General features: G+C 42.3%; 3 protein-coding genes across 12 annotated transcripts; 1 reads left to right on the forward strand and 2 right to left on the reverse strand.

Moving 5' to 3' along the window:
- Positions 1-1,307: 1,307 nt before the first annotated feature.
- SLC2A12 (solute carrier family 2 member 12) lies at positions 1,308-24,328 on the forward strand. 4 transcript variants are annotated; one of them, XM_082276685.1, is made up of 4 exons: positions 1,308-2,621; positions 20,495-20,617; positions 22,745-22,877; positions 24,109-24,328. In XM_082276685.1, exons 1-4 carry the CDS (start codon positions 1,361-1,363, stop codon positions 24,203-24,205), a joined length of 1,614 nt encoding a protein of 537 aa, XP_082132811.1. In that variant the 5' UTR covers positions 1,308-1,360; the 3' UTR covers positions 24,206-24,328. The 4 variants fall into 4 exon arrangements, with proteins under 4 accessions (XP_082132811.1, XP_082132812.1, XP_082132814.1 ...); XM_082276686.1 differs by lacking the exon at positions 20,495-20,617; XM_082276688.1 differs by lacking the exons at positions 20,495-20,617; positions 22,745-22,877; positions 24,109-24,328 and adding an exon at positions 18,465-18,600.
- A 5,192-nt stretch (positions 24,329-29,520) lies between these two features.
- On the reverse strand, positions 29,521-44,164 carry TBPL1 (TATA-box binding protein like 1). 7 transcript variants are annotated; one of them, XM_082276948.1, is made up of 8 exons: positions 43,992-44,164; positions 39,042-39,161; positions 37,994-38,180; positions 37,289-37,371; positions 36,316-36,379; positions 34,515-34,618; positions 34,320-34,414; positions 29,521-31,479 (listed from the first exon to the last, which is right to left on the reverse strand). In XM_082276948.1, exons 3-8 carry the CDS (start codon positions 38,126-38,128, stop codon positions 31,409-31,411), a joined length of 552 nt encoding a protein of 183 aa, XP_082133074.1. In that variant the 5' UTR covers positions 38,129-38,180; positions 39,042-39,161; positions 43,992-44,164; the 3' UTR covers positions 29,521-31,408. The 7 variants fall into 7 exon arrangements, with proteins under 7 accessions (XP_082133074.1, XP_082133076.1, XP_082133077.1 ...); XM_082276950.1 differs by lacking the exon at positions 43,992-44,164 and adding an exon at positions 43,373-43,796; XM_082276951.1 differs by lacking the exons at positions 39,042-39,161; positions 43,992-44,164 and adding exons at positions 43,167-43,241; positions 43,373-43,796.
- Positions 44,165-54,963: 10,799 nt separating this feature from the next.
- TCF21 (transcription factor 21) lies at positions 54,964-57,097 on the reverse strand (the record flags this gene model as incomplete). The annotated part of the gene is made up of 2 exons (XM_082303102.1): positions 54,964-55,053; positions 56,648-57,097. The coding sequence occupies 2 exons, from the start codon at positions 57,095-57,097 to the stop codon at positions 54,964-54,966; spliced, it is 540 nt and encodes a 179-aa protein (XP_082159228.1).
- Between the last annotated feature and the right edge of the window lie 14,161 nt (positions 57,098-71,258).

Consider the following 71,258-nt stretch of genomic DNA (forward strand, 5'->3'; position numbering starts at 1 on the left):
GCGCTGTTTACTTTAGTAGCGCAGATGTAACTGCTCTCCTTCTCTCTGTTCAATATTTGCTTTTGAAATGTAATATCCTCTGTCAAATGGGACTGATCCTCATCAAAGTGCTCAAAAGTTACTGGCAAGGAACTCTGGGCAGTCAGCGTGATCAAAGAGCCTTAAAGCATTAGAAAAATAAGCTAAAAATAAACAAACTTTGTATATAATTTCCAATTAGACCATATACCACTCGCTCCAGGAGAATTAACTAAATATGGACTCTGTTATGCTGCAAAAGCTACCTTTCCTCTGACCCATCCCATCTCTCTAACTAACTGGAAAATCAGAAGTCAATTACTCTTTTCCTAGTTGTGTGGCAGCCAACATCATGATGAGAGGAAAATCATGCTGGGAGAGAGAACAAGACCAACAATAACAAACTGATATATTCCTCAAGGTTTAGGGTGCAAAAGGCTTCACAGTTAGTAGAATATGATCAGTCAAATCTATCTTGTAACAACAAACAATGAATCACAATTGTGTAAAATGAGTTTGTTTTAAAGCGGACATTCAAAGGCATATAATCTGCATTGTTTTCATCATCTGTTTCTTATTCCTGACATTATGGCTGTCAAAAACGGTGCAAAATATTTGATCAAGATATTCCAAAGAATCTGAGTTTAGACATGAGCAAAGCCCAGAAAGTTCATGAGCTTGCCTCAAAGATCAGTTTCCCTAGAATATCCCAGATAGCTGCATCAGCCTGGTGCTCATTGAATAAGTCTCCATTTGGCAAAATAGAAACAATGGTACCAGCAGCCTTCATGTCATCCTCAGGTGAAACAAAGGAAATAATAAGTGGTGAGGGAAAACTTGTTACTTATTCAAGTCAAGATTGAAACAATTTGGCTAAGAAAGTTATGCTTTCCTTGTACTAGTTGGGAGGATGAGACTTCTTCAGCTTAGGAAAAGCATTGAAAAATCTCAAGGCAAAAATTGTTTCTCACATTGCCTTTTTTGCAATGATATTCTGAAGCAGAAGGTTTAATTATTTAGGACCTGATTAAAACCTTATAGACTTCTGATCAGGAAGATAAGGGACACAAAAGCATTAAAACTAAAGAGGATTTTATATTCATTACTTTTTTTTCTTTTCAGAAATAGCTTTTTATGCCACCACTGCTACTGGATGTGTATTGTACCTAACTGATTTGCCTAAAAGTTACAGAGAGATTTTTAAACTGGTATATCAAATAAAGTTATTATTAATTGTCAGAATGCAGCAGAAATCACTCTTTCAACTTTTTTTATTTTCTTATCAGGTTGTGGAACATTCACCTTTCTATCTTCTGCTATTGCTGCTGTAAGTGGACTTCTGATGGGTTATGAGTTGGGCCTTATCTCTGGAGCCCTTCTTCAGATGAGTAGTGTTTTAGCACTCTCTTGCAAAGAGCAGGAAGTCATTGTAAGTTCCCTGCTTTTTGGGGCCTTATTTGCATCCCTTACTGGTGGATTTCTTATCGACCGATTTGGAAGGAGACTTGCTATAATTATTGCATCTTCTTTACTTGTGGTGGGTAGTCTGATTTTGCTGCCCTATGAATCATACGAGATACTCATTGTGGGCCGGATGGCCATAGGTATTTCCATATCGTTATCATCAATTGCAACATGTGTGTATATTGCCGAGATCGCCCCTCAGCACAGAAGAGGCCTCCTTGTGTCATTAAATGAACTCATGATTGTGATAGGCATTCTCTTGGCCTATATTTCAAATTATGCATTTGCCAGCGTATCTCATGGCTGGAAGTACATGTTTGGACTTGTGATTCCATTAGGTGCTTTGCAAGCTATTGCCATGTATTTCCTTCCACCAAGCCCTCGGTTTCTTGTCATGAAAAATAACGATGAGGCAGCGAGAAAAGTACTGGAGAGGCTACGGGAAACGTCAGATGCTACTAAAGAGCTTACTGTGATTAAGTCTTCCCTGAAAGATGAACATCAATATGGTTTCTTGGACCTGCTTCGTTCAAAAAACAACATGAGGGCACGAATGCTGGTAGGACTCACTCTAGTGTTTTTTGTGCAGACAACTGGGCAGCCCAACATTTTATTTTATGCATCGACTGTTTTGAAGTCAGTTGGGTTCCAGACCGATGAAGCTGCCAGCTTGGCTTCTACTGGAGTTGGGGTGGTTAAAGTGGTCAGCACAGTCCCAGCCACGTTTTTTGTGGATCAAGTTGGAAGTAAAACTTTTCTGTGCATTGGCTCTTCTGTTATGGCAGTATCGTTGGTCACTATGGGCTTAGTAAACCGTAACATACATGTGAATTTCACCAAGGTCTGTAGAAGCCAATCTCCAGAAGATTTCTTTCTCCAGAGACCAGGAAACTTCACTGTCACCAATGGGAGTCTCAAGGACCTCTTTGCTAGCATGGCTTCAACAGAAAGATTGTCATTTGATGTACAAAGCCCAGATGTTGCCAGGACAGGAGAACTGAATGGGACTGCCCTGGCAGGAGGCAAAAGCACAACAGGGTCTCACATGGAAAGTGAGGAGGTCCCTGTTGTCCTGAAATGGCTCTCACTGGCCAGCCTGCTTGTCTATGTTGCTGCATTTTCCATAGGTCTTGGACCAAGTAAGTGTTTCACTTTTCTAACTGTTTGTAATGATTTATTTACATTATTAAGTGGGGGGATGACATGCCCTGCTTGGCATTAGGCAGTTGCTAAGTTGGCCAAAGCAGTGTTTTCTGCCGATACGCACTGGTATTGTCACAGACTATCCTGGTAGGCCTGGCATGTACTTTTTAGGAAGAGGCCCTGCCCATTAAGGTCAATGACCTGATCTCCCTTCCATTCAGTGTAATTAATTGGTCTCTCTTCAGTCAAGAACTGCTGTTAGCTTTGTACAGCAAAATTATGGAGCCCCTGTTTTTCTTTCCTCTTTCTAGTCTATTGTGTCCTTACATTGGGAAGGTTAAGGTGTAGGCATTTGCTGCTGCTAATTCATAAACCCAAGATAATGGTAAGCTCTAGACCTCTATATGGTATGACATCAAATCCATGAAATACCAACCTGAGTCCGACTGAGGATCTGTCTCTCTGACTGTGTAATAGTCTTCAGATGTAGAAAACACATTCAAGGTATCATAATTCATGAGCAAGCTGTAGTACCACTGTCATTACTTGTGTGGAACACCACCAGTGGAAGGACACAAAGGTGTGTCACTGTACAGCCGAGGTGCTGTTGCAGCTGCCATTGCACTTGCGTGGGTCCCACTCTCTCCAAAGGAGACCACGTCTGTCATTCCAAGGGACTAGAAATTAAATCTCTCAATTTTCTTTTGTTTTGTTTCAATAGCACTTGCATAACATTGTACTTTGAAGGGGTCAATTTTTTAAGTCACTCTGCAAAACCCACACGAACAGTTCATTATTTATTAACAGACTTTATGTGCTTTTGCACCCTGCCTCAAACTTACCTTGCAAACAAACTGTATTCTTCTGTACTATTATGATAAAAAGCTTGCCACAAGGGTACAACCCAACAATTGCACTAACAACAACTCTCCTGCAGTATTTATTTATTTTAAACATTACTCACCAGGAGAGCAGTGTGAGATAAGCATTCATTGCCAGGGAAGCAAGCTTGACTGTGTTATTCCAGTGTTATTGGTTCCCTTGAAGATTATCTTGGGGCTGGATTCTGCTTTCTATGACATAGGTTCAAAACCAGGGATGAAACCCTGAAGAGAAAAAGTTACTTGAACTTTTATTTGGGTGTTTCAAACACGTATTTAATGACCCTTAGAGTGGGGTCACATGTTCAGTCTTGGCCTCCTGCTGAAATCTGCTTTCCTGGTGACCTGGCTGTAAATGGGTTCTTAGTCATTTGAGTTGGCCTAATATACAGTTAATGAGAACAATGTCTATTTTCTTGAGGGCTACAAAAACTGACATGTTTTCCAGGCTGATCTGAGAAGTCTCTGAGGCCAGTGCTTGTTTTTTGACCTCTTTCCTGAGCTGAGAACTCAAATGCTTTCAAACAGAAAATGGGAAAGAACAGGCACCCTCTCAGCTCCATCATGGAGAAATTACATATAAAACCACTGTGACGAAATTTATACTGACAGGTGCATTTACCTAGCAAGTGAAGGCCAGGTCTAGCAGAGATACAGGTATTGTACTTTCAAGCCATTTCCCTGCCTTTGAAAGTACACTATTCAGTTAAAATTTACAGTGTATAGAAAATGCAAGGGTTGGAGAACCAAGAGATTGTTGGAATCTTCAAAGGATCTATCATGCTCAAATAGTCTGGATTGGGATGCAAGGTTATGATTTGTGTCTCATATACAGCCTACAACATCTGCTGTTTGGAGCCCTAATCCCTGAATGTATTTTCAAAGCCTAGCTTTCTTACCCTCAGTGAACCTTTCTTAGTGTAAAGAAAAAAATGAGCCCCCCTGCTTACGTGAACCGTTCTAACATATTGATATTATTCATCTCTAAATGTGGTCTGCAGTCTGGACCAGAGTGTTCTCCATTGTCTAGTCAGCAATGGGAAAGAGGCACTGAGGCTGCACTTGATGGCTGCTGTGTCCAGGCGATGCCTGGGGCACCTGAGGACAAAAGCACTGTAACCCTTGCACCACTGTATTTTTTTTCAATGGGAACATCTCATGCTCCGTGCAATGCCTGCCCCCATGCAATGGCTGGCTAAGGTGAAGGTGGTGTTGGGGACACCTCTCTTTGTAGATCAAATCAGCATCCTTTGGACAAAGAGTAGAGAAGATCTTGCTCTCTTCCTTCCACACCACAAGGCCCTTTCTGGAATAAATTCACCCACTTTATTTTGAGTCCATGCTGCATTATGTTCTGTGGGGATAAAGGAGACTTTATGTAGCACCATTAGGAAATGACACACTCTTCACACTCTTCACAGGACAGATCACACAATCTGAGTTCTATCACCTTCTTTTTAATTACTTTGTACTTTTTTTACCCATTTTCTTCTTTTTTTTTTTTTTTTTTACTCTGGTCAAAGAGATAGTTCAGTCCAGATTAGCATAGCAGACATTTATAAATGTATTTTTCCATGATTTCTCTTTTGTTGCCAAATTACATAAAGTAGATTGATTTTCTTAATGAACTAAACATATGCTAAATATATTTATTGCCATTTATCAAAGCACCCAGGCAGCACAATGATGAGCAGTCAAAAATAGACAGTGAGAGATAAAAGTCGTTTTTGCATTATAAAAGAATTCACAGGCTAGCAAGCATCTGCTTAGCCAATTTTTTGATTCTGGGGTGCTCTGTATTTATATCATCAGCCGTTACACAAGATAAAAGGGGTATTTCTGCTGCTCTGTTTCAGTTTAATTATGTTTGATGAACTGCGATTCAACTGCTTGTTCACACTAAATTTCACACAATTATGGGGATGTTTTGTAGATGCAACAAATCAGTGTTGCATCACACCACAGAACAGCACATGCCATTTCTCTTGGGGTGTTTGCAGAGGCATTTCAAGGCATTCAGTCATTAGCCAAGGGAGCTTACTTGACACCCATTTTTGTCTTTTGTACCTTTCTCTGTGTGTCAGAAAGGTCAGACACGGATCAGCCCTTCTCACGAGGGAATGATGCCTGCAGAGCCCCAAAGAAACCACTCCTGGCTGCCATGTGAATGGTGAGGAGTGCGAGGGGCTCCTCATTGTTTGCAGGCCACGTTTGCAAACAGAAGCCTTGGAACTTGCTGTATGTGGACAGGGGAGGGACAGGAGGAATCTGAGCCTGGCAGAAGCACTGCTATGCCTTTCACAGGGATCAGCGAGTGCAGGCAAATGAGATGAGTGCAGTGTGGAGGTAGATCACCAGTTCATGACCCAAGCTAAAATGTGATCAGTCAGTGTGACCCTGGAAATTGATTTAACACAAAGGACACACAGAAAAAATCTACTTAGGGCCATGGCCATGCATGACCACTTACTAAATGACAGAGAGTTGACTGAAATAGTATTAGAGCATTTCATTTGCCAATTGCTCTGTTCAAACCAGTTGAGGGGCAAAATCTAGAGATCCTTTCTCATAAAGAGGTGTCACTTCCTTCACTCTGTGTGATACAACATGTTGAGATGCTGGAATAAGGAAAGCCATGCTCCTGGGCTATCAGACATTTACTAGGGGATTCCTATGTTTGGGTGGGTATGTGCAAGAGAGTTCTCTTGGTTAACAACTGTAGGGCAGGTCTAGCCTCTCTGAAACAGAGTGAGTGCCCAGAGCCCTGCTGCTCTCCTCACAGACCTGATGAACAAAATTCAGATGTCAGATTGCACTCATTACCAAAGAGTTGCTTTTCTGCCTTGATAATCTCCTTTTGCAGCATTTTTGATCAAATACTGAATAGGGACAACTTCCCTCCATATTTCCTGCATATCTCCTGAATGAGATGATCTCACCAGTAAGTAGCTGGGAGAAATATAGTGGCACCACACACAAGTGTGCAGGGATGAAATGTGGTCTAAAGGCAATGCTCTTTGTCAAAAATAAATCAGAGTGGCTCCAGCAAATCCTAGGCTGAGAAGCAAGTAATGCAGACTGAGTCTGGACCAAACAGAGCATCTCTTTTCCCAGTCTGAATTTGTTCTTGAAAATTAAAGGCAATTGAGCAAAACAGGACTTGGGCAGTAGCTCTTTACACATATCATGGGAGTGAAGTTGAAGGGAATCCATGAACATCTCAGGGATTTTTTGGTGTGGAATGAGGAACATCTTTAATGAGAGAGGGATGTCGAATGTATACGTTTGGACTGCATGTATGGCATTGGTGCCTTGCACAAGAGCTCTTCCTCTGCAAGTTCTTAAACATGTTTCTTTATAACTGCAAAAGCATTTAGGCAGTTGGCCAATGAACTTTGGGATAATCTGTTGGAGCAAATCACATCAGCTCTGCTGGCTTCATGGCATTTCATGCTGAGCTTGCAGATGAAAATCCACAAAAACACCTACAAGTGGGACTGAGCGGCAATTTCATGACATGAATCATCCTCAAAACCTCAAAACTTAGCTGTATAAAGTCCAGAGGTACTTATGTCTCTGCCAACCCGTGACAAAGATGTTCTATTACTTCATGTCCTAGAACAGCTGCCAGCTTTGTGTGGCTCTTCAAAGCCAAGGGATAAACTCTAGAGCTCTTTTCTTGGAGACAAGCTCCCCTTTCAGGTGACACCTCAGAGCTGCAGAGATGCCCCCGCCCCAAGCACTTAGAGCCTTCTTTACACACAGATTGCTGTGGCCACAACACACCCAAGGCAAGTCAGTGTCTGCAGCTGGAGAAGTGTTCCCTGGTTTCAGGGTTTGGCACAAAGAAATACCACATTTTCCTATCCACGTAGATATAAACCCCAAAATATATTTTAACATACTTATGGTCAACATATTAAGTGTATAACCAGGTCTTGGAAGAGGGGTTTAGAGCCTACTGCAAACCCTGATTTTCCACATTGCTGTTGCAGTCCCATTGAAGCATAGCTCCCATGAGTGGGTACTTGAAGGGTTGGCTGGACTTTGGTATTGCTAAAAACCTGTTAAAGAGTGGAATTAAATATCTACAGGAAGCCTTCTCAGACTGGGATATTGTACCGTCTGCAGCCATCTGCTGGCCTCAGCCATCAGGTGAATATTTCTGATTGGAAAACTAGAAAAAAATTACATTCTCATCACTCCACTCACAGCAGACTTTCCTCCTAGCTTCTGAAGTGAGTACATTACCTATAAAACAGGAGACCAGCTGGCTGTGGGAGCAACACACCAGTGTCCAGGGCTGTGAGGTCCAGACCCACAGTGGATGCAGACCATGTCTGCAGACCATGTACGAGGGGAGGGCAAGCACAGGAACCACAAAATGAGGGGCAGTTTTGGGGGGCAGCACTTCCCCCCAGGATGTCTCTCCAATGGACTCTCAACCACTGACTCACGGTCACCTCAGACTAAAGCTCCTCCTGCATTTGGGTACCCCTAACATCTCCCTTCTCTCCTTGTGTGGATGCAGAGGCACTTACAGGAGGCAGATTCAAAGCCGTTGGAGCAGGCACAAGAGAGGATAAACACAGGTGAACAAACCAGGGGCTTGTGGTCACTACAGTCACTTCCTTTATCTTAGTGCAGGGAAGGGTGGCAGACCACCAAGCCTGCCTTCTTGTTTTACTAGTTTCACACTGGTTAAATTCCTCCCACATGAAAGTCCCAGGACTGGGGCTTTGTGCCCCCCAGGCTGGATCTCCCCAGGAAGGTGCAGGGACTGTGCTGTCCAGCAAGCCCTGCTGTCACACACCATCTCATTGCTGTGGGAACTCTCTGTGTGGGTTTTCAGCCCTGTGAGGAAAAAAATCCATGCAGGGAAGTTGGTAAAGGGAAGCCCCTTGCTAGAGCACAACTCAAGAGCAAATTTTTGCTGATGAAAGCGTAGTCTAGGATGACAGATGTCCATTTCTAGTTTAAACCTAGGCAGATTTGCCATATTGAGTATATCCGAGTTAAATTTGTATCAGCTAGAATGAATACTTTAAAACTGAGATAATTTTTATCTAAAGTGGAACAGATGTTTCAACACGTTTGGGAATCTAACTGATGCAGGAGCCAGATTCCTCAGATTATCAGCAAAGGGTAATATTTTCTCCACCAATGGGGGGCTTTCAGACCCCTGCTCTCTAAATCAGGGCATGGTGTGAATAAGACAAACGTTGCAGGTTCAACCCCCATTTAATCCCATGTATGGGCCACTCACTTAAAAGCTGGACTTGATAATCCTTGTGGGTCCCTTCCAACTCAGAATATTCTGTGAAACCTGTGTAATCTATGACCTTTTCTTTGGCGCGATGCTCCCTTCCTTGCTGGCTGTTAAGGGACTTTGGGGTGACTGGGAAACTAAATTAGACTGTGTGATAGCATTCCACACACAGTGTGCTTTAGCTTTTGGTAAGCCCTGAAATGGTCATGCAGTTAGACTAATGATCATTGTATGTCCCTTTGTACTGAACTATTCTATTCTATTCTATTCTATTCTATTCTATTCTATTCCCACGTAAAAACCCACTTGTGTTCTCTACATCTTATTGTAAGCTGTTGGAGTCATTTAAATGCAGCTTTAAACCCATGTTGGGGAAAGTGGGGAAGAAGGATCAGGCAAGAAAGATCAAGGAGATTGGAAGAAAGCCCAAGAAAAGTGAAATTCATAGAGGTGAAGAAGTAGGTCCATCTTCAGTCCATCGCTGTCTTTTTTATACAATCTTATGTGGTTTGGGGTGGTCTCTCTCTGTGTGTTTCACTGGACTAAGCAAGCCAAGACCCAGAGCTGGAACACTGCCCTAAAGCCCAGAGAACTATGCTGGAGACAAATTTAGTCCCTTTGACTTTGGTCCTGTGATTGTTAGATTAACTGGCTACCTGAGTTAAAGCATGATTCATTAGCACAGTTAAACGCTGAACTTTTTTATGTGTCTTTCACCTCAGTCGCTAAATGCATCTGTAACAGAACCCAGAATAGCTGTTTTGACATATGACACTGAACAGCCCAGGGACTTGATGACAGAGGTCGTATCTCTTGCCATCCTGACAATCCAGATTGCATAGGATGCTTTTTCTCTTCTCCTTAATGGTCTTGGGCTTAATCTTGGCCACAAAATGCTCTGCTGAAACTGAAAAATCTTGTGGGAATGAAAACAATCAGTGTGGAAATTCTGAACCCTCCATGGATTTAGTTGGCTGTTCCTGTGTTTTGAAATATTGTAAGCTTAATGGTTTTGCACTGTCTTGGAAAACACTGGTAAAAAATCAGATATCTAGCATTCACATCAAAAACTTTGACATTAAAGCAGTATTTCAGGCTTTTACAAAGCATGTGGTTGTTGTATTAATTTATAGTGCACAGGAATCTGATATTAACAGACATTCATGCTCAACATTACCTTGCATGACATTTGTTTACAATGTTTTATTTTTGAGTTTCTACATTTTTCAGAGCAGCTGTGGCCTGACCTTAAATGTCACAGAAATGAGAAGCATCAGTTTTATGTTTTTTTGTGGAAAATTGGATAGTGATGAGGACTAAATCAATTATTCAAAGCCAATCAAGTGCTTAAATGCTACGTTGGAATTTAATCAAGATAATAAACCTTGGAAATGTGCATGTTTCACTGAAAAATGGTACAGAAAGTCCTATTTCAGATAACCAAAAAGTTATCTTGGATTCTTTGTTTTATGACAAGATTCCTAGCACTGTTTATGTGTACTGAATCATCTTTTAATGCATGCATTCATGTGGTTTGAATACCATACTCCAAGTGCTTATCTAGTTCGTCATTCCTGTGCTGTTCAGATGGTGCCTCCCGTGGCCTTTGTTTCACACTGTGTCTGTACTACCAAGCTGCATACCAAAATGAAAAATAAAGCAAGAACTGTAAGTTGCCCACTTCTCCCTATTTCCTTGCCCCAGATAAAGTTTATCTGAAGCCTCTTGTTAACACATCAGCTATCCCAGGAACAGGTTTGCCTTTTCAAAGACTGATTGGAAGAAGTGAAGTGCAAGCCAATTTAAGATATTTTTGGATAGCTGGATGTTAATTATAGGATTTCAAATTGCAGAAGGTGCTTTCTAAAATAATCGGATGAGTAGGTTTGTCTTATCTCACTTGATAAAACCTACAAATTTGGGGGGCTTTTTTAAATGTCAAAAAGGTCATAAGAAGGAAAAATTACTTTTGCAGTGATGAGACATGGGAATGTCAGTGGGAGCTTCTTAATTATTTTATTACGTGTTACTGTATTTCAATCCTGAGACTGAATTTAAACTGTATCGTGAAGTACACCTGAAATCAGGGACATCATTTTCCCTGACATCTGTGCTCCTGTTCGTAACTCTAAGTATGTTAATGAGGGAAAGACTTGATGGATCAGGCCAAGCACTTTGCCTTCTGAGCGACAGAGCCCTGGGTACTGTGAAAAGAGGCAGAGACAATACCATGCCCAGCCACTCTTTCTGTGTCTCTGCAACGACAGTGGTTCAATCTGTTGAAATGTAGGTGACTACCTGTGATTTGGTATATTATTCTCCACTTAGAGGGTTTTGAGTCAGTATTCTGAGCTTCATGCTCTGGATATTGTAAATATCTCTTTACTGATAGTTCTATGTTAGTAAACTCATTGATACAAAGGTGCTGCTTAAGAGGAATAGAGCCTGTGCTTAAAGTCATGCACATTTTTAAAGTTTAGCTCATATTAGTTAGTAGCCACTGGTCAAAATGAAGCATTTTACCTCCAGACTCACTTCATAAAAACCCCCTAGGGAATTTATATTGCTGTGATTCTAGCTAGTAATTGGGCCTAACCATGCTCTTTTGTTCCACAGCAACATTATCTTCAGTAAAGTGGTGCACTGTCAAGTGAGCCTCGCATATCCTTCTTTAGAAGCTTTTAGTATGGTAGTCAAGGCTGTTTAACATTAGTCACATTTGCCCTTCTTATTTTATGGGACAAATTTAAACATTTAAGCATTCAGTAAATAGTAGTGTTATTTGATAATCATATAAAAGACAATAGAAGATTTTACATTTGTTTCCTTAACCATGTTCTAGGAGACAAGACCATTGTGATACTGAAATCTGTGAAAAAGTTTGCAGGTCATCTGTCAAACTTCATAAAATTCAGTTTCCTTCAGGAAAGAGAGCTGGGTTTTAGAGGCAAGCTGATCTTGGGCCAGCTTTGTGCAAAAGCTAAAACTGTCAGTAGGACTTCAAATGCAAAGTCAGTATTTTATTTCTCTTCTGAAGTTCATGAAACTAAAACATGTATTATGAAGTATAAGAGAATAGTTATTCCAAAAAGGTAAAAATGTACAATCAATCACATAACTTACTGGCACTGCTGAGGAAGGTGAGACTGTCAGCCAAAGTGCAGAGAGCATGGTAAGTTAGTGCATGAAGTCAGGAGACTGTTTCTCCCATGGCATCCAAGTTTCTGTGCCACAGTGAGCTCTGGGAAGAAAGCCAGGAAGATTTTCTCAAGGGCATGCAGAAGGGCACCCAGCTTCTGCTGCCTTTGAAAATAAACCCTAAGTGCAGAAAACTCTTATGACAGAAACAGAACTAAAAGGCACTTCGTGATGGTTGAACACAGAGCCTTCACACCTTCCTTCTCACTGCCTTCCTCTAGCAGCAACCAAAGCAAAGCATGGGCAGCAGTTTCCAGTGATGAGCTTAAAAAACCCTGGATCACCACAGGCCTCTCACTAAATAAGTCACTGTTGTAAAAGGTTGCTTATCCTATCTACTGGGAGTTTTGTGAGGCATGCACACAAATAAATCTCTGTTCTTCAAGAGCAAAGGCCTAAATTGCCCCCAGTTGATGTGTCAATACTGTTTTTTTTCTGCTGTGCAACCCCTCAAGGACCACCATTAGCCCTTCAATACTGGAAAAACAGGTTCACTTATGCCACCCAACTGGGTAATTTCTCCTCTGCATACTTTGTAGAAGTGAAATATGCGATAAGCCGAACTAATTAATGTACCAGCTTCCTCATGTATTAGGGCTTCTGGCTTCTGCAGTCATTCCTCTGCAAATGCCTCAAAGGATTATCCTGGATTCAATATTCTGAACAAATAAACACCTACAAACTGGAATACATATTTCAGGTTTTAATTAAAAGGCCCTTTTTTTGGATGGCAATATGTGTTTTATTATAATAAGCACATTCTCCCTTGAAAGCTTGCTTAAATTTTTCTTTTTTCTCTCTCTTTTTTTTTTTCTTTCTGCTGCTCTGCATGTTGTTCTGTCTTGATGGGAGAATTTGAGTGTCTAACGAAAGATGAGAGAAATGGTGACTGTGATATCCAGTTGCAAACAGAATTGTCATCTCATACATCAGTTCAAAACAACTTTTCTTAGGGTACCTGAAAAGAGGTACAGACTATTACATATCTGCCAACAGTAAGGCTATGATGCATTCTTCTTTTTTAACCCCAGCTGGCAACTAAGTACCTCATAGCTGCTTGCTCACTCTTTCCCCTGCCCCTTCCCCAGTGGGGAAGAGAATTGGAAAAAAATGTTAAACCTCATGGGTTGAAATAAGAGCAGTTTCATAATTGAAACAAACAAACAAAAAGAATAATTCCAATTATAATAATGATGATAATAACAACAATACCAATTACTGTGATGGAAAAGGGAGAGGCAGAGAGAGAGAGGAATAAAAACGAAGAGAAACAAGTGATGCACAATACAATTGCTCACCTCCCACTGACTGATGGGCAGACTTTTCCTAAGAAGTGATCAGTGGTTCCTGGCCAACTCTTTCCAGTTTATAACCTGGGCATGATGCTCTATGGTACAAAATATCCCTTTGGCCAGTTCCTGTCAACTGTCCTGGCCATGCTCCCTCCCACTTTCTTGTGCACCTGCTCACTGGAAATGGAAAACTGAACATGGGAAACTGAAAACTCTTTGATTTAGGGAAAGCACTACTTAGCAACAACTAAAACGTCAGTGTGTTATCAACATTGTTCTCATAATAAATCCAAAACACAGCACTGCACCAGCTACTCAGAAGAAAATGTACTCTGCCAGCTGAAACCAGGACAATTCTTACTGATAGATTTGCTGCTGAACACTTTTATTGGGCAAGATGGTCTACAAATTACATTAACTAAGAGAATTCTACCATTTCTAGATACTTATATATCTATCCCTACTTGCCCAGTAGTCCTTTGGATGGGAATCACTGCCTCTAAGAAAGCTCGTTTGTGACTATTCTTTCTAGATGAAAATGGACAGTAATTGAAGACCACTGAAAACAGATTTAAGAATATATTGAACACCTTGCATTTGAAAGGAAAGCCCATATGAACCATAGCATTTCTTTCAAGTTCATGGAACTGAAAATTTGAGTAGTAAAGAAAAAAAAAAGTATTAAAATGAAGACCTACAGTGGTGAGAAGGTTAAGGGAGGAAGGATCGCTAGGAAAACCAGATGTAAATTACATCTCACCGGCCTCCTTCTCAAGTGGGCCAGAGCATAGATGAAGGAGGTAATGCTTTGGAATCAGTATCTTCCCCCAAACCCCTCCTGCTGCTCTAACATAAGCTGGAGGAGGCATGAGTGATTTCAATGGTCCACTGCAAGGTTCCTTAAACACCACATGAGAGTGCTCAGCCTGTCTATTATATAGTGATGCAAATAGTACAAACAGTGGGCAACAATTTTTATGTACTGTGATACAGACTCAGAGAAAAAAGGATTAAATTCCACACATCCTACTAATGGAATCCTTACTGCAAGGAGTCAGCCTAAAGGCTTAACCATTAGAAACAGAATTGTGGTGTACCAGAAGAAAAGGAAAAGAATTTAGATTCGCCACACCATGTCAGCTCCTTCTGGATCATCAGTGGCATCCGGTATCTTGCAAACAGTAGTCTGCTGCTTGGAGAGAAGCACCTTGGCAGCCATAGAATTAAAGTACATATTTATTGCCTTCATTTGCAGAGATCAGGATGCAGCCAGAGGCACGAAATTAGCTGAGGCTTCTCCTGACTCCCCCATCTCTCAGAAGTACAGCAATTCCACTTCTTGTAAGGTGCACACACAGGATAGGATTTGACCCTGTCAGGCTGGCACTCTGCTGGCAGCTTACATGCTCTCCAAAGGAATACAGCTGCTCATTTGCTCTATATTTGCCAGTTATTAATTTTGAGCAGCCACTTTAGTCTCATGTTATGGGGCAGAGCCAGAGAGAAAAATGGCTCTTGTTAAGCAAAGTCATAGATTTTACACCAGTCATGATCATCTGCTTTGGCCTCTTGCACAAAACTTTGGGCAGAGTTTTAAGTCCACTTTTTGTGTGTCATATCTCCTTTATCTGCTTTGGAAAAGGACAAACTCCATCTCACCCTCTCCTTGTTCCAGTCTAAGCATCCCTCACTTTTGCCAGCCCCCCAGATGACTTTCACTGGATCTGCTGTGAAAGCTTTGCCCAGGGCTGTATTATGTGGGTGCTGGGAGCCATGCTGGGACAATGCTGGTGTGTGACAGCAGCAGGTGTGTCCCCCCAAGCCCAGCTCTGTCCCAGTTCTGCGTGCCTTCACAGGTGCACTCACCTCATCACCGCACACAATATGAAGGCTTGTGCCATCCAGCGTGTCCTTGGAAATCAAGACCAGATACTACTGAACCTGGCCTCTAGTGGGAAGTGGTTGGCCACCTGGCTATTTCTGGTAATACCCAGCAAAGCCAGAAGCCAGGAAAATGAAAAACCTATTGGGTTTCTAAAGCTTGGAATAAAAATCTGGTCTTGGCAAAGCCAGTCATAAGCCAAGTCCGGCTGTCTCCCGGCAGCTTTGCAGTGACTTGTTTGCATCCTTCCTCAGCACTGATCATTTGTTACACATTCTTAGATGGTCTGTCTGTGTTACTTCATGGGATAATCCCTTCCTTATCTTCTCTTGGACCTTGTGTTATTAACAACCCAGTCCTCCTTTTCAAAGTCTAAAATACTTCTGCCTACTTCCCTCCTAAGCTGTAAGTCAAATTAATCACTTTCCAGAGCTTATACCTCAGAAACTTGAATTCTTTCAAGTACTGCAATGGCCATTTTTAAAATCTCACCATAAAGAATTTGATCTCACACAATACAGGTACAGGGAAAAAAATGCTAAGCAGCAAATGAATACTGAGGGAATCTAATATTTCAATAATGAGAGCTGCTGAGCAGCTTCCAATTTGCTTCTACCTCCTGGCAAGAAAAAGGTCAAAACAAGGACATTTTTCATTCACATACCTCACTTGAATGTTGAGCACCCTCAAGCTCATGGTATTTCTCAGTTATTCTCAGATTTTTCTGCTTTTCTGATGTAAGTATGTTAATTTCTCTTTTTTTAAAATTTATTTACTGCATAGCAGTAAAGTAAGGAAGTAAGGAAGACATCACATGAAGTTTGAGATGTCTCTTTGCTTGCAGCCCAGGAATAAAGTTCATTAGTTTGGCGATGCTGGCTCAAACGAAATGTCCACTTAATCAGTGTGTTACCCTGCCTCCAACCATAGCCAATAACGAGTGCTGAGAGACAATGCAGAAGAAAAGGCCCACGCAGCATGCACAGTTGTCCTGCTGCCTATCTGTAGTTTAGAAAACCTCAAGAAAAATATTGAGGATTTATTTTTACTATTGTGAACAACAGTTCTGGATGGGTCTTTTTCCACACATATGGAGAAATAATGTTTTAACACCCAGCATTTAATGATTTAACTGACCAATATTTTTCACATCGGAAGCATCTTGAAAGTGAGTTCTGCAGCTGAAATACACATTGTGTGAAAAAGCATATCCTTCTGCCTCACCTAACTGCTGTATCCGGTAATTTCACATGGATTCTCTTGATTTGTATCTTTTAGAGTGGGACTAAACCCACTACTCTTCTATCCCACAATACCAAAGCTCTTTGAGACTGAAAAGCACAGTGGCTCATCATTTCTAACCCCATGTTCCTTAACTCTTTCAAAATGACATGGTTTTCTTTAGGACTCTTCTTCAGGACACTGTACACATCCCCCTTTTCAGCTGAGATTACTCCGCTTTATCCTAGCTCCAGCCAGGAGCTCGGTACAGTCTAACAGGGTGTCCCCTTCCTGCATCCCAATGGAATGTTTTCTTTAAGGTTGGGATGTCACTGCCTCCGACCCTGGTCTCTCACCCTCTCAGCCATCACACTCTCAAAATACTCAGCTGCCTGATGATGACATCACAAGTAACATTTCAGCTATCATACTGTGTTTGCTTTGTCTGGATACAGCGTACACGTTTTTGAAAGGTACATTCCTATTTCTAACAGTTTTCTTTATTCAGTAGTTTATCTGTGCTGAGCTATTTCTCATTTATTTGGTTGTATGTGTATTTTAAGCCTTCAACCATGTAATTTTAACATTCTCTGTAGCACCACTGAAGCCCTTACCCCGATCTTTATAGAAAGCAGGATTATGTTACTATTGTTCTCCTTTCAAAACAAAATGTGGTAGGCTTTGGCTTTTCCCTTTCAACAAAAATATTGAATTTTAAATGTTATAACCAGTATAACAGAGCATCTTGGTCATGGTTGCATCTTGAACTACCCAGGTTCAGCACTGAAGCACAATTTGCCTTTTTTTCTCTCATTAAATATCCAACAAAGTGCTAAAAGGAACCATCATCTCTGATATGTAAAATGTACTCCCACCACAGTTCTCCATTATGTGATTTATTCAGTCTTAATGGGACTAGCTGAAATCTTCCATTATTATTCTGTTTCCTGCTTTTACAGCCCCTGTGACTTTGTTTAGAGGTGAATGTCACCATCCTGGTCATGGTGCTGTTTATTATATCTGAATCCTCTGCTCTTTCCACTTTGGCAAGGAATATCAGGCGATCTAGTTTCTGTGATATTTAATGAAACAGTTAAGCTTTCTGACCCAATGCAGTATTTCTGTCTGCATTTGCAGTGTGTGTTCTTTTCTCTGTATTGTACCATAATAAAGGACCATTAAACTGCGCAATTTTTCTTAACTGCTGTCAACACACACCACACTGTGGGTCAGCAAAGGTGAGTTACTGCCTGCAGCAACAAACCCCACAGTTGTTGAATCGAGCACAGAGAATCGTGCTGTCCAGCCCTTAGCCTCATATCTTACCTACATCTGACCTGGGGAGCAGCAGCTCTTTTTCCGTCCATTCCACTAACACCAGCCAGGGGTGGCCAGAGCAGACATTGAAAGCTGCTGAGTGTGTGCAGTGTGGTTACTATCGCAGCATCCTTTGGAAATACTGTTAGATGACACAGCAGATGGAGGGGTGGGGGGGTGGAGTGGGGTATTTGTATCCTCTTTTCAAGGACAAGCTGATTTCCCCAGTAGAATGCCACTGATTAGGCTGGTGAAGGCAGAGCACACGGGTGGCTTGGCAGTGACTTTGGGAGCCTGAAGATCAAATTTCTGCAGTGTTGTGTGCACAGCGCAGAAGCTAGCTGCAGTCATTATGAATGGGAGCCTGAACCTAGCTGCTGGCTTCCCCAGAGCAAGTCACATCTCTGCCATGCCTACAGCAGCTGCTGCTTTTTGGCAAAGGTACAAATAGTAAACACAATCCCAGAGAGGTGCTAAAAGCAAAGAATCGATGGTTATTGCTGCTTCAGCTTGGGGAAAGGAGTAAACAGACTGTAGTGTCAGATTTCTACAACTGCTCTTTCTCCCCAGGGGAATGAGCCTATCCACTGCTTGCCAGCTAAGCAGAGGTCAGTGCCATGCCAGTGGGTGTAGCTACCACTAGCAGACATGAAGAACAGTCCTGGTGTTTTGGTGGGATCTGTCTGAACTAAAGAAGTGGTTGTCATGGTTTAGCAATAAAAGCAGAGAACCACTATTACAGCTGATACAGATCCTCAAGTATTTTGGTTTCTTAACAGGAAAACAACACGGTTCAAACCTCCAGACAAATTATCACTTAGGCTGAAAGGGCCAGTCTGTCCTTGCACAGTATTGGAGTTGCCACAGTGCCACACATTTCAGCTGCAGCATGAGCCATCCTCCAGTGCCCAGAACGCTGCTTTGTTCCTGGAGGTTGGTTTATGCCCAGCAAAAAGTGGGTTTGAATTCTTTCAACCTTCATTTTAATTCTAATGTGATGGTAAGTGTGTCTTTTGCTAGTCTTTGATGTGTAATAATTTTTGCAGCTGAGCTTGGTTGCTGGCTGACAGGCCATCCTGGGGAGATGAACTGCAGGGGCTGCACATGCACCACCCAGAAGGGCTCCTTTGCCTCTTGCTTACTTGCTGCTTTGCTTTCAGGTGTTGTGACTAACAATACTGGTTTCAACAGCCCTGGTGCTGAGAAGGAGCAAAATACAATCATGACATCCCCATGAATTTGCTCAGGTGCAGGGCTAGCTGGCTTGGCAGGGAAAAACACTTGCTTGAGGAGTCAGCTTGCTTCTTCTCTGCTCCTGCCTCGTCTGTAGGCACACCACAGAATGCACCCAGGGTGCTTCTTTACAGCAACGTTTGTCTTGTCAGCAGCAAGTGCGCTAAAGTTTGACGTGATCCCTGTCATTAAAAAAAAAAGTAAAAAAAGCCTCTCTACAGCTACTGTTAGATGTGGCGGCCGTGTTATGCCCACTTGACTATGCCCAACAGGGTTAGGCCATTATGAAGTGTGGTGTTGATTCTCTGTAATAAAATTATCCCTCTTCTGAGTCAATCCCATGGTGGGAGTGAAGCTTTTTTTATTTTTCTCTAAAAAGTATAAAAATCTGGGCCAGTCCATAAAAGAAAATTAAATTCAAATCTATGGTACAAAGAAATCTAGAATTTGCTCAGATCTTCTCTGTTGTCTCTTAACTCAGGGGTTTTTTCCCATTTCCTTTTTCATCTCCTCCTGAAACAACTTTTTTTTTCTACTCTTACCAGTGCTGTCACACAGGAATTCTGCAAGCATCTGAAGGGATAGTACAGTGTGAAACACACTTAGACACACAGGATCCTATTTTTAAAATGTATATTTTAGACTGCCCAGTGCAAGTGTTCTGAGTAAACTCCCATCTCTCATTGTGCAGAAATAACAGCATAGAGGAGCAATTTATAATGGCCACGTCCAAGGGCCTGAAGACACAGCTCATCCATGTGTCCCTCACTGCTCTTGTACCAGTCATCTGCTAACCCACAACCTCTCCACACAGCAACCTCTTGTTAATGTATCTTGCTTGTCAACAAAAGGAGAGGGTGGAGTGGGTTTTTGGCTAGGTTTTGGGTTTGCTTGTTTGTTTGTTTGTTTGCTTGTTTGTAGGTTTTTGTTCATTTGTTTTCTGATAATCAGGAACGGTACAAAAATGTGCCCTTTTATCTTTTTGCTCTTGCTATCAAGGTGGTTACACAGCCAGCTCTTCATGTCTGAATTTGCTTTTGTGAGCTAGCAACACCAGCATTTAGATCACCTGTGGTGTGGTGTGGCGTGATATGAAGGAGTCAAAAATCAGTCCCTCTCTCTTCATTTATGCCTCAGCAATCTCATTTATACGTAGCAGAGAGCTGGAATAGCAAGCATACTTCAGTGTGGCAGGTTGATTTATAAGGTGGTATAAACACACAGTGCCCCTCTGAGGCTGAAGATTAGTTTGGTTTGCTGCCCTACTTCCATTAGTGTTATGTCACTTGAGAGTTACTTAATCAGAACTCACTTTCATACCCAGATGTGCAGTCAGAGCTCACCTTCCCACTCCAGTGCCACCTGTCACTGGCTCAGGCACCCACCGGGCAGGGATGAAGGGATGGTGACCTGGGGTGATGCTGATTGCTGCACAGGCTGCCTGCAGAGCATGGGCCCTCACAAACCTAACCCCCTGAAAATGAACTTATTCATTCAGGTGGCCTCACCTGAATCCTAGATGTACAGCAAAGAGAGCCATCCTTCCAAAAACAACATTTTTTTCCTTGTATTTCAGTGTCCTGGCTGGTCCTGAGTGAAATTTTCCCCGTTGGGATCAGAGGACGGGCCATGGCTTTGACATCTAGCATGAACTGGGGTATAAATCTCCTCATCTCCTTGACGTTTTTGACTGTAACTGGTAAGATTTCTCTGTGTCCTTCCAAGCTGATACTCTCCTAGTGGGAAAAATAAATCTCTCCTATACAAACAACGTTGCTAAAATTGCAGCTGTGATACCCCAGGAGCCAGGATCTCTGTTTAGGTGTCGGTGTAACCTCACCATTCCCACCAAATCTTTCTGTGTTCGTGCCAGTAACTTCAGCCTCCCAGTGCTGGCTGTCAGACCACCTTGCACATCAACTCCACAGGCTGTGAAACTCAAGTTTTGAAGACACTGTTGCCTTAGTAGGCTGAAAATACGTAATGTTTAGGATTAAGTCCTGCATCTTCTGAAATTCAATGCAAGTTCTGTTCTAGATCAGACCACATCTTTTCTGATCAGACATTTTTAAACACAATTCCATTTAATTCATTCCTTTCCACAGGAATGTCTTGGCTTGGAGAAAATTTTCCTTAGAAAAAAATGTCTTTGTGAGGTAAAAGTCTTCCACATTTGAATGTGAGAAAGCGGACTACCATATAGTGACTTCTAATGTGATGATAATCAAAGGGGAAGGTTAAATGGTGATGCTAAAATTTATTCATTAGCAAATTTTTTTTCTAATTTTATATTATACAAGGCTTTGAAAAGTTTAGTTTTCAGTCTTATTGTGAGGATGTATGTGCTGAAAATCAAAATATATAAGGGAGCAGAATTCCAGGTTTCCCTTAAGTCTAAATTATTCTCCACCAGAGGCAGACATAAAAAGTCGAGGTGGTTTTCACCCCGTTAGATGTTTTTTGAGACAGATTTGAAAATTAGTGTGATCTGTTACTAAAATGGGCTTCACATTTGTGTTTTCTTTCCTAAAAAAAAACAAAAAAGAGAGAGAGAAATAAAAAGCCAACATCCTCCATCCCAAGTACTAACTTGGAAAAATATGACAGGTAAACTTCACTGTGTTCACACTATCACTTTAATTGGATCAAGGGTCTTCTTCAGAAGGAAACCATCCAGTTGCTCCCACTCACTGCACTTTGGTTTGCATTGCAAAGCTGCACTCCTGAACTGCACAAGCTTTTGGACAAAACCAAACGAGAAAATGCATAATGCAGGCACTCCAGCTGCTAACACTTGCTCAGTCCTTTGACCAGACTTGGGTTACTCCTAAGGAAATGTCCCCAAAACCACCTAGTGCAGACCTCAGGTGCTCAGTGTCAGCTGTTTTCCTGTCCCCTCTTGTCATGCAGTGTTACTTGTTAATGTGCATCTTGTTGTTAGTTTGGTCTCAGTTTCAATCACTGTAAAGCTGCAGTAACTCCCTTGGCTTCACTGGGTCTAATCTGAATTTATGAAAGTGTAAGTACAAGAACATATGCATTGCTTGTCTATGGCAGAAAGGCAGAATTGGGAATTCCATTGTCAAATGAATACACGTGGAGGTGACAGTGGCCAGCAGCATCAGCACTTAGGTGCTGATGCAGAGGTACCAGCTAGATTAGAAGATTCAGCTGCAATTTTCAGGTCATGACACAACTGATAAATGTCTCAGCTGTCCAGGTTTACCTTAGCAGGGAAGGGGGTTAATGGAGCTGCAGAGTGCATCCCGCAGCCCGAGGATCTACCTGCCCCTGGACTGTAGGCTCAGAAAACCACTAGGTCTTGGATGGCCCCATTAGGAGTCCGCTCTTGGATCACTTTCTGGCACAGCACCCATGACTCGCAGTGGAAATGCTGCGTACTGACAGGTGGGGAGGATTAGCTGGAGACAACTGTAACAGTGTGAAAAATGCTTGGATTTGCTCCAAGAAAGAATGTGCACCAAAACCAGACACAGGCAAAAATTCAAGGCATTCATGATCCCCACTGCCTTCCCACAAAGCAGTAACAATGGCTACTCACCGTTTTCATCCAGAGTGACCACAAGCAAAATAAACCAATAGGTTCTTGCTAAATGAGGCAATATGGGTTCATCAATTTTCTTTCATAAGGTGTATTAGAAAAAGCAAAGCCACTCCTCCTTTTCAAACTATGGGAGCTAAGAATAACAGCCTAGATTCTTTCTAGCTTCTCCTGTGCATTAGGGGCTGTATCCTATAAAACAGCACCAGGAAGAAAAATCCTGATATTTGAAAATTAAAAAAGATATGTTTTCTTCCTTTGTAGAGCTCATTGGCTTGTCCTGGGTGTGCTTCATTTACACAATAATGAGCCTAGCATCACTGGCTTTTGTTATCGTGTTTATACCAGAGACAAAAGGATGCTCTTTGGAGCAAATATCCATGGAACTAGCTAAACAGTAAGTACCAAACATGCAACGGCATCGCCCAGGTGCCAGAGGGACAAAGCCTTTCAGTGCCACATATTGAAAAAAAGAAAGCCATGTGGGAAAAATCTGATTCTCTCAAGGCTTGAGCTTGCACATGTTGACCTCAATAGCCAAGCAAACATTTTGTAGGTGCTGAAGGAAAGGTGGTTTTTTAGCACTCCTTTAAGGAACACCTGTGGCCAAGCCGGGATCCCCAGCACTTTTGCTGTCTGGTATTCCTGGATGGGAGGGCAACTCTGATCTTGCATTTAGGACTGTGTGTCTTGGGTTGCATGCAGAAAATGGGAAGGAGAGATCCTGTATCTCAAATTGGTTTGCCCTGGGTGTCATGTGAATTTTGATAGGTGTTGTAGATGTGCATTTTCTTGTGTCTTTACTGAGTGTTGTAGTCAGGTGAGGGTCAGTCTCTTCTCCCAAGCAACAAGTGACAGGACAATTAGAAAAGGTCTTAAGTTGTGGCAGGGGAGGCTTAGATTGGATATTAGGAAAAATGTCTTTACTCAAAGGGTGGTTAAGGTGCTGGAGTAGGCTTCCCTGGAAAGTGGTGGAATAACCACTGCTGGAGCTGTTCAAAAATTATCTAGATCTGGTACTTGGGAACATGGTCTTATGGTGAAGATAGCAGTGTTATGTTAACAGCTGGACTTGATGATTTTAGAGGCCTTTTTCCACCTAAACTATCCTACGAGTCTAGATACCTCTTTTTTGGTCGTAAAAGTAATTAATGTGTGAACATCTTAGTGTCATTCTGTATTAGTATTTTTTAGATTACAGGGGAATATGTGCAACTCAGCCAGGCTTGAAGGAGGTTGTTTATGGACTAATTATGGACTAACCATTGTGCTGCCGCTGGCCCTCGGGCTGTCCCTCCCCCTCCCCTTAAAGCAGGGCACACATCCACGCCGCAGCCGGAGCCGCCGGAGCCGGCGGTGCGCGGGCGCTCGGGGCGGAGCGTGCGGCGGGGCCGCCCCCGCGCGGGCAGCCGGGGAAGCGCCGGGAGCCGCCGGAGCATCCCGGGAGCCGCCGGAGCATCCCGGGAGCCGCCGGAGCATCCCGGGGCCCGGACGCTGGGGTGGCTCCGGGGTGCGCTCCGCCGTCCTGCCGGGCTCCCCCGCTGTCAGTGGCAGGTGTGAGCCGCAGGGAGAGCGCTCTGCCGGCTGCATGCAGTGGCCAACCTGTGCGGGGTTTTGTGCTTCTGCAGGAAATACGTGAGGACGCCCTTGTGCGCGGTGAGACAGCGCAGAGAGAAACTGGTGCCGGTGCAACTTGCCAAGAGAGAGAAAGAGCAGCTCTACTAGACACGGGGCAAGCAAAGCAGCCTTCACCAAAAGACTGATAAAAAAAAGGAAAATGTTCTGTGATGCTCACACTCTGATGGGACACACGGTATCATTATTATAAACGAGATATTATCTCTTTTATTTCTTGGTAGAACTTCTCTCAGTGGCAGTTTACAGCCAACATTAAAGATTGTTATAGTTTGTAACTAACTGGAAATCTAGGCTCTGCCTGTTTCAAACCAGCATCCCTCACGTCCCCTGAGGTCACTCACCTCTTACATACAGAAGGTGAATGGAAATTGGAATATCGCACACAATTCTCATATCCATATTCAAAAAGAGTTCAGTCTGGACGAAGTGCAAAGAACTGGGGTGCCAAGGAGAAGAAAGAGTCTCATAGGAGGAGCCTACCAAAGACAGGTCTGTTTAGGCTAGCAAAAATGAGTCTGAAAAGGGTTAACAACTCTCTGTTGCTAAGTTAGGGGAGACAATGCTGTGGAACAGAAAATGGACAACTATGGAATGTAAACGATGACATTTGTGCAGAACTACTGGATATGAACTTTTTATAAATTAATTTAGGATTCAGCTTAACAAGATTTGGAAAAGGATCTTGTTCAGCTAAACTTAATTATTTATAATGCAAAGCACAGTCAACTTGTAAGAGGAATTTTACATACATTTTCTCAGTAGGGCCAGGATTCATTGACCTAGAAAATACTCCTCAGAAAACATAGTCAAATTGTTTAATGTGGGACATTAAATGCTTCACTCTCTACAACTACCTGAAAGGAGGGGGTAGCCAGGCCAGGGTGAGCCTCTTCTCCCAGGCAATCAGTGACAGGATGAGAGGAAACAGCCTCAAGTTGCACCGGGGGAGGTTCAGGCTGGGTATCTGGAAGAATTTTTTCACTGAAAGGGCAGTTAAGCATTGGAGTGGGCTGCCCAGGGAGGTGGTGAAGTCATAATCTCTGGAAGTGTTCAAGAAACTACTGGATGCGGCACTCAGTGCTATGGTTTAGTTGGCATGGTGGTGTTTAGTCAAAGGCTGGACTCAATGATGTTGGAGCTCATTTCCAACCTTCGTGCTTCTATGATTTGCATAATCAATTAATCCAAACTGATGATGGCCTTACAGAAGAGGAGAGAAGATTTCTTTGGTCTCTCAGTTCCAGGAAAGTTGGAAACTGAAAGTACCAGAGTTGATGCCAAAATAATTTTATTTCTCAACACAGGGCACATTAGACTTTGACTTTTGGACTCAGAAAGTGAGAATTGTGTGGTACATGGCAGCACACAGGGAGTTCAGGAACTGTTATCACTGCAGATCGTAAATTACGTCCAATTCTTGGTTATTGCTTAGCAAGTGTATCCTGAAGTACTCAACAAGCTTCTACAAAGGATTATCCATATGGCTCCCATAAAAGAACATTGGTCTTTTTTTTTTCTTAGTGGGTTAATAGATGTTGTTAGAGTGATCAGTAGATAAATATTTATTAACGAATAAATAAATGGTTCCTTGTTTAAAGAAAAAAAAAACAACAAATCATGCTTTAAAAGCATGTTTACTCTCTGTGTAGCCACAAAGTGGAATGTCTTCCAGCATTTCATTGAGCAGCAAGACTGACACAGCCAGCTGGAGTGCAGATACTACTCTGAACTAAGCACATGATCCCACTTTATTTGCTGTCTCATAGCATTAAAACCACCTGACTGTGTTCTGTGCTGAAGGAACAGTGACTTACTGACACAGATAAAGTTTTACTTCTGAGCAAAGCAGATCAGTTCTGATCATATTCTCATGTGGTGGCACTTCTAGATACTGACATCACAAATTTATATGAGCAAGTCTAATCAAGACAGTGAGCTCCTATTCAAAACCTGAAAACAAATTGTTGAGGCCAAGGCCATTATTTGCCAGAAGTCACTGAAAATTTAGCTACCTCAGGATGGAAGCCTTAATTTTATAGCATCAATGTCTATGAAAATCTCTTCAACTGCTTCATGTTTATGCTGGAGGATGGTTATCAGTATCATGCATTCTAGTGAGTCAGCTTCAGAATGAGAAATATTAACGTGACTCTGGGTAGTCTTCTAAACATGCTGTCAACATCATTCTTATACTAACACATGCCTGGGATTAAATTCAGTAATATTTAGACTACTGTATATTAAGTAAGACTATATTGCAGGAAATTAATCCATTTCCTGACCCTGGACTTTACCAGGTAGTGGACTATTTGCATTTCCTTTAGTGTCCCCATTTGCTCTGGCTGGTACTGTTTTCTGATAGCTGCCTCTAGATAGCAGATGTTAGCACGTACAGTCCAAGTCTGTACTGGCTTTTAATTTCTATTACATTGTATTTAGTGAAGGGAGCTTCTGCAAAATCTTTCTCAGCATTGCAGCTTCCCAAACAAACCTCTGCTGTAATAGATTTTCTTAATGTTCTTACAAAAATAAATTTAACTCAGAACATACCATAGAAATTGTCTCCCCAATTTACAGGTTTTGGGATCATTGCAAGCTCTTCTAAACTTTTCCTATTCATACCTGTTTAGTGCAGAAACAAATAAATAAAAAAGCTATATTCCTGAAGAAGGGATAGTTTCAATACAGGTTTTACTGACGAGACACTAATAGACCTTCAGGTAACTCCTAAAAGTGATGAGGCTGTAGTCAAAGACTTTTAAAAATCATTATAGCTACAGTCTTAATTGTAGTCCTACAGACTTTGCCTTATATGGCCCTATAAATGGAGCCATAATTGTACAGGTCTTTTATAACAAAGCCTGCACATCCGATGACACAGAGCTGGCACTCACCATCTCATCAACTATGAAAATACAAGGGAAGAAAAGGGACACGTCTTACAAATCACATCCCTGGATCTCTGAAGCGCTCCACAAAGAAATTTGTCTCAGATCTAAAATTATTCAGTATCTTCATCAATGGACTGGATTACAGAACAGAATATGCATGTTAAATATGCAGGCAACACTAAGCTGGGAAAGACTGGGTTGGAATTCAGAACTTCGCAAATCTGTGAAAAAAGCAGGATACAATTTTGAAAACGTAAGCACAAATTTCTCTGGTAACACTAATTGCAAGTCAGAGAATGATAAAATGGTGCTAGGAACTGCAGGAAAAATTCCAGTAGCTGTGACAACCCACAAGCCAGCAATGAGTCATAGTTATCAATCTACTGCCCTTAGTAGGGTGTATAAATAGAACCAACCCTTCTCTCTAAAGAATGTGAAATAAATTTCTTATGGCACTGGCAGTGCTACAGCTGAGCACTGTGGGGAGTTTTGCATGGGATCCACATGGAGAAACCAGGGACAGATGAATATGGCCATTGAGGAAGAGATTGATAGGTAAGTTTATCCAAAGCACCGCTCCCCACACCGGAGGCAAGGCCATCACTCTGGGACATGCTGTCTGGCCTAGATCTCCTACTGAGGCTGCAGGAGTTGGTAGCGAGAGCCTGGGTGGAGGCAGCACAATATGGCAAAGGAACAAACACTAGCTGGTGATGATGGGAAAGGGGGGGGTGTGTGTGTACACACAGAAGTAGAAAGCATCTGCAGCAAGGCCTATTCCAGACTGAGGAGGGGACCTACCTATCTAGAGCAGTAGGAAATGGAGTGATATCCCTGAACATAAGCATACAGTACCAGATGCCCTTCATCATCAGAGGTTTTAAAATGTGGTTTTCACATTTTGAGGTTCCCTTGGAGCTAGGACAGGTGGGCACACATTTCAAGGGCTCTTTTATTTGATATTATTCTCTTCACAACTACCCTGCAAGTTTGGTAGTGTGCTTTTTGGCACTGTTAGGGATTGTTACAAAGGCGTCAAACTGCTAGCATGGATCTAGGCAGCACTTCAAAAGAATCGGTGCCCATTTTAGTACATTGCAGCTCATTATTAGCTTTCAATTTTGTTCTAAGAGATAGATTTCACACTACGTGACAGTGCTAACAAAGCAAAATGTTCCTCTTTCTCCACAGATAAATTCAGGAGACACATTTTCTTCATAAAAGCTCCAGATATTCACTGCTAGCACTCAAGGGCTTTGTAATTTGATTTGAAGAGGCAAGCCTAATCTATGACAGCTATTGTAGTTATAATGGCCAAATCCTCGTTCATCAGTTTAGGACTACACTTTGTCCCTCAAAACCCATTACAATTTTTTTCATTGTTCAAATACCTTCTGCTTTTTCTTTTTAAAATCGTAATAATAATAACTAGTGTTCCCTAATGGTGGTTTGTTCATTGCTCTGACTATGCACAAAATCCTTATTTACGTCAGGAGTGCCAAGGTCCACATTATTTGATACAAACTGGAAAACTTACATATAGCAAGCTTTTCCCTGCTTGCTTTCTGAATTCCCTGACTGTTGAACTCAACTTCCTAATTTCATGGTTATAAGCCCTCTTATAAGCTCAAGAAGTGGGCCCATGGGAATCTCATATGGTTTAGGAATTCCAAGTGCAGGGTGTTGCACCTGGGTTAGGGCAAACCCCAGTACCAACACAGGCTGGGGATGAACAGATGGAGAGCAGCCCTGCCCAGAAGGACTTGGGGTGCTGGTGGATGAGAGGCTGGACATGACCCAGTCATGTGCACTAGGATCCCAGAGAGCCAATTGTATCATGGGCTGTCTCAAAAGCAGCTTGGCCACCAGGGTGAGGAAGGGGATTCTGCACCTCTGCTCTGGTGAGACCCCACCTGGAGTGCTGCACCCAGCTCTGGAGTCCCCAGCACAGGAAGGACATGGACCTGCTGGACTGAGTCGAGGAGGACACCAGGATGATTAGAGAGATGGAACACCTCTCCTACAAGGAAAAGCTGGGAATTGGAATTGTTCAGCTGGAAAAGAGAAGACCTAATTACGACCTGCCAGTACATGAAGGTAGCCTATTAGAAAGATGGACTTTTTACAAGGGCATGTAGTGACAGGACAAGGAAGAACAGCTTTACACTAAAAGAGGGAATGTTTAGATTAGGTATAAGGAAGAAATTCTTTACTGTGAGGATGGTGAGGCACTGGAATGGGTTGCCCAGAGTTGTGGATGCCCCATTCTGGTATGTGTTCAAGGCCAGGTTGGATGGGGCTCTGAGCAACCTGGTCTACTTCAAGGTTTCCAAGCCCATGGCAGGGGGGCTGGAACTAGATGATCTTGCAGATCCCTTCCAACCCAAACCATTTTCTGATTCTGACACCTACATGGAATTCAAAAAGGCTTTTATGAACATACCACTTATGGCAAAGTTTTGTTTCTTTCTTTTTGTTCTGAGGAGTTTGGTGAAGCACTTCCCATACTACTCCTTCCTTTGCATACTTTCTGCACAAAATCACTACTGACAGCCCCAAGCTCTATACCACCCCCTCAGGCAGATTAAATCCATCATGCCAGGCATTTGCTACCTCCAGATGTTCTTCCACCTTTCTTTTGAAGCTGTGATTTCTGGTACAGTAACAGCTCAGTTTACTATCTTTAGCACCCACTAGGACTGTACATTACCTGCAGCATGCAAGAGAAGTGTTACATTTTCTTCAGTGAGATAGGGAAAAAAGACATACATACATTTATACATATTTATTGTATCTTTTTAAAAGTAGCATTTGCAGTTACTTTTAAGCATTCACCTCTCTTCTGCTTCAAATGTGCACTTATTGAGAGAAACACCTACTGGCTTCCAAGTCCAAGATTAATACCAATGATAATACATGCCAGAATCAAGCTTCATTGCTTGTTGGCAGCTCCTGTCATCAAAACAGTATACAGTAAGACGAGTGTAGAAAAGGTCTGTGTTAATCATTCAGCAATAGGCTGGGGCTGGATTAGTGACCACAACATCTTCTCCAGTTGAAGCACAACAATTTTCCTGAAGTTCACATTTAATTTTTTTTCTTTTGCATCGAGTAGGTGGACAAGGCAGTTGTTTTTTCTACAGTAGCTTCATAAGTTTATAAGGTAATTAAGCTATTAGAAAGCATCCAAGGGAGGGCCACGAGGATGGTGAAGGGTCTGGAGGGCAAGCTTTACGAGGAGGGGCTGAGGTCACTCGGTTTGTTCAGCTTGGAGAAGAGGAGACTGAGGGGAGACCTCATTGTGGTCTTCAACATCCTCACGAGGGGAAGCAGAAGGGCAGGTACCGATCTCTTCACTCTCGTGACCAGTGACAGGACTCGAGGAAACAGCATGAAGCTGAGTCCGAGGAAGTTTAGTACAGATATTAGGAAAAAGTTTTTCACTCAGAGTGGATGGGCACTGGAACAGGTTCCCCAGGGAAGTGGTGACAGCACCAAGCCTGTCTGAGTTCAAGAAGCGTTTGGACAATGCTCTCAGGCACATGGTGTGACTCTTGGGGTGTCCTGTGCAGGGCCAGGAGTTGGACTCGGTGATCCTGATGGGTCCCTTCCAACTCAGCATATTCTACGATTCATCCATAGGAAAACACTTGCTGTAGAACTTTCTATTTAGAAATGTCTTCTCTTCATGTAACAGCAAGAAAATACTTGAAGTCTAGCATGTAGTTAAGAGAACTGGGAACAAACCAAATTTCATCCTTGGATAAACATACGTAAATGCTATAGATTTCAATCTAGCCCACGCACAAAGTTTTACACATACTACAAACAGAAACAGAAGGTATCAGCAAAAGACTATTCTTACATTGCTTCAAATTAATTTGCAACTATACAATTTTAATTGTAATATAAAAAGGGAAGTAATATAACAGAACAGGTATGAAGAGAAATATTTTCCAAACTTTTATTTGTGCACATTCATCAGGTGAAAAAGATAACTTTTACAGCTTCTTTGGTGCCCAATATTCAGCATACAAAAATGTAAAAGACTATTCACAAATAAAACACAAGCTCAAGCTAAAAAAAAAAAGTCTTAAAGGTAGTGCACATCGTGACAGCTTTGCTTATGAATACACAGAAATTACTGCAAAAATAAATAGAATGTCTTTTTAAAAGCAGCAATTTCATATCTTGTAAACTTCTGTTTTTACAATACAGCACTGTTAAGAGTAAAATCCAAAAGAACTGGAGTCTATACTGTGGCCATGAGCAAGTAAAAGAGTCTGTATTCCTCTGCTATGGTTGGTCCAGTTTTCCTTTTTGCTTTTAGTCCAATGTGCAGCAGTCTCTGAAGGTGCTCGGTTAGGGAACCTAACCATCAAGTGGTGAATTACAAAATTTATTTCCTGCTTTCAAACACGAATGGATAAATCTGTTCCACAGCACTGGCAACAGCCTTTACGTTTGGCCCTGAGACATAGTTTAAAAAAAAAAAAAAGGCAGTAGGAAGAGAAAAATCAGAGAATCAGAAATTAAAACAACAATAGTATCTTTAAAAAAACCTTAATATTATTAGCAATCACAACTTCATACCATAGACAATAATAATTTCTCCCCCATTTCTCCTAACTTAAGGAAGTTTTTCTCTGACCACTTTTCATGTGAAAGTCTTTTCTTGTGACTAAATCTGCAAGATATTCTACATTGATCAATGGACTGACTACAAATAAATAATACTGTCATTTAATTTCATAACAACTTGGCTGATTTCAATTTACTGGCTTAAACAGCCCAGAGAAGAGGCTGAGTGCAGAGGTAAAAGAAGTTCTTTTACTTATGTGAATCTTCTAGGAATTTGTATTTCTTCAAGCCTAGCCATTTTTAGCTCTTGCTTTAAAAATCTACCAACAAAAGCTACTGTTAAACAGTGCTGGATTTAAAAGAAGTTCATTTCAAGCAAGGTTATTTTAGGTTTGAAAATAATAGACTATTACTTTCTATCCTGGGTTTTGCAAATAGCTTCATCATTGATCTCAGGACAAAACCTGCAAGCCAGGGAATGGTTTTATCGTCTCAGGATGAAGCATATGAAGGTTATCTAACATGATTTATGAGCATCCAGGCAAAGAAAAGGAAAAACGACCTAGCAATGCTTTCTGGTGGTACTAGACCACTTTCCGCAATGAAAAATTAAGACTGCAAATAAGTGAGCAGTAACATGCCAGAAGATATTAACTCTGGATAGAAGCTTGTGATGCAGATAAAGGAGAACAGCAATTTCTCACATGCTTTGATGAGTGCAAACTCAGGGTTTTTGGAACAACACTTTAGACTTCAAAAGTTTCTTCCAAGTATAGAGAACTGTTCAAAATGACTCCCAAAACCAGTAACTTAAGCATAAGTTACTTGAGTATTATTGTTTTACATGCTCAGTCAGAAAGCAAATGGACGAGAATAGGATTCTTCCTGTGTTTTCCAAGTGGTCGAGTGAAGTACTCAGCTAAAACAAGCCTGGTGAAAGATACCTGTCTTCTGGGTAGATACTGCACCCTCCTTAAATTTGGCTGCTATTAGAAATGAAGGTTCTCAAGAAAGCCTTCTAAAAGTGAGAATATGAGTAGGCAAATAGTTCCAGCAAAAAAGTGCTACTCTCTGTAAGGCTGAAGAGTTGTGAAAACTGGATCATCATTCTATGGCATATAAGAGAAGGAAAAAAAACGAATGAAACAAAACAAACCTCCTAAACCATCCCCTCATTGCTCATTTTGGAGTAAAAGAAATAATATTTCTATCTATTACATGCCAGTGATTTTTAGTAGCTTTTACCAATGTAACCTAATCTTTTTATACTTTTCCCACTAAAAGAACCCACCTTCCTGGGTTTTTTGTAACATTTCTAATTACGTATCTCAAACAAAATTCTCTGAGTCAGAGGTATTACAAGTACTAGTACTACGGAAATATGAATCTTTAAAAGAAACTTCATCTGAATGCACTTGAGAAGGAGTGCAGTAAGGCTGAAAAGTAATTTAAAACATTTTTAGAATAAGATGTGTAAGATCCTGTACATTTTTTTTGTCTAGAAGAGAGGCAAAACAAAAGCCTACAAAATCAACAGAGGTCTGAGATATTTCAAACTTGCTGCACTATAAGGATGCAAAACTTTTATGTCTACCATATTTACCTTCATATTTGAAAGGAAAATTCTGAAAATATGAAAGTGATTTTGTAAGTAATGAAGTAATAAGAATCTTAAAGAGAAGCTGAATCTCATTAGGAGGCTGACAAGACATGCTGACAGCTTTTTATTACTGCAGTGATACTAAGGCTTCTTATTTATTTTAAATTTAGTTTCTAGTTTTGACTAGACCAGTTGCACTGTTCAGAACACATACTGCAATGCTGAAATATTTTTTAGCCCTTTGTTTTTAGATTACTAAATCTGATGGAAGTTTGTCTTCTTTAGAAAACACTGCTTCCAATATTTTGCAGGAAATGTTCCGCATAAACCTACATATTTGTTAAGGAATTAAGATGTGAAAATAAAAAAAACCCCTTACCCAGCTTCTGAACCAGTAGCTGAGCTCTAACAACTGCAAGACATAATTCCTGCTAAAGTGATACACAATTATTTTTTTGGTTCTGTAGTATTTTAACGTGTATTCTCTCAAAAACCTGACTCCTTGTACCTGGACACTGATGGAGGACACCTCACAAGCAAACAGGAAAGAGAATGAAAAATGAAAATGATGAAGAGAGAGGAAAAAAATGGCACGGCCTCTCCAAGACCCAGGACAATCATGTCTCAGATTACATGGGAAAAATCACTGATGCCTGTGATTCAGTGGTGGTTCTCTCAGCTGAGCTTTAACAGAAGAGAGCACAAGTCTGAAGAGCTGCAAACATTGGTCAACTTCATTTATGACAAATTGCTAAGCTCTCCTATAAGTTTCCATAAATCTCCAGTTTGGAAATATGTATTTATGAAAGGGATGTTAATGCTAAATGCAGTGTAGTTAACAGCACTACAAAAGGAAGAAAAAAGGAAAAATATTCAAATTTGGTTTCATGGAAGAGCCAGACTGTGTACATTCAGTCTAACTAATTTTCTGAACCTACCAATAATAACACTTTCTCTACAACTCTTCGGGCACTTTCACTCAAAAACAAACTAGGTGCTAGCACTGGGAAACTACATCTTTTCAGCATTATCTTTTGACTGTTTTAAACATCTTGCTTTCCCAAACCTACTGGCTCTAAAGTTAAATATTCCCAACAGGTTAAATACTTATTTTTTGACATTAAAATACCTGTAACTGTGATACTGCCTGTGGAAAAAATCTGTAAGGTAGCTCTGAGAGATTTTATTCTGTAACACACGGCAGGATGAAGTTCTGGTTCATAACTAGAAAACAAAATGAAAAGTAAAAAAGAGAGACCTAGAACTGAAAAATAAAAGCTTAAGAAGCATATCAGGACGAAAATTCTTTAAAATCCTACCGTACCTCGCATGAGGTCTGTTATTCTTCGTAAATTCTGGCAATCTGATCTCAAAGGGCATGTTGCACACTGCTAAAACATTCACCACTTTAAAATCTGTGAAAATTACCTTTTCAAAAGAGAGGAAAAAAAGACATTAAAAATTTACTTTACAGCAAGTCAGATGTATGGGTTGCAGAAAAAAAAAAGACAATGGTACTACTTTGAATATTTTGACGAGTCAAAATTAAAACCTTGAGACTGATGTCTTTCTAACAGGCGTCAAAAGAGTACTTAGTGGACTCAGATCATTTACATTATCCTTCTGTGGTGGAGTAACTGCTGAACTAGATACCTCACAGTTGTATCATGGTCACTACAGCAGTATGGTTGTAGTGCAGTTTAAGAATGAGACACAGAAACGACTCAAACTGCTGTACCAAACACCTCCCCACTGAAAAGAAACTAAATTTAACAGCTCATGGAACATCAAAGTAAGCAGAGAAAAAAGCTTAAATATTGTTGCAAACTTCTTTAACGCTTTGTTGTTATACACCATTTTTATTAAAGCTAAGAATAAGACAAAAGGTGACAGCTGTTTTGCTTTAAATGTCCAGTGGCCAGTAAAGCAAACTTTCTACTCTGTAACTTTCTGAAACCCAACTCAAACTATTTGCTTTCAGTTATTCTTTACCATGGACATTTTAGATGATGACAAAATAGCCAACAGACAACTGCTATACAAAAAAACCGCACTGCTGAGAGGTCGGTGTTGGCAGCGTCACTGGGGAAATTTTTACTCATTTTCTGAGATTGCCTAAACTTTAAATGGCCATTCTTCTTCAGTCTATACTTTTTAGAAAGATATTTAGAAAGAAGCAACTTAGCCTTTTAACCTTCAAAATACAAACTGCTCACTTTATGATAAAACTTGGTGTGTCCACCCTGGAAGCACTGTGCACCTCACTGACTTAACGTTCCATTCCAACTTTAGGAAGCTGGGTCCAAAGTACACATTTGTGACAGTAAGAGCGTCACACTTTTGCTGGGGTCTGATGCAGCATTACCAGCATAGCCTGCCACCACTGCCTTTATGCAATACCATCAAAAGGAATCTCTCCCTGAAAACAACAGTTACTGTGTCTATTTAATTGTCTGTCCCCAAACTGAACCTGTGTGTAAACAGCACAACAGACTATCAGGAAGTTTTAGAGTTACCAAATTGTGTCATTTTAAGTCGTTCATGTTGCTGTTTTTCAACCCTTACTGTGAAATGCAAGTGGTGCTCCTGACTAGTAATGTTAATCCAAGCCCAGATAAAAGAGGGTGTTTCCTGTCCTAAGTATTTTATTTGGCTTATTTCCAGCTGTGCGACATGACAGTGCAGAAACACTTTTTCCCCTCCCTCTTTAAGAGGCTCACACTTGCACTTATTAAGATGGAAACGTATCTGCTATTCCACCAGAAATGAGTGAAAATTATGTTCAAATGACAGTAAAGTTTCAGTACTTTTTCCAAATAAATCTTTTGAGATACTGTAAATTCTATCTAAGAAACATTTGTGGGTGATTCATATATTAAACCAAATTTGTTGTTCATTATCCAGTGAAGAAGCACTACTCTGAGCTGCCAAACCAAACTGAAATCCACAAAACGAAACAGCTTCTCTTTAACCAGCATCTGGAAAACGTATGCTGACACAAAAGGGGCATCTGAGTGAAAACACACTTACTGCTAAATTGTTATGCTCCCTCTTCTTTGTTTCTTTCTAAAAAATGAACTAGCAGCATTGCTTGAGTCATGCAAGTCCTTTTACATCAGAATTACCTGAAAACCTAGTTTCTGTAGACTACGAGCTAATCGTCTGGCACCAAATTTAGCTTCCTCTTCACTAGAAAGGAGAAAGAAAAGAATCTAGCATTAACAGAAATAGAGTAAACAGCTGTACACACACACACACACACCACAATAGGTACTCAGACTACAAAATGAATCATTATATAATGTAGCACATCAGCCATGATCTCATGGACAGCCTTCCCTTTATCTGACTGTGTTACATTTTAACTAGACAGACATTCAAATGGAGTCCTTCATGCCCCGTTTGAAGAATATCTTGGTACTTGGCTCCAGCTGAAGTGAGACATGTTTTGGTCATACATGATTTTAAGTATCCTTAATGGATAAATAAGATCATGGGTAGTCCGGAGTTAACATCCTGAACAATCCTCTTTCATTTTGGAACAGAGATCATACACAGAAAGTATGCAAATTTACTGTTGTACCTTACCTTATCCTTACTTCAAAATGCAGACACGTCTTAAAGGAATTCAGCTGTTAAGAGTTAAGTGAGTCTCAGATGCATTTGAACTGAGAGTCTGCTTTTGCTTCTTTCCAGTCCCTCAACACTATAAAACTTGATTAAATTCAGGTGGGGTTTTGTGAAAAAATAAGTGATATCCTCAAGAAAGGTCATCCCTTCCCAAGTCTCAACTTCTAGGTAAATACGCAAAATTCTTAAAGACTTCCCAAATCTCTTTAGGATATTCTTAATAAGGCAGTTTTCCCTGCTGCTCTCCCAAGAAGGCTAAACTGATATTGTTTAAGATTTCAACACTATCTGAGGCAGACACTTCACGCAGAAAACTTCCTCCCAAATACGTAGCTTGACAAGGATCTTCATGTGATCCAGTGTGAGCAAATCTAACCAGTGGCAAGTACCACCTCTTCTACATTTACAATGTTGTATTTTAAAATACACAAGGATCTAGAGCTAAAGAAAGAATCGTCATGAACTCACCTTGTGGCTCCTGTGCAAATAACTTTTCCTGAGGACCAAATTGTGGCCGTAATCCTAGGTTTCCTAAGCTTCATTAAAACCTTCTAAAAAAGAAAAGTGGAAAAATTGGAAATTAGCAGTAATTCAATTTCATACTGGAAAAAAAAATTATCTGTTACCCAAATCAACTAAAGTTACACTAAAACTTCCTTTATTTCGGATAGTCTTGAACTGCTCCTTTATCTCTTTCAGTAATTAAAAAACCCTAGATCCTGAGAAGAGCAAAATAAGCATGAAATGTATCAGCCAATGATTTGGTGTACACAAAATAGATTAAATTAAGGTATTTTTCACTGAATAAAAAGCTGAAAACCACGAGCACCATGCTGAGTTTTTTTCTTATTACAGTGAGTTGGCATTGCTGACTCCATATCAAGATATATTTTCTTGACACAGACATCAAATTTTGGGAGGCAAAACAGATCCTGAGGTGTAAGAGGCCTCATCCCAATATTCACCTCACTACATGCTGTTTCCTGAGACAGCATTTCATCACTCCCATTACTGCACATGTAGTGTATTACTGACTAAATACCTACCACAAGAGAAATAGAGAAATAAAATTCTGCTTTTCTCTATCCGCCATACACAGGTATCAGGCAGAAGAATGTTTAGCTTAAGGAACATTACTAAAAACAGATAATTGAGGTATGCTGAATCTCTTACCCCAACATCACGCTTGTATATCACATTTGCTCCCTCTAATGCAATCTTCCTCAAGTTTAAATGACATCTTGTTCTAAAAACACACACTACATTTGTGATTAAAATGTCCAGTGCAACATCACTGTCCGCATCCATTGGGGTGATTTACAACTCAATTTTCCCACCAGCTCACCACGAAGATCACATCCTGAGAAGCAAAAATGATAAAATTAAACATACCAATAGCAATCTGCCTATTAATGCCACTGTATACATTTGCCCCTTAAAAGAGACAAGAAGCAGAAGTGACTACACTCTGACTCACTTAACAGTGTGAGGGGAGGGCGAGTGTCTACATCCTTTGTGCTAGAAAATAGGAGGTAACTTGTTCAAAGCCATGTTGCCAGACTTAATAGAAATGAAATGCATATACATATATATATATGTAAAAGAATATTTTAAATTGCCAGTTAAATATGTTACAATTCTTACCAAGTATATTAGGACACTGTAAAGATTACCGAAATTTCTTCCATAGCTCCAGTGGATAATCTTGCCTCAGCTCATTTGAGGATGTCATTAGACACCTCAGGAAAATGCACTTCTCTGACTGAAGTTGATAATTCTGAACAGTTTGACATTTGTGTTGGAATGGATGAGCCTACAAATAACTTTGAACTAACACAGGTTACACAAACTGCAGTCTGTAGACAGCCTGCTGCCACAGCTTTCCCATCTTCATCCAGCACTCTTGGCCTATCTTTCCCAATAATAGCTTAAAGCAAACTATACAAAATGGTGGCAGCAACAGCCTGGGCTGACCCTCTGCACTGCCCATAGGAAAGCATTGTCTGGGCAGAGAGAAATCGAGTGTTTCTGAGGAAAAGCACGGGTAACTGAAGGCACAGGATGGCCACCCAGTGCATGTACTGCAAACCTAAGGCACCCAGGAAGCATCCAGGCTGTGAAGGCACAGGATGGCCACCCAGTGCATGTACTGCAAACCTAAGGCACCCAGGAAGCATCCAGGCTGCCCATGCACATCAAAGGCGACACTCCTTACACACACCTCAACTGGGAAAAAGAATCCTAACACCAGGAGTTGGGCTACCACTCACTCCAGCCCAAGAACACCCAGCATCTCTTCAGTAACCATACAAAGCCAAGACAGCAGACATCTCGAATAGATCTCAGGTGAAAAAAAGGAGAGGGGAAAAGAATAAGATCATTGGTACACAGTGAAAAGGACTTACATAAAAATTTTAGCAGTATTTCATCCAAAATAAACAAAAAGGAAAGCAAAGAATAAAATCAAAGAAAACGTGTCACATAAGTGAAATGCTCCACATGGTCATTACCATGGAAGAAGCAGGACACCATGCAGCAAGAACAATAACATACCTAACAGACCATAAATATTTATATCACTTTAAATGTTTTGGCCTTACGTTCCATATTAGAAATCTTCAAGACAGAATACTGATGTTATTATCAGTATTTTCATCTGACTACAACTCCCTAAACATTGTGCCATAGTCTATAATTGAGAACTCAAGGTGCATCTTTGACTACCCCTCGCTGACAATACAGAACTAACAAACTACATGGCAGACATGCACAACGTACTGGGTCAGCTGCTGTGGTGGTTACTGCTTACACTCTGCAGCTTGTTTCCTGCTGAAAGAACTATTCTGTAATTGTTGGCTTGTCCAGTATAAGAAAAGGCAAGATGGATGATAATACAGAAAAGAGATGAAGAAACAGCAAGAAGAAAACAGAAAAACCAAAGGTTATGTGTGGGGGTGGAGGGAATGCAGGAAAAGAAGAGAACAAACAGTAACTAATTAGTACTCCCAGATCTCTTTTTTATCTTTTTTATTGAACCAAAAATTACATGAATCCTCAAAGTTAGAGATTACTTATCCCATCTGGTTTTGATGGACTACTACAGATTGGGCAAGTAATTTATGGCACCAGATCCAAAGATAGCACATGTGCAGATTTTGAATGGCATGCAGGCAGGGCCATCACGGAGCTGGAACCCATGGCATTTTCAGAGAGGCATTTGTTTTCCACCCTGGCTCCAGCTCCCGGCTCTTGCTGAGTTCATTTACTGGAACTCAGGAAAGATTGTCAACAAGATACCTCCAATCAGTAGTGTCTCCTAATTATCAGCAAGCGCCTGCTGGCACACTGAGCCTCTACATTCTGAAAGAACACCACCATCATGCATAACACCCTTGAAAGGTTGCTAACATCTAAGCAAACCACAGTACCGTATGATAATGTCCCCATAAAATATGGCTTATCTTAAAAAGATCCAGGGAGAAAAGTCACGTGCTCATTCAGAACAAAGGGAAAAGTGGTTGAAAAGAGAGGAAAATTACAATTTAAAAGGAAAAGATCTATTATTAAGGCAAAAAGGCGGCTGTGGAGCTGTCAGCAAGGATGTTTTCAGCAATTACAATGTATCTTGGTTAGAAGTACGATCTACTTGTACAGATTTTAAGGGTACAAAAATTACACAGATTACAGTGGTATACCCCTATTTTAATTAGCCATGCTCTGAAAGCCCAAGACAACAGACACTAAGAGAGGGGCTTTTTAATTTGAAATTGTATATATTATGTCAATGATTTCGAACACACCCATTCCTATCAAGATACAAATACAATGTTAAAACTTTTCCAAGGCATGGTTTGGAAAGATTGGGTAAACCAAAATGTTTCTAGGCTCGGATACTTGTGATCAAGCAGTACGCAAGTGTAACCTATCACAATCTTTGACTTAAACTTTCATTTTAACGTCTCACACCTTACCTACAACAAAGACAAAAAATAATCTAGAGAGAAGATGTCCTGTTACCTTTCTTTGGGAAGGCTCAAACAACTTCAAATTCATAGGAACCATGAGAACAAGAGCAAGTTAAGCTTTTTTAAAAAATAAAAATACATGGACTACATAAAAAAAAAAAAAAATCTGAGGAACATATTTACAAAAAAGGTCTAACAATGTTCAAGAAAGAAAGATGTTCTTATTTACACATATCTCCAGCAGCATGACCAGCTGGAACATTCTGATCCTCCTCTTTCCCAGTTTTCTCTGGTATTCTCTGCTATTCATACACGCTACCGGAGCACCAACTGTTATTTCCCAAAACCTGAATTTCTGCATTTCTATATCTTTTCTGCAAAATGGGGAAAATAGTGCTCCTTACATATAAGCCTATTTATATTCCATACTTACGCAGTTACACTTGCAGAACAGAGGTTAAGTGGAAACCAAACATCTGGTTCTTTCCAGTTCTGGGTTTGCAAATGCTTAAGTTGATTTTATTGAGCTCAGCTTGGGTTTTGTTGATTAATTCTGCCCTTTGAAGGTTCTCTCATCTGAACTGTAGAATTTTGGCAGTCTAAATCTCATTTCCAAAATGATGTTTTGCCAGCTAATGCTAATTTAATATTAGGTTAAATTTAAAAATAATTTGTCTACATGTACAGCATTTCTTTTAAATTATGTACTTCATCTGACTTTCTCCAACATAAGAAACTAGCTAACTTTGATTTCAAGTTGTTTTGCACCAGCATAACACAATCTAACCCGACAGAGGAAACAAGTTTAAATACATCTCTGCAGAAGTTTGCATTATTTTGTTTTATTGGGGAAATTTTAGAAGTTTGCTCTTGCTTTTCAACATAGATTTCAGGGATACATCTGGAATATTACCCTAAGAGAAAAAAAACAAACAAAACAGGAAGGAAAAAAAAGTAGATGGATTAAGCACGATCATGAACACAAAAATAAAAACAACAACAAAAGCTAATGCAAGGATATTTGACACTGTAATGTATCCTACACTGAAACTAGAGAAACTCCACAGAATAAGAAATACTTTGGAGGGAGGAATGAACACAAAAGTTCTTAAAGCATTACCTATACATCCACTGTTAGAACTATGGACATACTATTTTAGATGCTCTATAAACACACATGAAGACAAAAGGCCCTGCACTGAAATCTTACAATCTAAAAAAAACCAGCACTCTGTCTTCAGAAAGTTCCAAACCAACCACAGCACCATCATCAAAGAAAGAGGAAAGGCACTTGGGATGGGGTATATAAACAAAGTATTATTTTAAGCTCTTGACTACCTTTGATCCAAGAAACTCAGAGCTATAAAGGTAGATGGGGGATATCTAACAATGGTTATGTTAATGTCAGAACAGTTTAATAAACACCTTTTTCACCAGCAGTCTAAGTATAAGCAACTTCTACTGGTTATTTTTAACCTTTCTCCAAAGCAGTTCACAAACTGACCAGCTCCACAAACAAGTCCAACAGCCCAGCTGAAGGGATATTGATCATTACTGCATCAGTAGACATTTGTCAAACTAATGCCTGAAAGGCATCTTTGAAGAAGTTAACATGAACCTCTGCAGGATATTTCCATATGGGAATGGAGAATAAATAAAGCCTTTCAGGAATGGGGAGAGTTGATTACATCCTTCCACTGAAGATGTACTTTTAAAGATTTATGTTCAGCCCCTCAGAAAACAGGTCCATATGAAACGTTGGAGGTGACAGACCTCTGAAATCTGCTTGAATCCTTAGACACAACATAGCCACAGTGGCAGGTGAATGATTCCCTGAAACCAAGAGCAACATATGGATGTGTAGAACATCCTCTGGTCCAAACAACTTTCTTAGTTACTGAGCCAGTGGGGCAAGCTTTTACTTTCTGTTGCAATGGCAAGTTAAACTGTGCCTAAAGCAAAAGGCCATCTTGAAGCCACTATTCTCACCTTTCAGGATTTGCACAGTCATGACTACTTATATTTTGGTGGAGAAAATTTTCAGATACAAGCAAAGCCAGTATCAAAGCAGGGACTTGTTCAATTAGATCAATGCACAGAATGATAATATCAGCTATACCATAAGCAAGTAGGATCTTAAACCTGCTGTCAAATCTGTTGGATAAGCCTACTGCATCTCCGTGGGGTCATACAACACAAATCCATTTGCAAGAATAAAACCAAAGAGTGTATAGAGCAAGACAAGAAAGCATATTTTAAATAATTCATAACAGGCCATTTTCCTCAAATCTTTCTCTCATCAAAAGGTCCATTCATATTCAAAAAAAGATGCGCTTGAACTCAAGTTTGTGCCATTTTTCCCTCAGAACATCCAGGAATACCTTAATGCCAAGCAGTAAGAAGAGTCCTTTTGGTCTTTAAAACATGTGGAAAATCATCATATGCATGACAAAAGTCTGAAACAACAAGTTCAGTGGCCATTCCAATTCGATGAAACGTCGTAAGAAAAGTAAAAATGTTTAGCTGTAACAAAATATTTTAAGGCAACGGGTAAGCTTCTCACCCCCTCCCAGTCAAACATTTTTACCATTTGCGTGTCCCAGCTGTGGAAGCACGAGTACCCTTCCTATTCCCGCTGCTGGGAATCTCACTCAAAGCCCTACATGCACCAGCGTCACAACGCTCTGGTCAACAGCTAGTTCTCCCCGCTCAACCCCAGCCCGAAACTTCTGCGGCCGGCACGGCACAAACAAAGCGCAGGCAGCAAGGCGGCCTGGCCACGCCGGGCTCCGCCGCTCGGCAGCGCCGGCTTGTGCGGGCATCGGCCGCCGCAGGGCACGGGGCCGCCACAAAGCCCTCGGGGCCGGGCGCGGGCCGGCCAGGCTTGTCGGGGAACGGGCCGTTCCCCCGCAGGATGCCCTGCCCCTTCCTCTCCCTCCCTGCCCCGGCGGCCCCGGCCACGCACACCCTCCCGCCCCGGGCGCGATCGGCACCGCGGCGGGAGGCACCGGGAGGGCCGCGGCGAAGCGGGGGAGGGCCCGCGCCGCCTCCCTCACCTCGGCCGGGCAGGGGCGGCGGCGGAGAGGGGCGGGACGCGGGGGCCCAGCGGCGGCGGCGGGTCCTGCCGGGCAGGGCCCGCGGAGCCGAGACGCGGCGAGGGGGAGGAGGAGGAGGAGCGCGGCCCGTCGGCGGGTGGCGGCCGTTACCGTGCGGGCGGGCGGCCGGGCGGCGGTCGGGGCAGGGCAGGGCAGGGCGCAGCGCGGTGCCGGTCGGTGGGTGCCGGTCACCCGGCGGCGTTCCGGGTGCTGGGCCGACTCCCCGCGACAATAAACATCCCCCGGCGCCGCGGGCATAGACGCGGCGCGGCTAGAGCGGCCGCCGGAAGTCACGGCGGCGGGAGGGAGGGAGGGGAGGAGGGGAGGGAGGGGGCCGCGCTTGCAGGGCTTCCGCTGTCGTCCGCCGCCCCCGGAGGCCCGGGTACAGCCCGGGACGGGCCCGCGGTGCGCGGCTTCTCACGGAATCACGGAGCGGGTCATGTCGGAAGGGACCGCAGTGGGTCATCTGGTCCAACCTCACTGCTCAAGCAGGGTTGTCCCAGAGCACATGGCACAGGATTGCGTGCAGACGGTTCTTGAGTATCTCCAGTGAGGGAGATTCCACAACCTCTTTGGATAACTTGTTCCAGTGCCTCGTCACCCGCACAGTAAAGAAGTTCTTCCTCATGTTCATCTGGAACTTCCTGTGCATCAGTTGCTGCCATTGTCTCGTGTCCTAAAGCTTGTAAAACTGATAACAGGCTTCAGCTCGACCACGTCACCTCTTTAGCTTGCTACAGCCCCCTTGGTCTCTGGCTTGGCCGCTCCACACGTACTCTGACTAAACCGAGTGGTCAGCGTTGGTCTGACAGAAGCCAGCGGGCATTAGAGCTCACAGCAAGAGCACGCTGCCAGTATTGCTGCTCCATACATGCCTGTTGTACTGCAGCAGGACTGTCGCCACTGCCTCCTGTCTTAAAAATTATTTGAATTTTTTTTTTTAAATTTAAAGTGATTTTATTTGGTATTGAAGGGATAGTCCACAGCACTAAACCGTGGGAGTTTGGTGTGTGAGCAGGCTGCTCACTCCAAGTGAAAAAAAGATATGAGCAAGTGACTGAGAAGTCTCAAATATGCCCAAGTCCCTTGAGTTCTGTGAGGCCCTCAGTACTTTTTTTTTTGTGATTCTAATGTTAAAACAACTAAAGTAAGACTGCTGTTTTGCACTCTTTCGATATGCAGATTGTTTCATCCTTGCAAAGTGAGCACATGGTGCACACTTAGACAAGAGACAGAAGGGGACATGTGGACACTGGGAGTGCCTGGGATGGCACTGGTTCTCTCTGTCCAGGACAGTCCTCCAGATTTGGCACTGTCCCACCTGTCTGTCTGTAGGGAGTAGAGCCCGTGATGAACTACCTTTCAGCTACACTTATATTTTCTCTTGGAAAAGCTGTCGTACTTCACTTGGGAGCCCAGGAATGTGCCTGCAATGTGGCCCATTAAGGACTCACTGCCCAGTGAGTCCTTGACAAGTGAAATATATGTCAAGTTGACTTCAGATTTATAAAGAACATTGTTCATGTATATATATTTATATGGGTGTACTGCAGTGTATTCACTGTATTGACAATTTTCTGAAACTGAGGTACTGTAATTATGTACTTTGGTTATGTGACGTGGTAGCAGAATAGCTTTAATTAGGATAGAAAGAACAGTATGAAATTTAGATTTTGAATTCTTCAGAGTTGGCATGTTTTCTTCTGCTAGATTCAGTTTAATCTTTGAAATGCGTGACTAGGTTCGCTTGTCAAGAATAAGTATTTCAAGTTCTCACTTCAAATCAGCTGCGAGTAGACGGTTTCTCTCTCCTATTCGCAGGCTGCCTGTACACCGGCGTGTGACAGCGCTGCCACCCTGTGGCTTCCTACAGACACGGATCCAAGCGGAACCCACCGCCTTCGGGCGAATACAGGCAAGCGAGGCAAGCTTTTGGAAACCAGGATTCTGAATTTACCATAGTTCAGTAACTACGCACGGTATATCCAGCATTTTTACAGAGTGCCTTAAGGCTGGTTTTGTTCTTTATGGGCTTCAGGCTCTGAGTCATTACAATTACACAGCTAAAGTGGGGTAGAGTGTTGTGATGTCTTCACTCTGACAGTTCTTTCAGGTTCTGGATGGCTGTTTCACAACAGATGCTAATTTGGTTTTTTCTGAATAGCTGGTCACATCTGCAAGTTATGAAGAAAATCTTTATAAACCCTGATTTTGCTTGAATTTTGACTAAGCTTTTGTTTTTTCAGCGTAACCTTAAAGGTTTACAGAAATTCAAAACAAAGTGTCTGCAAGCACACATTACCACTGTCTGTCTCCACATGCTTGCTCTTTTCAGGGTAAAACTTTTTCTAGCACATATTCCTCAGAATTGTGCAGTCATTCCTGGATGTTAAGAAAATTATTTTTGCTGATGAAGAGATGAATACTTACCATTTCAAAGTTTTGACTGCTTTGTCAGCCTGAGCTTTTCCTGTTTAGACTAGAATGTTCTGAAGATTGCATCTTTAGATATATACTTGGAAAATGTGCAAATGTAAGCAAGTAGCTATGATCACATTAATGTGGAATGCAAATAAGGTGATTGGGCACCTACCTAATTTGACTTGTAAGTTTATCAGTTGTGCTGCAATTTTATTCTATACCTATCTAGTTTACAAAACTGGTTGTCCTGTTCTTGCCTTCTCCCCTTCCTGGTCTCCATTCCTCCATGCAACTCTACATTGGCTGCATGGCTTCCTCTGCTAATATGACTGAGATGCCAAGGATCTGGATCTTCATGAGGTTCTAACTTACCAGGTGGCTGTATGGCATCTGACAGAGAAGGCACAGAGGCCATTTCTGACACTGTCACTTCCTTACTACATGATTACATTTTTCTATGCCTGTATTTCACAATCCCTTGTTTGGGAAGTAAAGAGGAGATGGAGGTGTGGGGAAGGTGTTTCCTGTGCTTGGACATTCTGCAGCATGGAATCGTGGGCTGCTTGGGAGTATCAGTAATAGTGCAGTAAAAACAAGGTAACTGAACTTTAGGACACTGCACATGTTTTTTGTTCAGTAATGACAGCAGTGAGATTGAATGAAGATGCAATTTCGTTGAGTTGTTATTCAGCAGTAACTGCAGGTTTCTGTAAAAGGAAATTTCTCATCAGACTGAAGCAAATGCTTGGTTATCTGGAGTTTTCTGTTTTTACAGGATTAACTTTCAATCAGATAAGATCCTGTGCAAGGTAGACTTGGGGAAGTGTAGGGGGGAGAGAAGAAAGCTGGATGGCCCCTTGAGGCAGCCCACAATGAAGGCTAGCTGGAGAGTTTTATGCAGCTGTGTTGTAAATACTGTGATGTCTGAGTGGAAAACTGCATTGAAGTATTCGTGTTTGAAGAGGAAGTACCTAGGACCAACCAATGGTTGTGGATCTTCCATGGAAATGACCTTGTGTGAAATGGTCATCAGCTGCAAACGTGATACTGCAGGTTAATTATGAGACGTCTCTCAGGCTGGCAGCCATCAGGGAATGAGCAAGAAGTCTGTCAGGAAAGGAATCCTTTGCTCCAGGGCTTAGTTTATCAGGTGAAACAGTAAACTCATCTGTACCTTCTCACACCTCTCTGATGATGTACAGTATGATATTTCATGCCAGCACTGTTAAACAGTTACCTCCCTGCTGTAAGTGGCACTTATACCAGCTCCACAGAATTCAAACATTCTGTTTAATTTTATAATATATATTGTTTTATATGTTTGTTTATAGAAAAGATAAATATAGTTACTACATAGCATGTAAATATTTATGTCACATTTTTATAGTGTGTGTATATATATTGCATAGTGTGTATATCTATATATTGCATAATATATATTGCTAGGTACACTATTTAATATAAAATAAGCATATTAAGAAAATGGTGGTGAAGCATCCACCATAAAAGTCAAACTACCAGAATGAGCCTTTTCTTTAGTAAACTTTACAATAATTTAATACATATCTGTAGTTTCAGCCTCTGTGACTGACTGGTATTTACAGATTATGCATACTGACTTCTGTTGGCAGTAAGAGAGAAGCATGGGGAAAGTACAATCAGAAGACTGAGTGTGAGGGAAATGAGGAGAAGAGATTTGTGGGAAGATAACATTGGCTCCTCAGCAGCTTCCCTGCAGTGCTGTATCTGTAGCCAAACTGGGGCCGCTGGCCTCAACACCTCCTGTCCACCTTGCTTCCTACCTGTCATAGGTTAGCACACTACCCCAGCAGAACTATGTTAAGCATGTACAGACAGCACCTACTGGCTGTCTGAATTCTTCCCATGGACTTAAGTAGAGGAATATCTCAATTTCACATCTTGGGATGAGGTTAACTTAAATGCTAATTGGCAATGGTGAGAAAGAGATACTATGAGGGCATATGTCAAATGTTGGTGTCAGGGAACTCACAAGTCAGGTAGAAAAGGTACTGCAGAGCTAGGTAGCAAATGAACAGGTTTTCAATGTCATAATTTAGGGTATAATATTGTTTAAATCTCATGTTATGTTTGTTCTCGAACTTGGCCTCTTGCTTCTAATGATCTTTAGTCTTCATATATATTAGTTATGAGATACAAATAGCAAACAGGGTCCCCACTAAGATTTTTTGGCCCATAAAAGAAGAAACCAGCTTGATCTAGAAAACAGGTGAGAAGAGCATGAGACTGAGGTGAGACAAAGGCATCAAGTATCTCAATTGCTGTAGCTTCTAAGGCTTCAGTGACACTGATAAATAAAACAAGGCTGAGGCTTCTCTTTCTTTGTGCTTGGGTTTTAGCAGGATACTTGCTATGCCTTTGGCCTCACTTTTCCCCAGAAAGTATCCAAGCATGGTTTTGGAGTAGCATATGCCAGGGACTGTTCTTAACCTCTGGTTAGTGGGATAAAACTTAGGTATGTGTGGATGTGACCCCAGCCACAGCACTGACGGTCGGAGCCAGAGCATGGTCCATAGCCTGGTTTATCTATTCTAGTAAGTGTAGATGTAGATATAGATATACAGCCTGAGAGGATCACTCCATACACCTTACTGATTCCTATCTTTGTACTGAGTTCAAAGAGCAAACATCCCTGGTGATTTCAGTGTGCCTAGGAGAACAGCCCATGGGTTTGTGCACCAGAAGAGCTGGTGCCCTAAACCTACTCCAAACTTACATGTGAACCTTCAGCCAGTCATTTGTCATCTCTTTTTCTTCCCATCTGTATAATGATAGTGGCCTCCTGTAGAAAAACATTTGGTCATGAGGGGACAGCCAAATGCTGCAACTCCTGTCTTCTATGTACTTTGTGTATTGTCTCTGAGATGCCAGGAGTGTAAAAGTCCCTATGTAAGAAAAAACCAACATGTTATCAAGCGAGGAAGAACTGTTCCCGTTCTGGTCAGCTCAGCCATCAAAAAGCATCACAGGAAACAGGATGCTGAACCGAGAGGCCGTGCTAACACTTCGATTGCTTGTGCCACATGATGGTCTTTGCCTCATCCCTGACAGGGGAGGGAAGTGCTGCTGCAGCAGCCTGGGAAACCATCCAGGGACAGTTATCTGTATGAGCACATCCCTGGGAACGCTCTCTGCCTGTGCCCACTCCTCCTCCCCTGCTGCTGCTGTGCAGGCTTTCACAGATGTTCCTCCCAGAAAAGGCAGCTGCAGCTCTCAACCTCCTGGTTTCCATCTCCCCGGTGGTCTGGCTCCACCCATCTGTGATGGAGCTGCTGATAGTTCCTCCCTTCCCTAACCCATCCTGCCGCAAGGACTGAGCTGCAGTAATCAGAGGAATTATTCTATGCCTTTTTCTCCCTTTCCTCTTGTCTCCTGGCTGTGTAGCTATACCCTTGATTTCTTTCCCTAGTGTTTCTGATCCTTGTTTCTTAAGCAACTTGTAAACAACCAAGAGAAAACTCAAGACTGTAGATAATCCATATTTACAGTTGGATATAGTCTTATAGTTTACATGGCAGCCTGAAGTCTAAATAAGGATTGGGGTTTTTTTCTCTGCTCAAGGAAAAGGAGCGCTTAAAATTTAAAGTGAAGGAAGGATTTGCACTGGTTTTTATTTTCTTGCTTTTGTTATGATCTTTTTTTTTTCTTGCAAGGAGGTTTTGAGGGTGGTGTAACTGAGCACACGCACGCGCATTGGCTTGAAAACGCATTTCATCTGTTTACAAGTTTCAGTTTAAGGGCAAAACCCTAAGGCAAGAAAATGCGTCATCCCTGCACTATTGTGACCCTAGGGTATGTCCGTGCCGCATTTGGGAAATGGGATGACTGCATGCGTGGGCCTACTCAAAGTTAGTTTTATACTCAGAGACACCAGTGTCCGAAGTGAAGAAAAATCAGTTACTTGCAGAACTTTTCTGGGTTTGCAGTCTGCTGGCAACTGTCCTCTCAAAGGTAACACGTGGCTTTTCCCCATCCTTCCCGGAGCACAGCTTTTAGGTCAGACCTATGACATCTTCTCAGGATTGTAGAAATTCCCCAAGCCATAATACATCAGTAACTTTGCAGCACTAGCGACAAAAAAGTGCCATTATTACTGGTTGTGCCACTTCCCATCCATGAAGTATGCTGGGCTGAAGAGCATGAAGCAATCTGTGGTTGAATAGTGAGCACAAGATGGTGGGCCTGCATTTGATAGCACAGCCTTAATATGGGAATGGTCAGTGCTACATGGGCCAGCAACGGACATGAACATTTTGAATCTGGCTGCTGGGAGAAATTCTGTATGGAGGTTTTTCCAGGTGTGTATATACATGGAAATTACAGGATGCTTGGTTGTTTGCTGCTACAAATTTCAATTTAATTGAAATTAAAATTCATGTCAATGTAATTGAAATTTCTTTTGTAATCCTGTCGCTTTTGGGAGACTGTGAGTGCTAATCTGCATTCAGATATCCAGACAAAAATGAAAACATTCTGCAATTTCATCAGATTATACCCTCCACTTGTACACCAGATATCTGTAAGTTTTGTTCTCTTTTAGAAAGTTTATTACCTGCAATTAATTAATGTGTTTTGCATATTCTAAATTTTTTTACTACAAAATACAATGAGAGATAATGACAGCAGGGTTTTGGCACAAATTGTCTTCTAAAAAATATATGTAACTTGTTAACAAGGAAGCAAGTTTTTTTCAGGCAGACACAATTGAGGGGTCATAAATACAAATACTTCAAGCAAAACTGTGCTTGTGATCTTATCACTATGTTCAGGATTCAAACCAGCTTCCCTACAGAAGAAACCACACAGATTTTCTGTGTCTTTTATTTTCTGGGGTGAGTTGGGAATTTTGACCTTGGAGGCACTTTGAAAAATAAGCTATCTTGCACATGTTCTCCTTATGCACCTTGAAGTTTGAGGGCACGACCAGCACTTTGGCCTTGCCGCCCCAGTCAGCGCCCAGAGCAGCATGGCATTTTGCAGGTGTCTGCAATGTGGTTTCTTGCTATGCTGATGCTTCAGGCTGGCAGATTTCCATCCCAGTGAGAGGATAAGATAAGCCTAAAAGGTATTTTCTGTAAGACCTTACAGACTGTGAATGCTTCTGCGAAGCGGTACAATGTCAGCAGCAAATCCAGGAGCCTGAGCACTGAGTCAGCACTGCAAATTAAGGATTTGCTAGTCTCTAGCTGAATTGAAAAATGGTAATGAAGTAGCTGGGTGAAACTGGTTTCTTTACAAAGAAACAAACAAAAAAGAATACCAGTATTAAAATCAAATGGAACTAAACTACTTTTATAGAGTTCTTATCTTAAAACACATAGGTCCATAAGCAAGTTTTCTATGAACTTGTATGCTGTGACTGAAGCAGCATTTGGAGCTTCATCTACAGCTGACATTCTGCTCTATATGCTCTGCTATCTAATAAAGGCTGAGCTCATATTGAAACCCTTCCTTCTGCTGCAAAATTTATAGACTTTTTCTTTACTCAGCTGCCTGTTTTCACACATGGAAAAAAAAATTAAAAATTATAGTAACTTAGTTGTCTTTGAGACCTCTGTCAAATCTAGCTGAAATCAGGCAATGAATTCAAATAGTACTAGGAGGGAATGTATACAGACACTCACACAGCTGCATCTACGTCCATGTAGATACAGAAAGATAAACCAAGTCAACTTTTTTTCCACATGAAAAAGGGGTATAAGTATATTTTGGTAAATATTAAAATGCATCACTTTGTACAGAAAAGCAAGAAAGCAAACAAAATATTTTCTTTAAAGTCATTGACATCAATATTTAAACCTGTTCCCTCTTTTTCTTAGCACATTTGTGAGTTCCTTTCAAAATCATCAATTGCTTCAGTCAGACTAAACATACATTTTCTGTTTGCAAATATTTTGCAGTAAAATTGCACTCAGCAGCAGGGTAGAATAATTTCATTCATTGTTCTCCTGAAGTGTGTGGTAGAACTCTTAATTCATGTAAGAAACTTGGGCTGTTGAAGCCAGCTGCCATCACTGTCAGGTCTGTGCCCTTACACAAGAGGTCAGTGGACCAGGAGGTCCCAGCCACATAAATGCCTCTGGAAAATATGTTCATTGTGTTCAAAATTGAAATAAAGCCACTACTTGTTTTACAGTCAGAGTAAAGTCGTTATTTACCTTTCTGTGTACTGCTGGTTGCTTTTATTTTTTTATTGTTGCTTTTTTGTTTGTTTGTTTGCTGCTGAACTGTTGCTCAGAGGCAAGGACTGAGGAAGGTGCAGGATGCTTGAGGAATAGTTTAGTCCTCAGGAGGCTTGCAATGTAGACTGCTAGATAAAGTGAACAGCAGTACGAGAAGCAATGGTGTCTACTGCCAGTGTGTACACAGTAAGCATCTTCAACACTTACTGCTCCTGCAGCTTTTGGCACATGGCTACTGCTGTGTTCCTCATGTTTTATGGAGTACCATTGTATTTCCCCCTTCCCTTTCTTCAATGCTGTATTTCAGGTGGCGAATGAAAACTGCATATGGTTCTTTAGGTGGGAAGATACTGAGTGCAGTTAGCAAGCATTGCAAGGCAGGGTGGCAAAGAAGCATGTGTTAGAATATTCAAAATTTGACTCAATTTTATGCATATCTCAGATGCATATCAATTTCTGCTTTCTAGAAAGAAATCAGCACCTCGCTATGAATCTTGACCAGGCATTAATTAATATGGATTTAAGTTGAGATTTTGAGTGGTTAAATACAACAGTTAGTTTCAATTCAGTGAGTAAATCTAGAGGTTAAAACGTACGTTTGCTGTATCAGTCATCTGCCCTTAGCTTAAAGCCGGGGACCTCTATTCTGTCTCCCTTTAACAGACCAGCAATTCCCACTGAATTTACCAGTGCCTGTGGCAAAGAAATCAGCAAATCAGCCTGTTCAGCTGTGGTTACCAGAGTCGTTCGTCTCTTCAGCAAAAGCTGTGTCTGTTCAAGGTCTGTGTGTAGCCGCAAAGCCAGTCAAGCCCCGGTGTGTAACTGCGCGTCTCACCTGGCGCAGTCCCGTCCACAGCAGTGAAGTTGCACATGGTTAGGCCAGGCGCAGAGGTCTGTTTTTAATTGTGTGGGATGGAGATAAAGCTGTGCAAAAGTGAAATTAAACAGCTCTCCCTTTCAAAACCATTAGGATGATACAGCAGGCCCTGGCCCTTTTCATAATGAGGGCCGAGATGTTTGCACAGCCCTCGGTTCACAGCGAGCTACTTTAATTAAACCTAACCTAGCCCACGCATGAACCCGACTGGCGAATTTGGGTCGCCTGGAGGACGTGCCACCTCGTCCAGTTATCTCGGGGGAAAGTGGGGGATGAGAATAAACACAATCCAGGCTGCACGGATGCCCGGGGCAGCTCAACACCGGCCTGTGGGGTATATCCGGAGGAAGAAGCCCCCGGGAGGGTCTGTGGCCCCCGCGCTGCCTGTGACCGCGCCCCGGGCCCTGCCGCCGGCCCCCGCAACTAGCGGGGACGGAGGGCTTGGTGTGGGGGACGGCCCTGCAGCCCCTGCTGCCCCTCTCCTGCTTTCGGCAAGAAAGTACCCAGGTATCAAACGGAATCAAGGGATGGTATTGAAAGAGCAAGTGAGGCGGAAATTTAAAGCCCCTCTGCTAATAATAACAGTATAAATAACCGAAGACATCTTGTAAACAGTGCGGTCATAACCCTGAAACATTAAACAGCGCGGTGGGATCTGGCGCATCAGCTGCCGGCGGCCGCTGCCGGTGCAGGGGGAGCGCCCCGCACTCCTGTTTATCTCAGCCTCATCTCCCACGGGCGCGCTGATCGATAGAGAGGAGATGTTTAAGTTAAAAATTCTCGGCGCTGAGGACCGACTGTACTTCATCAATAGATCACTGCTCCTGTCCCCGCGGAGCGGAGCGGCCGGAGCGGCGGGGGCGACTCCCGCAGCGCCCGGGCGCCGGGCTGCGGAGCCGGGCCGGGCTCCCGCGGTGAGCTGCGGACCCAGTCACCCCCTCCCCCAAGGGTTCGCTCCAGGTCTTTAGCTCCGGGGAAGCAGACCTCCCGTGGCCCGGGGTGGAGAGGCGGGATCCCCGCAGCGCGGCCGCTTCGCGGAGCGGCGGAGGCTCTGTCCTTTCCCCGCCGAGCCCGAGTCTCAAACGAACACTTAACACCGCTCTGTGTTCAGTAGAAAGGAAGGTTTATTCACAGAAATAGAGCAGAATCTGCTTGAAGAAAATATATCTATATATCTTTAAGGTGAATTACTTCATAGAGATGACTGTCAAAGTCAGTTTTTCTAGGCATCTACATATTTCACAGGTCTCAGACAAAAGATACACGCGTGGTAGGTTTTGTTTGATCTCTGTCTTTTCTCTAGTAGCTCTTGAACCAGCAAGGCTGTGGTTGCAGGACACTCGACTGTACACGCATTTAATAAAGTTAAATAGAGTCAGAATCTCTCGGGGTGGATGGAGTCTTTGCTAGGGCACATTTGGTCTCCTCTGCGCCGGGAGAGCGGCTCTCCCCGTGGCTCTGCCCGGGGCCCGGGGCAGCGGCGGAGCCGCGGCGGGTCCCTGCCCGCCCCGCCGCCCGCTCCACGGCCACGCCGGGACGGACGCTGCTGGCCCGGCCGCGGGGCTCAGGATGCTGTCGGGCCGCACAAGCGGTTTGTGTTCACCACTTCTTTCAGGTCACTCTCGGGTTTGCCGGCTACCATAAAAGGCCAAGTCTGTAGCCAGGAAAAGACACGAGTGGGAAGGGGGTTACATATGGAGAAATGCACATTGCAACGCTCATATCACCAGCGGGTCCGGCTCGGGAGCGTCCGGGGGGACTGAGCCCGGCATCCACCACCTGAGTCCACTTCGGGCAGCGCCCAGCGGGGCTCAGGCTCAGTTGCCGGTGCCTTCGGCAAGGACCCTTCTGCCTTTCGCCGGCGGCTGATGCCGCTCCGCCTCACAGCCCCGGCGGGCCCCACCGGGCGACCTCGGGGCGGCGGAGCCCGTCTGATACGCGGCAGAAGGAAGGGAGAAAGGAGCCGCCTGGCTCCGGCACATTCGCATCCCTCCGGCACAATCTCCGCGGGCACCCCGCCGCAGCCGCGCCTCCCCCCGCGTTTGCTCGTGACCGGCGTGGGGACTCCGACCCGCGGGAGTCGCCTCACGTCCCGCCGCGCTACCCGGGCACAGGAGCTGCTCGGGACCCGGCAGCCCCCGGCCACTCTCCCTGGTCTCCCGCGGCTCGGGGAGCATGTTTTGGTGTGCCTCTGTGCGGAAGAGGAGGTTATATCTATATTGGGTGCTGGTTTTGTTTTACTTTTTTCCCCCCACCCATATTGTTGCTCTGAGGATTTTGTTTTTAATCAAAAATTATCTCCCAGGCCCTTATCAGCTGACACAGCGGGTAACGTACTGTCCCCCAGAGTCCAGAGCTCAAAAGGCAGAGCCTGACCTCAGTGAAACGTCCCCAGCTCCTCTCTGTGATCCATTTATGCGTCAGGGTCTGCACGTGTGGGAAGTGTAAAGGCTGTATGTCTAAAAAGAGCCCAGGCAGATCTTGCTTACTCCAGGTTTACATCATTTGTACATATTTTTAGAGCTGGAAACTGGATATTTCTGGCGGCCGGGTATGGTTGGGAGATCCAGGGCTGCTTAGGAAAACTTTGTGGTGGGAGCAGAAGGAGGGACACTGCAGAGCCCAGGAAGAGGCATTGTGGTGTGTGCCTGGGGCAGACACCTCCCCTGGGGAGTCTGCACTGGTATTTATTTCTCCTGTGCCAATTTAGAGGGATAGGAGAAATGTCCTGGACCCAGCAGACCTGAGTGGTTGAGCACAGAACCCCAAGAGTCCTGTCTTTAAAAAGCTAGGGCTTGGGGACACTGTTGTGGCAGGAGACATTAGGGTAGAGACACAGGGTAAGAATAAATCCTGGGTCCTTCCTCAAACATACCCTTTTCTACCCAAATTCCTACACCTGCAGGTAGAAAGCTGGCACCAACCCTTTGTGGTTTCTCAATCGTTTCTGGGGCAGTAAAGAGTAAAGCCTGCCCCTGCTTCTTTGTGGCCAGCGTGGCTGCCTGTCTTCTGGAAGGGTTTGCTAGGAACAACAGAGGGGGCCTAGGAGGCTTGGTGCTCAGGGCACAGGGCAACAGGGTAGCCGGGAGCCTGTCCCCTTGTACAGTACCGCTTTCCACCCCACTGGCACCAGACTCTGTGAGAAGCACAGCAAAGTTTTCTCCCCGCACATGCCCCATGCCAGCTCCTCGCCCACCTCTCCCCAGGCACATGCACAGAGCTCCTGGCCCCGGCAGACTCTGACTTACCAAGTTGACTGGGTGGATGTAGCCGTTCTCATACTTGTCATTGGCCAGGATCTGCCTCAGGTGAGCAATGTAGCTGGAGGCCAACCTCAAGGTGTCCAGTTTGGAAAGTTTGGTGTCTGGGGGCACCCAGGGTAGGGTGGTCTTAAGCCTGGAGAAGGCTTTGCTAAGGACCCTCATCCTCGCCCTCTCTCTGGCGTTGGCAGCGTTTCTCTGTACCTGCTTTCCCTCCTGGCTCACTCCATTTAAAGGGCTCTTCTTGGGGGGAGCCTTTTTCCTCTTGCCCGAGGCCCCTCTCCCCTTCTGAGGGGAGCCATTCTCGCCATTGGATCCCTCCTCGTTGCTCTCGGTGGACGCCCCAAACTCTTTGTTAGTATCCATTTTCAGCCCATCGCACTCCAGCATCTCCACCTCCTGCAGATCTTCCACATCACTGAGGGACCCAGTGGACATGGTCTGGAAGATGCCAAACGACCAGCGGGAAAGGGGGGAGGGGGGGAAGAAGGGCAGCTCCTCAAATCTATTTCAAGGCAGCGTAGGAGAGAAGGGGCGCCAGTACTTTCCTCCCCTTCCCTCCCCGCCCAGGACTAAGTCACAATACCAGTCCAGAGAGGATCCCCGCCCTCCCGCCCCCCAACCCCGCTTTGCCTGTGTTTGAGGGAGGGAGCGAGATTTTGTGAGAGAGGGAGAGAGAGAGGGAGAGAGAAAGCTGAGGAATTTAGTGAGGACACTAGTAATTTATCTGGGGGATAAGAGAGGCGGATCCAGCCCAGGGGAGGGGCCCTGCCCACTGAGCACACCACATCCCCAATCACAGACCTTTGCACAGGACAGGGAATGAGGTATCCCAGCAAGCCTTTGCCGAGAGCTCGGAGCTGGGATTCAAATCTTCACAACTGGACTAAAACAACTCTCTTACTCTCTCTCCCCCTGCTCTGTCTTTCTATCCTCCCCCTTCGTCCTCCTCCTTCTCCTCCTCTTCTCCTTCCCCACTTCCCTTTACAGCCCAGGGTTGCTCTCCCCCTCTCTGCCTCCTAGATGACCCAGGCAGCTGGTGTCACAATTCTTGATGAAAGCCAAAATGGGTCATGAGCAGAGAGAGCAGCAGATCCACCAGCCAAGCCTTCCAGGGAGCTTTGTAATGCGTGCCGTCGAAATGCTGTCCTGTAACCTAATCTGGGGGAGATTTGTGGATGATTATATTTGCGAATGCATCCTGTCCAGCTAGTAGCATATTCCAGGAAGGGAGTGCTCCGCTGCCTGGCCAGCAGTGTGGACCTTGCCGTCACAGCCCAGGGGCTGGAGGCAGGAGGATCTGACTTCTTCCAGCCTTCCGGGGTGACGTCCGACAAGTCCCGGTCCCTTCTCAGTCTTTGAGTCCTCCCAGCTGTGAATGTTGCGGAGGCTTCCTGGTCCACAGGTGTGCCAAGTGGCCAAGATCCCAGCAGTCTGTGAGCCCCACTGAGCCGAGGGAGAATGTTGTTCTGCTGGGGAGGGTCTGTATGGCTGTGGATGGGGCAGCAAGGGTGTGCATGAAATGAAGGAAACGGGGTGGGGGGGGGGGGGGCATTTATTGGATGGTAGAGTTCCCACAGAAGAGAAACTTTTACTTGGTGTGCAGAGCAGATGTCAGTGGTTCTTTCTGCTGTACCCGTGGAGTGTTTTGTCGGCTGATTCGTGCATGCTCAAAAGTCAGAGGTTTTGCCTGAATAAAGAGGCAAGATAAGGCATAAGGCCCCTTCTGTGAGAGCGGTGGGACTGAGAGCATTAGGCCAGGCTCTGCAACCACTGAAGCCAAACATTCTCAGTGGTTTTACCACAAGTGGGAATGAGCGGGTTGCTGCATAGTTTGAATGAACTGACTTATGCTGCTGTTACAAACTTATGCACACGTGTATTCAGTCTCAGCAGAGCAGGCTTTTGAAAGCAGTTAACCTTGTCCTATCACTTCTTCCTCTTCATGTAAAATAGTTCCCTAAATCCACATTTGGAGTCCAAAGGGGCCAGTGAAACAGGAACTTGCTCCCATAGCTCCTTCCCTACTCATGTCTTCCTGAAACCTCACAGGTTGCCCCACAGCCTGGGTTTTGAACACAAGGGTCTAAAGATCTGCATGCAGGGACTGTTCTTACTGCAGGAACAATTGCACTTATTCAGCCGCTTATCTGAGGATTCTCGTAGCTCTGGACAAAAATGTGCAGCCTCAGATGTCAGTGGCTTCGTAGTTAATCCAAAGTCACTGGAGCCACAGGAAAAGTCTCTTGCTGATTTGTGTGAGCATCGCATAGGGTTTTCTGCATGCGCTGAAAAACCCAACAAAAACTGTGGAGGGCCAAACTGGTATGTCTGCCGAGTGCTATGTATTGTACTGCAGATTAAAGTAGGAGGCAGAGTGTCATTTTTGATAGCCAGCAAGGAACTCTTGCCTATCTCTTGATCCATCTTTCTTCCTTGGCTCATATAAGCTAGAAGAAAAAACAGTAGATCTAAACTTTTAACCACCTCTTTATCATTTGTCTGGAAGATAACACCTTCCCACTTACAATAGGATAAGTACATTAAGATATCATATCTCCAAGCCCTGGCCTCTGGGCAATTCACTAACTCCTAAATTCTTGTTGTGCTAACTGTGCCCTTGTTTGTGTTTTCTCTGTATATAAACTAAACTAAACAGATTGTCAGCATATCAGTCCTAATTAATGAATTACTTTTTTTTCCAATAACATTGCTCTTGCAGATCCAAAATATTAATGATCACCAGTGTTAAGATTTATGAGTCACCTTATTTTCTAGGCCTTATTGTTGTTTGTGCAGGTGGAGATTTAAATGGCCGTATCCATTGCAGAGGTTTATAGTTCAAGTGATTGATGTCACAGTTGAGCTAAAAGACTCTTACTGGAGCAAGGATGACAGAAAACCAAGTTGAAGTTGCTTGTGTCTCTAAGCATGAATGACCAGAGAGGACAAAATCCCATCAAAATTTCAGCATCAGAAATTCCCAGAAGAACAAAACAACTAAACCAGTATATACTTATAGCCTTTCCATCACTTATTTTTAACTTTACTTAATTATTTTCTAAACTTTTGTTGTAAAAAGCAGAAGGAATGATCTGGCTTTTAAAAAATGCCTTTAGTATGCTGCTACATATGCATTCTGAGTATCAAGATATGCATACACGTTTGTGAGCCTTTAGAATTTCCACACATTTGTAGTTTTTACTTTATATTTTCAAATAGTCAGGGTCATTAAAATTGACCTAATACAGGCCACACTCATTTGAGGAGACACAGGACACATTTTTGTATTCATTTTGTGGAGATTACTGCATTCATGTGATGTATACTCACGTACATATTATACAGACGTGAATATTATATAAGTTCTTTATTGAGTTCTTTATGCATATAAACTATTATATGCTTTTAAAACAACACATTTATCCATTATTCCCTCTCCAAGGCAGGCAGCATGGGCAGACTTAAAAAAAACAACATATCCTCTAATGTCCACATAACTCCTACTTTCTTATTTGTTTGTTACATGACTTGAACTTCTGTGTTTCCAAACTTCCTGCTCCTTATGTCTCTCCTGGCAAGCCCAGGGTTTGTACCCCTAATCTGACTCCAGGTTTCAATCCTTTTTTACTCACCTTTTGCCCAGTCGTCCTGACTCTCTGAACAGCACCTGATTTGGAGTAGAGAGTGACAGAGTGGAAATCAACCCAGCCCTGTGGGAAGGGTAAAACTGGGGTGGCTGCAGCCACCCAGATAAGGGTGGGACCACTTGCTTCTCCACTTAGATGACTGGGACTACGGACTGGCCACTGGGTTAATAACTGGCTGGGAAAGACAGATGGAGCTAAAGTCCTTTTGGCCTTTCCAGTGCATTTGCTTCTTCATTCATGTTTTAAAAAGGAAGTTGAAATGCTGGCATGAGGAATATCTGTGAAAATCTGTGGATTTACCCTGTAAATTACTTTCCCCTCTGCATTGCTCTGGTTACGCAGGACCACACATCTCTCTCTTACTCCTAAGTAAGAGATCCACTAAGACAGGCCATTTAGGACATGCCAAGGGTGCTGGGGACAGAGGGTCTCAAGGGTGTCAGATGAGGGACACATCACTCACAGGCTCATGCTGGTCTAGGTCATGTTACAAATTTCCCTCTAGAAAAGAAGTTGCACTTTTTATGCCTCCAGCCTTCCCTTCCCTGTGCAGGAATACCATGGTAATTTGAGAACAGCTTTGGAACTTGAGGCCAAGCTTTCTACAAGTATCTCATGGTTTTGCATGGCACAGCTTGGTTTATTTTCTGATGTTCTGTGTCTTTTATCATGGCACTGTATTTTCACTACACACTAAACAGACACCCAAGAAGAAACTCAGATCACCCAAAGCTGAGGAAAATTATTTTCCCAAGCCTAATACAGGTGTTTTCTTGTATTTGGAGAATAACCAAGGAAGTCACCCACAGGCAGACAGCTGATCATGAATTGTGTTCAGGCAGGTTTGAGAATAATCAGTAGGAAAACTACAACTGGATTAGTGTTTTCAAGTTGCAGCTTTAAAAAAAAATCTGGTTGCACTGAGATTTCTCCTGGTTACTCTTGGTCTCACCTGGAAACCAAGTAAAATGGTAGAAGGACTTTAGAAACATACTTTAGCACACCTTACATTAAATAATGCCAATAATATAATATAATATAATATAAACAAATAACTAACACTAATAGTATCAATAATATAAGATATTGTAGAGTATGGACTATGCTGGGGAAATTGATCAAAATTGTTTGTAAGAGTGGAGTAGCTCTTTGGAAGGGTCTGAAACCCTTCCACATCTCATTTCCAGTGCTGTGTGTATGTTTCTGGTCACAGTTTTGTTTGAAAGGTAAAAGACATTGTGAAAAATAACATAACAATACACAAGGAAAAAAAGTAATATTGTTGCCAAGAGAGTAAAAGAGCTGTCCTGGAGGACTGGCCCAAGGGGCACATATTTGTATGTGATATTAGCATCACTGTCCCTTCCCAGGAAATCCCAATCTCTTACTTTGGAGCCCCGAAAAATCAGAGCTGCTTGAGAAACTCTTTTCTAGCATAGTTTATTGTGGGGGGAAAAAACCCCAACCCAACAGTATTTCTTTCTATTTTCATTTTAAACTATCTGAAGGTTTTGTGGATACCTAGAATGGCAAAATTTCAGTATTATTGATTAGAAAATTTTAAAGGGAATAAACTGTAGTTTCAAGAAAATTTATGTAGAAAATTATGCAGGAGCCATAATTCCATTTCATGTGATGCTTTAAACCTTGAAATATCACAAACCCATGGAAACCCTGGGAAGCGAAGTTCGAGAAAAAATTCTTTAGTGGATATTGAAAAAAATACTTTGTGAAACTCAAAATACTTTGTGAAACTCAAAATACTTAATTCCAGGTTTAATATTTTAATCTTTTTTGTCACATTGATGACAAAATCTGTGGCAAATGTAAGTAGAACTTTTGTTTACCACAAGGAGTACCTGTACATGTAATAACTAGGTGACTTTTACCTCCCAGACTTATGCCACCTGGTACCTTTTCCTTGAATGGCTCCACAAAAATCAGCAGGGCTGCTCACAGGGTAAACCAGCCTGTAAGAACAAGAATAGCAAAAACTGCCTCTGTAGAAGAAAAGTCATGTTTAAATATCCTAGTGCTTAAGAGAGATACTGACAACAAAGTCAGTGTCTTAATTAGGAATTAAGACAGGTCTTAATCATCGATTCCAGAAACAAGAAGCATGTAAGATATAGAAGTTATTGAAGGAGAAACAAGACAGCTAATCCTTGACATGGGAGCTCAGTCCAAGCTTTCAATGAACTATTCAAAGGTGTGCTAGTGAATCTCCTTTGGCAGGATGTTTGTAGGAAGCAAACCTAGGAGAAATTAGCTCAGTTAGTAATAGCATGGGGGTAATCCCATGGGTTTGATCCCTGTATGGGCCATTCATTGAAGAGTTGGACTCAGTGATCCTCGTGGGTCCCTTCCAACTCAGAAAATTCTGTGAAACCTAAGTGGCTGTGTCATGTTTGTTTTGTTTATTCCTATACAAATTTATTCCTGTATTGTTTATTCCTCACAGACAGTGAGGAGAGGTATCCTCCTCCATCGCTACTTCAGAGACCATTACTATGCAGTGCTTCCAGAATGCATCTCTGAAATATTTTTACATCATAAACTGCAGACTCTTTTGTGAAGTGGTCAAAAGAGAAATATGCAAAAACACCAATATATTTTATGCAAAATAGTCATTGAAGAATTAAAATGCAGGCATAACTGTTTTGTTTTGGATATCTCTTTCTGTGATGCTTCTTTATTGGCTAATCCTTTGGATTTTTGTGAATTTAAGACATGATAAAATTTGTCGATAAGAAATAAGTTCTCTTTGCCTTCCAGTAATTAGCACATTGGATAAAGTTTTGGAAAATAAAAGATCTTTTTTTCAGAGGGAAGTTTGGAAAAGAAGAACAGTTTGTAGGGGAGTGGCAGGAAGAATGTCAGCTATTCTGGTGAGATTTTATTACTCACATTGTTTATGGCATGATGTGTGTATGTGTAGACACAGATTTTCTAAAATTCCTGTTCACTTAAAGTGCTCACAGTTTCTGAAAGTCGGGTTCCCACAGCATACATCATTAAACACAGTAGGTTGGGCTATGTTCTCTGTTCCCATCCAAGTGAAACATCACATTCTGGAACCTGCTCTTTGTGGGCTGCTTTACTCTATGAGAGATTGAATTGGCCACAATTTGTGCTGCTGGACTCCCTTGAGCTCCATTTGTCACAGGGGCTTTGCATTTTACCATAGGTGGCCACACTAAGCCTTTAAAAACACATGCTGAACTGCAGTGACATAGCTGCAAAAATATTTTGGCTAAAAATACTGATATAACAAAGCAGCAAACTGGTGATATTCAGCTATCCACATGTGTGATCGTACATAGGGGTTCAACAAACTCAGTAGTCAGCTGAAGAGCGTATGTGTGGTGGACGAGGTCTGAAATGGGAATGTTAGCTGGCAAGACAAAGGAGAAAGCAGATTACACATCCTACTCAAGTGACATGGAAAGACCACAGTCAGTGTGCATTTCTTTTGACTCTGATAGGCCTTATACATGCCTCACAAACTGTGACTCTCGGAGCTCCTGGAACATCCCCAAAGTGGGGTCATGGCACTTTGCCACAGTGCAGTCCTCTGATTTTATGGTGCATATCGTAGTTCATAATACATACAGAAAATGGTGTTGTTTTAGAAAGTGGTATTGCAAAAGCACATAATAAAAGTCCATTTAAGTAATTTGGAGGGGAAAAAAATAGTTTTTGAAATGAACCAGGGGATAGCGTACAAAGAGGACCGTAAACGTGTGTTTCAGTGGAGTCCCACAAGGCTGAGAAAGGACCAAAGCACTGAAAGTACAGAAGCAAGGGAGGAAAAAGCCTCAAGTACAGACTGTGAAGGTAGGCTGGCTCTCTTTCTCCTCCCTGCTTTTCTTTTTTTCTTTTGTGTGTACAGATCTGGGGTGATGCTCAAACTTCCTAGTATGCAGTTCTTAACTGGGGGTGTGACTAACTGAGAAGGAAAGCTGGTTAAAGGAGGGAAACAGAGAGATGAGTCATCAGACCTTCTGTTAGCCAGGTCCAGCACACTTGTGCAGTTCAGTAAGGGGAAATACAAAACAATGTCTAAGAGCTTCTCTGAGTCTATCGAAAGCAGAAAAGGCAAGTTTTTTTAAAACTGCCAGGAAGTTAAGGCATCTGTTCCAAGTGATTCAAGCAGCCCTGGCTTTTTTAGAAAGAATGGAATGGGACTCAGATATGTATCTGCTAATGTTTTAAAGTCAGATGAGATGATGGTTGAGGCTAGTGTGGAGAGGTATTTTATCCAGAGCCTCCCAATTTTTAACAGTAAGGAAGGATTTTGATGCCTTATTTCAATCTCCATATCATTTCAGCTTGTTCCAACCTGAAAAATAGACATCCGTTTGCCAAATTTTGAACTAAAATAAGGCAGGTCTCTCTTTCTCATGCAGACCTTTTGGATTACATAGCAAATTTACCAGAGATCATATACAGTTCCATTTAACAAATACCAAAATTTGTTGGCAGGAGTATCTTTATGTGTATTCTGTGAGGCCTGAACAAAGATGTCCTTGTGATCACTATGAGATTGACTGAAATTCCCACCGAGTGGAAAAGATATGTAACATCGCACACACAAGTTTTCTCTTAACACTGTGAATGAATTCCTCAAAAAGGTTTTCCATGTATGCAAAACCCTCACTGGGGACCTGCTCAGCCAGGCTGAGCACAGGGCCTTTAAGGGGAGTCACAATGCAAACTTCCATAGGGTGCCAATGCACACTGGATGTCTGGGGCCAGCTTGGGCTCTCCCAGGTGGGAGCTGTGTTCTGTCCTGAAGAAATAGTAATGCCAGGGAAAGCCTCTGTGCCTGGTGCAGCACCCATAGCAATACAACACATCATCCTTCTATTTCTCTTCTTCCCATGCCCTAACTCACTGGAGTCTCTCATCTCTCGTTGGTAGTGTGTAGCCAGCACCCTTTTTGAGATGCAAGCCCAGGATTGTTCCTGCATTTCTAAGTGTTGGTGGAATTAGTCTTATAGCTAATGGCTCAGTGACGTGTAACACAACATTGCTTCTACAATATATGGTCCAAATTAACCAAGTGCAAACTCGGGCTAAGTTAAAAGAGACAAACTCTTCTTTAAGACTCTAGCCAGAGACCTGGCATATGTGCATTGATTTTCTCCTATGTTACAGGCTTTCTAAGTGGCCACAAAAGTAGGATCCTTTCTACTCCAATCTCTCAGTGGTAAAAAAGGGATGAGAACACTTCCCTGCCCTACAGGAACATTATGAGTGGCTTAGGCACTATGGTAATGGATACAGAGGGTAGCTAAGATAAATAACCTGATAGATGCAAGAAAATGATTGATGTTAGAATACTACAAATATGTTGAAAGCCTAAAATATCTTTGTGATGTCTCCTCATTTCTTGAAATGCCAATTAACATTTTTCACTCAGATACCTGATGTTTACATTGGCACATTTTTATGCTCACATGTCTTACAAAATGGATACTTGTCTGACTTTGATTTTAGATGAAAGCACTCATCTCTCAACCTCATAGTAATTCTGAAAGATAGAAAAGTTGCCTTCATAGGAAGAAAAACAATGGATTTTGATCCTGCTAGTGATGAGTGACAAGCCAAAAGTTTAATAAACAGACCAGGAGTACCATCATTGGTAACACTATAGCACAAGTAGCAAATCACCATTGACTAAATTACTCCAAAGTCCCCCAGCTCTCTGTGAAGAAAAATAAAGTGTTACTTTGGTTTCCTGTAATCCTTCCCCAGTAAAAACACAGGATTCCCTTAGGAGAGTTAAAATCCATTACTGGGCTTCTTTATGCCTTTTTGTAACTAATTGTCTCTTCCATGAAGGGTCTCACTTCCTTGAACCGCGAGCTAATGCAGACTCTCAGGGTACAGTGAGGCTGTAGAGAACTCAGCTTTTATGCTCATCTTCTTTCTGAGTCATTTATTTTTAGTTTCCCCATTCCACCTCACAGCTTTCTAGGACTTTCCTGGTACCACTTGTGCAGCAGCCATGTTGTGTGCAGGATAATGTGCTCTGAAGCATCTCTTTACAGGGCTGTGGGAAGCAGCCAGGCAGGCATGGCACCCGAAGCAGAGCACTTTGTACCACAAGCAGAATGAAGCTGGATTTGTTAGAAGGAGAAGTAGAGCTTCCTTTGCTTCCCTGATAGCTGAGCATACACTCAGCTCATCAGAGCAAGCAAACTGTTTCTTCTCCCCCAAGGTACTGCTTTTTTCCTACAACCATCTATCATGACTACTTTTGTTTCTCATCATTTTTTGCCACCCTCCCCCTTTTCAGACTGCTTGTCTCACAGCAAATTTATAAATTTTGTGGCTTATTCTCTCCAGGTTTGTTTCTCAGCAACTTAAAAAACTCATCTAACTAAAGTTGCTAAAGAAACTTCTCAAATAATATTCTCCAGTTTCCACAGCTGGATGGTCAAAGCACACATTCATAACTCCATAAACTACATCTGAGCTGAGTTTGAGCTCCTCAGTATACAAAAATGAATGCAAATTTTTATGAATAGGTAAATGTATATATGAGCACAATTGTAGAGGCTGGGCCCTGCAATACATCAGGAGGCCCTTTAATACGAAACTTACTTGAACATGTGGCTTGTAATGATACAAGTGACATGATGTGCAAGCAACTATAACAATAGTCAAGTGATTTCTTTATTGATCTGTCCCTTTCAATTCTGAACCATTGTTATTACAGGAAAGCTGTAAAATACATATCTTGCTACTTGATTTTTTTTGTTTTCTTTTGAAGAAATGGACGAGGAAAGCTAAACAGCTCCAGAATATACAACCCTATACAAGGTGTCGGAGAGGGGGGAGGGTGGCTCAGTGATGAATGACCAGTCGTTCAATTGTTTTCTTTCTTGCAGAAATCAGAGACAGAGTACAGTTTATCTTACCCTGACTTTTAGCAAGACAGATTGCCAGGCAAAACCCCTGGGTTGAAGTCATCCAGCCACCAAGTAGGGTAAAGAGACCATTGCTGTTACCTTTACAAGACTGACCCCCACCTTCAGCGCCTTTTAAAAGTCTATGGTGTTTCTTTCTGAGGTTCTAATATGAACTTTAGCTATTTTCACACCATTTTTTATGCTGAACATGATCTGGAATGGTTTATTTGGGGCCCAAATCCTCCACTGTTATACAGGTTTAGACTAACTCATCTGTGTGCATTCCTTGCAAATGACAGTCCCTGGTGCAGAATTCCCCAACACACCGTGTTTAATTCCCCCCATATTTTATTTCAGATGCCACTTGTTTAGCTCTAGTTTGAATGTTTCAGGCCTGCACTACTACACTGACATCAGTCAAACCTCTCTTTCACTTCATGGGTGTGAACAGGGAGGAGAACTGTTTGCTGAGAGGTGAAAATCCCTAAGTAATGGCAAGCTAACTCCAAGACAGGCTGTCATTGTCCCAGATTGTTTCCTGCACTTCCCTTTAGCTGTGTTTTTCTTACCCACTCCATTCCAGTAATTTGGAACAATACTTCTGGATGTGGCATCCTGAATTTATTTCACCTACATCTGAGAGGCTGCATAGATCTTAAGTGGCCTTAATCATGTCCTGAAGGTGCATATTTCCCTGTGACAACTATAAAATGAATCAGTAGCTTAAGTCAGCTGAAAAGAAACTGTGCCAATGTGCACTTGATCTAACAGTTTCCTAAAATTCAGAGGTCCACAAAAGGCAGGACAGACAGAAAGAGTTAAAAGGGAAAGATGGTTGCACTTGCAGTATCTGTTTCTTGCAAGTGACCGTAACATGTTTATACAGCTCTCAGCCAGGCTAGCGGATAATTAAAGGGAAGGACTGACACTAGACACTACTCCACCTTATACACTATGGTGTGGGGAAAGTCACACAAGTGGGATCATAAGAAAACAGCAGCAAATTCTCTTCTCTCTTTTTGACAAGCTCCATCTCTTCTATTTTGCAGTTAGAAGGATGCCTGACTTAGTCCACCTTGGTGGGAGGGTGTTAAAATATACTGATAAATTTAGTGTCCAAGTTGATCTTTCAGCATTACAATCAACTATTTTATAAATTCTGACCACAGCAGGACAAACACCTTTGCTATGGTCCAGTTCAGCAGCATATACCCTCATCAGCATAAATCCATCCAATTATCCACCTATTCCTACAGCTATAGGTTATACTTTGATCTCAGATGTGTCTTTCAGTGAGATCAAGTACAGATCTGAGTCCTTGTCCAAGCTCACATAACCAGATTCTGGGTGGGGAGAGAAGTCTTGGCAACAATGTGATTTCAGTGCATGTTTGTGATCGGGGGAGTAATTACCTGTTCTCTGGCCATGTGAGGGGTCAAAGAAGACCATCCTCCCTCTGGACTGCCCAGACCACTTGGCCAATTTGTCAAGAATCCCATAGGATAAATATCTGTCTCCAGAGACCTTTATAGTGACAAATCCAAATAAATCAGAGTCACTTTTACTGAGCACTTCAGCAGACAGCTCAGATTTAATGAATCAGCTTTCAGACCCCCAAGGAAGATTTTCTTTCCCAAGCCGAACAAATATTCGACAAAATTTGCTTTCAGGATAAAATTCTATCAATCCATTTAGCAATATTTTGTGATTGTAGTTGGCAATACCACTAACAGTGTTTTAAAAAGCATTGGGAATGCAGCAAAGAGCTCTCAGGATCAGCTGTTAAGATCAGGGTGTCCTGTGCAGAGAAAAGGAGGCTGCGATGGATCAGATGATTTTCTTCATCACTGATTGAGGGTGGACTTTGCATTCCTTTACTGGTTCCCTTCTGCAGTCTTGGCTGGAATTCCCCACCAACATGAGAGAAAAAAAAAAAAAAAAAAGGAAAAAAGAAAAGAAATCAGCCTTAACCCCCCACATCACCAAAGTCATCACCCAGACAAAACCTTGCAGGTTAGTTGTTGTGGGTCATTCAAACAGTTTTAAGGTTTAACATCTTGATCCCCTCTAAAAACTTCCATCTCTATTTCCTTCCCCCCTTTGGGATCCATCCAGATGCCTGCTCAAATACCTGCTGGCACCAGAGGAAATTCTCTGTAACGGATACCCTGTGATGTAAAACCAATATTTTGTTTCCAGGGTCATCCCTTTCACACTCTCACAGATCCTCTTGCTTCACCAACCTGCCTCTTGGTCAAGCCAAAACATGAATCCAAAGGGTGGGATTTCGAAGCAGTTTAATAGGCTTGGTGATTGCTAACCCACACATTTCCTCGGCTTCCTCCTCCTGTTGTGGTAGCCTTTCTGATAATTTATGTCAGGTTAACAGTCTGCTGGGCAGATACCTCTGCTCACAGTTCAGCAGAGAAGGAGAAAGAGAGTAATTTAACCTGATCCAAAGTGCTCATGATGACCAGAATGGCAACACCTCTTCAGATAGGCTTGTACATATTACAAAGGCCTAATAAGAAGCATCTTTCAGCATTAGGATGTAAGTGAGTGCATCAGGATCCAGTGCCAGGTAAAACAGTTAAACAAAAAACATTTTTCAGTGTCATTCATACACAAAAAACCAGAAACATTTCATTTGTAATGGTTCCCCATCTCCTGTTTAGGGGATCAGGCTGGCTATAAGAAGTGGATCAGTGTTTGGAATTTGGTCGGGAGCTTCTTGATTTGACACTATCCCATTCTACTTGTGGTTTTTATTTGTGCTTTCTGGATTTTTACATGATAATTAGCAAATTGCTTTATATTAATGTGTTTCAATATAATGAGCCTCGTTAATAGTCATATGGGATACGTGAGAAGGAGTTTTTCCGAAAGGACCAAAAAAAAGCACTTTTAAAGTGACATTTCAGGTCCTCATTTCCTCATTTAGTCTTATAATAAATAATATGGTCAATACCTCCAGGATGACAATTGAAGAAAACATTTAAAGTTATTTAGTTATATAAAATAGATAATCCTACTTTTTATGTAATTTTAATGAAGAATGTACAATGATACAATAACAAGGATGAATTTCAGGCCCTATAATTGGATTGAAAATGAATATTATTTAAAAAAACTTCGCCTTTTTAATTTTTTCTCATTAAAGAAACAAGCAGAAGAGATGACTTTTTTCCTAACTTCCATCTTTTAAATAGAACATAATATACAGAGAATGTCAGGAAACAAATATTCTTTTGCCCATGACTGAAAAGAAGAGAATACATAAAATAAACTTTTGCAAAATGGCTGCATATAAGAATTTGCCACGGAGTGAGCAATTTATTACACTAAAAATTTGTCATCCAGAATCCTGTGGAATATGCCAGAATGCTTGTTCATTCCTTAAAAGAAGTATCTTCCATTTCTATATAATGCATAAAGTGCAGAAGAACAAGAGTAAAAATGTGTTTTTTTAATGATTATGATAATGACTGATCTTGTTCCAATTTGAGTCAATGACAAAACTCCATGGAATTGAGCTGAATATATGTGTGTAGGTAAGATGTTGTTTACTGTGCTTTTGCTTTTTCTGAGAGCAAAATGTAAATGAAATATATTCCTTGCACAAATTAGATTTTCCCAACTCATCTGCTGACTCCTACTTAAAACAGAGTACGGGGATCTCTCCACGTTCTCCAGGAGCTGCAAACCCGAGTATCTATGCAGTCTTAAAGACACTCTTGCCACTGTGTGAATTGACTGCTGCATCAAAAAAGGAATGAACACAGTCATGGAACAAGAGTTCATGAGATTTTGCTCATGTATATAAATGAATGTAACATTAATAAGTTCTCCCAGCCCTCTTTCAGCTGCAGTTGGAATTTTTTTTAAAAGCATCACATATCTTTGTGCAGAGTCTTGCCTGGTTTTAGTACAGCCATGAACGGGGAGAGAGTAAGTTGTTCCTCCATGTGCCACATTTGAACTGAGCAGAGGGAGCACAAACTGCATGACTGATTCCGCAGCAACTGAGTG

The sequence above is a fragment of the Coloeus monedula genome, assembly GCF_965178545.1.
Source record: "Coloeus monedula genome assembly, chromosome: 2".
NCBI lineage: Eukaryota > Metazoa > Chordata > Aves > Passeriformes > Corvidae > Coloeus > Coloeus monedula.

Coding starts and splice junctions, on each gene's coding strand:
- SLC2A12 (XM_082276685.1), top strand. CDS start 1,361: ATGGGTTATGAGTTGGGCCTTATCTCTGGAGCCCTTCTTCAGATGAGT. Junction 2,622..20,494: donor TTCCATAGGTCTTGGACCAA/GTAAGTGTTTCA, acceptor CTTGTATTTCAG/TGTCCTGGCTGGTCCTGAGT. Junction 20,618..22,744: donor GACGTTTTTGACTGTAACTG/GTAAGATTTCTC, acceptor CTTCCTTTGTAG/AGCTCATTGGCTTGTCCTGG.
- TBPL1 (XM_082276946.1), bottom strand. CDS start 38,128: ATGGATGCGGACAGTGATGTTGCACTGGACATTTTAATCACAAATGTA. Junction 36,380..37,288: donor ATTTGCACAGGAGCCACAAG/GTGAGTTCATGA, acceptor TCTCCTTTCTAG/TGAAGAGGAAGCTAAATTTG. Junction 34,415..34,514: donor AATAACAGACCTCATGCGAG/GTACGGTAGGAT, acceptor TTTGTTTTCTAG/TTATGAACCAGAACTTCATC.